This window comes from Nicotiana sylvestris, chromosome 12 (assembly GCF_000393655.2).
Source record: "Nicotiana sylvestris chromosome 12, ASM39365v2, whole genome shotgun sequence".
Lineage (NCBI taxonomy): Eukaryota > Viridiplantae > Streptophyta > Magnoliopsida > Solanales > Solanaceae > Nicotiana > Nicotiana sylvestris.
The window spans coordinates 152679283-152750806 of NC_091068.1; the positions used below are offsets into that span (position 1 = coordinate 152679283).

Here is a 71524-nt window from a genome sequence, read left to right on the forward strand (position 1 = left end):
GTAGATGAGGTTTAACCTTTTACGATTCCTTTATCAAGTTCCTATATGTGTTAAGCAGGTAATTTAACAAGTAGGATGCAATCATCGCAGGTATAACATGACTTGGGTCCTAGACTACCCGGACATAAGTTCAATTAGTAGCTTCGTACGGACTCTAGTCACCTCGTGCGTACGTAGCCCCCACAAATACAATCACATATTAAATCAATTCACCTATGGGTTAATTCCCTCTTACAAGGTTAGAAAAGAGACTTACCTCGCTTTGAAGTTCCATAGCTGACTCCCAAGCCTTTCCGACAACTCAAACTGATGCCCAACACTCCAAAACTAGTCAATAAATGTGCAAATCTAAAAGTATGTACTCTAATACTCATTATAATCTAATTTACAACAATTTCCAACTCCGCTCGGAAAGTCGATAAAAACCACCCTCGGGCCCACGTGCCCGGATTCCGAAAATTTTCAAAGATAAACTTTACCCAAAATACCACAAACTCAAATATATAATTTATTCCAAATTCCATGTCCAATTTCGTGGTAAATATCCAAAAATATAAATTTCTAGATATATCTTCAAAATCTCAAATTTCTACAAATTTTCATATCTAAATCCATATATAAGCCTTGTATGTAGCTCACAACTAGTAAAAATCACTTACCTCGTGTTTGATGATGAAAATTGTGCTCCAAAATTGCTCCTACATCGGCTCCCATGGAGGAAATGAGGTAAAATGTCCAAAACCAGTGTTCTTGCAACTTATACACTGCCCAGGCGACCCTCCTTCGCGAACACGACAATCCCCTCGCGTTCGTGAATCTCAGCAAGCCCAGGCGCAGAAAACCTTCTTCGCGTTCGCATTTCTTACGACACGTTCGCGAAGCCTTCCGCCCTCACTGCTTTGCGTTCGCAAATCCGGCCTCGCGTTTGCGTAGGCCAAACGACCTTAGGCCCAGCTCCTTACTTCCTTCTACGCGTTCGCGACAAACCAATCGCATTCACGTAGGTCTCTCAAGATCTTCATCACGTTCGCGTCTCTCCCATCACATTCGCGATGGGAAAATCCAGCGGCTCCCAAAAGTCTCCTTCGCGAACGCATGAATCCTTTCGCGTTCGCAAAGAAGGAAACCAGATAGCAGCAAAAGCAATAGTAAATCATTCCAATTTAGTTCGAAACCACCCCGAAACACACCTGAGGCACCCGGGACCCCATCCAATCACATAAAACAGTCCCATAACATAACTCAAACTTGCTCGAGGCTCCAAATCACATCAAACAACGTCAAAACCATGAATCACACCACAATTCAAGCTTAATGAACTTTAGAACTTCAAACTTCTACATTCGATATCGAAACCTATCAAATCACGTCCATTGACCTCAAATTTTGCACACAAGTCGCATTTGACATTACGGATCTACTCCAACTTCCAGAATCGGAATCCGACCCAGATATCAAAAAGTCCACTCCTGGTCAAACTTCTCAAAAATCTTCAAATTCCAACTTTTGCCAAATGACCCCAAAATGACCTACGGACCTCCAAATCCTCATCCGGGCGCGCTCCTAAGACCAAAATCACCATACAGAGCTATTTCCAGGCTCGAAATCCCAAACAGACATCGATTGCATTGAAATACACTTCAACCCAAATTCATGAAATTCTTTCAAAATGCCAACTTTCTACAATAGGCGCTAAAATACTCCCGGTTCATCCAAAACCCGATCCGGACATACGCCCATGTCCAAAATCATCGTACAAACCTGTTGGAACCTTCAAATCCTAATTCTGAGATCGTCAAAAGTCAAACCTTAGTAAATTCCTCCAACTTAATGCTTCCGAAATTAGAATTTTCTTTCCAAATCAACTCCGAACTTCCGGAAATTCTATTCCGACAGTACATACAAGTCAGAATACCGGAAGTAAAGCTACTCAAGACCTCAAATCACTGAACGGCGCGCTAGAGCTCAAAACGACCGATCGGGTCGTTACATACAAGACATTACAAAAAGAAAATTTTGTAAATAGTTTTAGTTGGCTAAAACTAATAAAGTTTTAGTTAATCTTTTTTTTGAATTTGACTTGGTAATGAAGATTTATACAATTCAAATAAATAGTCAAGGTATCTAAAAAGTTATAAAAATGCACAGTTGAAATAAATAGTCATTGAATCAAAAGAAAAAATAAAAAGAGTGTATCCATAGAGTAAGTTATTTCTTGCAATTGTACACTCTTTTTGTTTCTTCTTTTGATGCAATGACTATTTATTTCAACGGTATATTTTTACTTTTTTCAGGTAAAATCTATTAAAAAAATATTTTTAGAGCACCATAATTTAGAGCTATATAAAAAATTATAGCCAAAATAATTAATTTCAAACTATGTATTTTTATAACTTTTTAGATGCCTTGACTATTTATTTCAATTATATAAATCTTTATTATCAAGTCAAATTCAAAAAAAGTTTAACTAAAACTTTATTATTTTTAACCAAATAAAAAAATTTGGCTTAAATAATGTAGTTCTATCCAAGTTTTATTATAAATTGTATTCGAAAAAAATTATATAAAAAACACACTTAAAAAGGTAAAAATATATTTTATTTTTCAAAAAAATACCACATATGCAGAAAAATCCACGTGACAGGTGAGTGCACGCACACTTTTTTGTCACATCAGCGTCCAGGGGTACAACTCTCAAAAGGTCAAGTTGAGAGGGTAATTAAGATCACAAATAGTTTAAGGATGTAACTAATAATCAGTGTTAAGTTTAGGGGGTGATAAGGTATTTTGCCTAAGATTGGATTGTTCATTTGATTTCCACTTTTGAGGCCTCATTGATCTGAATTTTTAATAAAAATTCTCTATGAAATAGGATTTTATTTTTACAGTTCGAACCCAAAAATCGTAGTCAAGAATATAGGGATACAGTCAGTAGAATTTTAAAAATATTCTCTTTTTTAAATATTTTCTTTTGGCTGTGAAGTTCCTGAGGTCTTAAAATTAATGAAGGGAAGTCAAAAATAAAAAATAAAAAATAAAAGCAAGTAATTAATAAAGCGTGGAAGTTGGAATATAAGAGCACAAAAGACGCAAAACCGTTCATATTTTTTCAGGAATTATCCCCTTCAAACGCAAATAATAACTCCATTAAAAGATATGCAAATGCAAACTCTCCACTTACTATCCACTTCTACTTCTTCTTCTTCTTCACTGTAAGTAACGACCAATCACTGGTCAGTTTATATTTTTTTTTTTTTTTGAATTTGTTGTTCAATTTAACTTTTCGCGTTTGATTTGTGATTGTGTTACAGGTCCACTTTTGTTTCTCTTAATTGCTGCCGTTGTCAATTTTCAAATCAATTGCCATTTCCCTGCAAAACTAATTTGGGTTTTGTGAAAGGTAGCTCCTTTTTTATTTAGTTTCATTTGTGAAAAATATGTTTTTGCTGACATTTCAAAGCAGTTGACTTTGGTGTTACTAGCTAGTGTTTTATTTTTGCAATCTTGATTTATTGGTCTCTGTTTTTGTGTGAAAAGCTTTAATTGGTAATGGGTAATTAGTGATTGTATATGCAAGATAATTGTAAAACCTTATTTTAGGAAGTTGTTAAATTGTCAAGATCCCGGTTTGACATTTGGATATAAACAATGTTGTAAAAGGTAAAAACTGTTGAAAAGCTCCAAGGGCTGTTGGGGCGTCTCCATCTGGTTCTTGAAATTCTTAACGGGTAGATGAAAGCTGAGTTAAGGCAGTTTAGTGTTTAAAGGCAGTGGGTACTACTCGTGATGTATAAACATAAGGAGCAGCCCGATGTACGAAGCATCCCAGACGCAGGAAACCGGGGAAAGGCCCCACTCCATTGGACGTGATTAGGCAGCCTACCCTGACACAAGTATCAATGGCTATTTCACTGTTCGAAACTGTGACCTATAGGCAGAGGCGTGTCCATGATTTTAATATCATGGGTGCACTATTATCTTTAAGATAGATATTTGGTTCCATTATATAAAATTTTATGATGGTGGCCAAATTATATTAATACTATATTTGCAAAAAATATCATTCACTTTACAATTGTTCTCGACGAGTTTTTATTGAAAACAGTCAATAATAACATCGTTACTTACAGTTTTAAATATCTCACGCTCTATATAGCAAATTAAACAATCATTCAAAAAAGTTTTTAAAAGCGGCGCTTAATATTGAGCAGGGGTTTTCCTGCTTTGAATCCACTGAGAGCCGAGAGAGACGAGTCATGAGTACTTTGCTTTTAGGGATTTCAAAGTGTTTGTACTCAAAAAAATGATTAGGAGAAGAAAATAAAAAAGACGTAAGCAAAAGGGATTTTTTTAAAAAAAAAAGTAAAAATAAAGCATTTGTTTGTTAATTGAAAAGAAAGAAAGGGCATAGGGATATGTTGTTAATTGAAAAGGGTGTGGGAAATTGGGAATTTATTTATTATTTATTATAATTAATTATAAAAGGAATTAATCAAAAAGAATTGTATGGGGATCGAACCCCTGACCTTGGGGACGAAAAGGTGATAAGAGGGGCACTTGGTCACCAATGCACTAAACCAATCACTTGAACATGGGTGGCCACAAATATATTTGACCACATAATTGAAAAAATTAGTATTTTATGCATAGCCTAGGGAGGGGAGCATGGGTGCATGTACCCCACCCCCTCCACGTAAATCCGTCTCTGCCTATAGGTCACAAGGAGACAACTTTACCGTTGTTCCAAGGCTACCGTTATACGATGTATAGACAAATTTTAGTTTTTTTGTTTTTTTGTTTTTTTTGTTTTCTGATCTGGATTGGATGGATGATGAGTGGTTAGTGATTGTAAAGGTGACATCATTGTGAAACCTGATTCTTCTGGAAGTTGCTGAGCTGCCATAATACCTGACTGACATTTGGATGTAAAACCTGTTTCCTTTCGGTGTCGAAATATGGTTGCAAAGCTTTAAGCAGTAGATGAAAACTAAGATTTGTAATTGTTTTTTGGTGATTGTAACTGTGTGATTGTAAGTTGCTAAATTGTCGAAAGTACATGGGTGACTCTTGGACGTAAAACCTGTTTCCTTCCCAATGTCATAATCCTGATATTCGGGGTTCTTTACTTTGTCTTTCCTCCTCAACTTGATTCCTTATCAGAGTCGAACCTTAATTCGTCTCCTACTGATACTTCTGTTTAGTTAACATAGTTGGAAACCTCATGGTGCTTGACTTGCGTAAAATGAAATAGAGGAAAAAACCAAACACAAGCAAACAGGAAAGACCTAATGGTTATTTTAGTTACTGAATTTCAAGAATTTGTCTCCTAATGCAAAGTTACTTTTACTTCTCATCGTATTTGCAGTCAAGAGGCAATCAAAGGTTTCTAACTTGAAGGCTGGCTTTTGGGAATCCATCAGATCCGGGTACTTGAAATAATTGTTTAACAAGCTTTCCATTTGGCAAAAAGTGCATTAAAGCTTATATTTGGAATGTTTGCTACGAACATACTAACTCCTTAAAGTTATTTCTCGCTTTCCCATCAACCTCACTAGAGGCAATTATATGTTTATGCTAATTTTCTGTGATGTGTCTGAAGAAATGGTATGAGACTGGTACAAGATATTGAGTTTAAGCTGTTATTGCTGTGCTAAGTGGAAACTTGCCAAGATCTTGCCGTAAGAGATGATAAAGGATACATGTTTATTGACAAAAAAGTAAAAGTAAAAGTAAAAATAAACAACAAAAAGGCTGCATGCTCTGAGTAGTGAAGTAAATGCAATGTGGTGGGATAGTTCACTTTCATAAGTGCTTTCCCAAAATCAAGACTGATTGATACACAATGATTATACAGCTGTCTCCAGGATGTTTCATGTGGACTCTATTAATTTCCTTAATAAGATCGTCTTGGAGTTATAACTTAGACTTATAAAGCGTAAATAGCCTTATGATGCTCCGTAGTGCAGGTTTGTTAAGAATAACACTGTACAGGTTATAGAATCACCATCCAATGAAGAAGAAGAGGAAGAAGAGCCTTTGCCTGAGGAATTTGTTCTAATTGAAAAGACTCAACCAGATGGAACGGTTGAACAGATTATATTCTCTTCTGGCGGAGATGTTGATGTGTATGATCTCCAAGCTTTATGTGATAAGGTGATTGATTACATTTGTCAAATTCTATTTGCACTGGGGTGAAAATTTGGTGCTTTCTTTAAGTTAGGCAACATAAGATTCAATTGAACAAACAGTGATGATTTGGTGCCTGGAGATATGAAATTACAATGCGCAACATGATATAACACAAAATGTTAGTATTATGAAGTTCATCCTCTTCAGCTTCTTCTGTAGCTTTTCATCCCTTCTAAGGGTTGACTTGAAAATGTTCATACTGCTATAGGCTATAGGAACAATTGCAGTCATGATTTTGTCCTTTGTGAAACGAAAGGAGCATGTGTACTTGTTAATAGTCTAGCAGGAAGGCACGAGAAATTTCTTTCATATTATATTAGTCTAGAGTCTAGTCATTGTGAATGTATTAAATTCTGGGGGCCGTATCCATGTACTCTAAAATAAGAAGCATGAAGGTGAACCCGTTTTACCTTCTGTTGACACTTTTTAATCCACTTATTCACAATCTATGGAAATGCAACATGAGTTGGGGACAAATTTAAATACACAAAATTCAAGCCAACATGTACTAATTGCCTGGTAAATGTTCGTTTTTTTGGAATCAAATTGGACATCAAGTTTTGAGTTCCAAAGGAAAGGTGGGGCAGAGGAGCTTGAAGTACAACATGAAGAAAGAAGAAGAAGCCAAAGCAGATTGACGAGATAGAGTGGAAGCTAGCTGCGGTGCCAAAATATCTCTCTAGTTCCTCATCTATGGATACAAGAATCCTGGTCCTTATATACTTTCTTTTATTGCACGGGAGGTCTATTCCCATCAAACTTTCTTGTGGTAGTAATGGCGAGCTCATTTTATTTTTGGAGGATTTTGCTTTCTATTCTTGCAGCTGAGAAGCCTCAAGCTGTGTCCCCTATTCACAACATCTATAAAAAGCCCTTCCTCTTCCTTTCCTCTTAATTATCAGGTAAGCTCCAGAATGGCCGCAATTATGAGTTGCTTTCTTCCATGGGGAAAGCTGCAATCGAACTCTAGTTCTGGAAATAAGTTGGGGCCCTTTTATCAAGTATATCAGATGGAAGATGATAGAGGGCCAACTGTCGTTGTTTCGTACAAGATAGTTCCCTTTCACTTCGATTTCCTTCTTTCCATACCAGATTCCAAGAATACTAGTCCATGTACTTTTCCTTTAGTGCATGGGAGGTCTATTCCCAATAGTTATTTCTCCTTTAGATGGGATCATCTTATGGTACAGTCTGCTAAAGAATTAAAGGCTAGTGACACATTAAACAAGTGATTCTTTTAATTGATATGCCACTTTTGTTACTTCAATTAAGACAGGGACTTGGGTAGCTATGCTAAGGATAACAAAATGCAAATCGAAATTCAAAAAGTGTATTCTTTCACTGTGGATGTTTATTTGGTTGACGCAACTTTTCATTACTAGGACCCAGCACTTCTTAAGTTCTGCAAAGTTGTGTGTTTTCAAGTTCCTACTGATACGTGTGCAAATAATCCCCTTTTAGATGTTGCAAAACTAAACTTATGTGTTATAGCATGTGATTGGTTTGACAGGTTGGATGGCCTCGAAGGCCACTGTCTAAACTAGCTGCTGCTCTTAAAAATAGCTATATAGTTGCAACTTTGCATTCCAGGAAGTTCTCTTCAGGAGAAGGTATGTAGGTAGAACAACTTTATTGTGGGATTCATATGTTTATCTTTAAGTATTATGCCCAATTATCTGAATTTGTGTGCAAATGAGTTTTATAAGTAAGTGATAAAAGTCTTAATCTATTTGGACAAGTTACTTGGCAGAGGGGAATGGAGAAAAGAAGCTGATAGGCATGGCTCGTGCAACATCAGATCATGCTTTCAATGCAACAATTTGGGATGTTCTTGTTGATCCTTCCTATCAGGTATCTGCTCTGTGCGCCTTGAAGAAATTTGTCCGTGCTGTCATAGCTATTTAATTAGTGGCTACTGGTCATCGCTTGTACTAGTCAGGAATCAGGATAGGTTTTCCTGAAACTTTTCATGCAGTAGCACAATTTTGTTTCTTTTTTTAAATGATGCAAGTGATTTTTGCGCAGAGGTATTTTTTCCCGATTCTTTTGGATTGGTCTAAGTTGTCAACCTTACATCTTCATTTTCCTAGTAATGCAATACAACAACTACGCCTCAATCCCAAGCTAGTTAGGGTCGGCTGAATGAATCCTCACTAACCATGTCGCTCCATTTAGACGCGTATAAGTACAATGTTTAAAGATTTAAGTTCTCATGCACTAGGAGTTCTCTCCTATACAACATATATCCATCTTAACGTTCACATTTCTGCGACGTCTTGTGGATATATTGAATCTTAGGGGTCCAATGTTCACTCCTATATAACATAACTGGTCTTACAATTGCTCTATAGGATGTGTCTTTCACTTTGATAGGTGTCCTCTTATCATATAACACTCTGGTGGCACTTCTCCATTTCAATTATCCTATTCTAATTCTCTGTGTAACATCTCATCTATCATACTCCCTCCGTCGCAATTTATGTGAAGGTAATTGATTGGGCACGGAGAAAAAGAAATGAAGGAAAACTTTTACTTGTGACTTAAAACAAGCCATAAAGCTAATTTGACTAGGAAATGCTTTCAATGCAACAATTTGGGATGTTCTTGTTGATCCTCCCATAATTGCAATATTGAACTAAAAATGGATTTAACTAGGAAATGCTCATCTATCTTGAAGAGGAAATGGCTGTAAATGCTACTATATGATAACCATTATCCTCACGTGTTTGTATATTGGATGCGTCTTATTTTCAAACTTATGTGGAACTATTACTGATGGTTTTCTTGATAATCTTCTTGTACTTCGAAGTTAATTTTGAACTAACATAGTCGATTTGATGGATTTTTTTGACATTCAAAGGGACAAGGACTTGGAAAAGCTCTTATTGAGAAACTGATAAAGACCCTTCTCCAAAGAGACATTGGAAATATTTCATTGTTCGCGGATAGTCAAGGTACCATTAGAACCAAGGTCTTTGATCGGTGAAGATTTGTTTGGTGTTGAATCATATTGGCTAGTTTTTGTTGAAAAACTTTTAAATCTTCTTTGAATCTTATATCTTAAAAGTTATCTTTTGTTACAGTTTCTCCATTAACCTAAATAGGCTTCTGAAGCAACTTTCATTTTTCTTTTTACAGTTGTGGAATTCTATAAGAATCTAGGTTTTGAACCTGATCCAGAGGGTATTAAGGGAATGTTTTGGTATCCAATGTATTAAACATGTATAGTTGGACCAACAGTTTCGGCCTCTTGCTCTGTACAAATTCCTCAGCGTGGTGCGGGAATGTGGCTGTTGGATTCTGCGACAACATGCAGCATTCTTTGGAAGCTTATGAGCTTTTTGGCCATCTTGTAATGTACATTATAATGACTATGGAACATTTGCGATTGTATCTTGAGGGTCATGTTGTATTCTTGTTAGAGGATTTCGGTATACATGCACAAGGGCTAGGTTTCTGATAGTTTATTAGATGTTGCTTTTGATTAAAATGTAACCTCATTAATTTTTTAATAGATCTTGTTCCATTATAATTTTCCTTGTCTACAAATTCTTCCATATCATTTTCCTGTTGCTTCTTGCCTTGGCTGTTCTTGACAGTGGTGCAAATTGCTACTCTCCATTTCCTAAATTAGCAGTCATATTTTTAATCTTTACATGTTCGATGACATGATGTTGAGTAATGCACAAGTAACAACAATAATAACATACTCAGTGTAATCCCACATCGTGGGGTCTGGGGAGGGTAGTGTGTACGCAGATCTTATCCCTACTTTGTGAAGGTAGAGAGGCTGTTTCCAATTATAGACCCTTGGCTCAAGTAACAATGACAAAATTCTCTCTTTTATCAAATGCATGCAGTACAGGAAAAGATAGCTTTATATCGGTTTGTCTTTCCGCTTGAGGTGGTGTGCCACACTGAGAAATCTGCATTTCTAAATTGACAGATCTGGTCTTGTTTTCATGCAAATTGGGACATAAAAAGTATTATATATTTCGATAAATAGGGAGTCAACTTGACATGGGAAGCATTCCAACAGCAGAATGTGTAAACAAGATAAAGAAGCAGAGTCAGATAGCTTTTGAGACAAAGCTAAAGTTACCTACCCAGAGAACTTTTGTCCAATGTTATAGTACTTAATTAGTCAGTAGAGAAGACCAAGTCCCCTTGCCTAGTTCATATAAGTCATTGTTTATTCCCACACCAAAATAACTGGAATTTTTCTGTATCAAATTGCCATTACTAAATATCACTATGTCCAATTTCTTTTTTGTCAACTCATATTGACAATGCCATTGCCAACTACTAGCTGATTTTCGTTTTCTGGTGAATATAAAAAGAGGAAAACTTGACAAGTTCAAGATTGCCAGTGTCAACTCTCAGCTATCCTCACATATCTACATGTTTAAAATGATACCACTTTCCTACCATTTATGTAGCATTTCCAGATATCGGTCGAGCCTTTGAGTCTCATTGAGGTTTCTGGTAAGAGGTCTAATTATTTATATTTGGAAATTGAATTTTTTTTTTTGTAAATTTGTATCCGGCCATGACTTCTTTTCATTTTTTTCTTTAGCCGAGTGTCTATCGGAAACAACATCTCTGTCCTACAAGGGTAAATTTGTATCCAACTACAACTTCTTTTCATTTTTTTCTTTAGCCGAGTGTCTATCGGAAACAACATATCTGCCCTGCCAGGGTAAATTTGTATCCAACTACAAGTTCTTGTTATTTTTTTCTTTAGCCGATTGTCTATCGAAAACAACCTCTCTGCCTTGCCAGGGTAAATTTGTATCCAACTACAACTTCTTTTCATTTTTTTTAGCCGATGGTCTATCGAAAACAACCTCTCTGCCCTTCCAGGGGCAGGGGAAAGATCTGCGTACACACTGCCCTTTCCAGACCCCACTTGTGGGAATTCCCTGGATTTTTTGTTGTTGTTGTTGTTTGTAAATTTGTATCTGTGAGGTTTTATTAATGTTCCGGCTACTTCAGTCGGAAAAAATACCTACCTTTTCGGATCTTTGGCAAAATAAATTTTCTGACTACAGTAGTTGGAAAAGTTTTTCCGATGTACTATTTTCCGACTACTCAAAAACATTCGAAAAGTGGTCGGAATAGATATTTTTCTGACGAAAAGTAGTGGGAATAGATACTTTTCCGACTATTTTGGTAGTTGGAAAAAAGCTATTTTCTAGTAGTATTTTACTTGTGCTCTTCGTGATGGATTTTCCTTGATCAGTTTCTTTTGTGAAGTAGTTAAGAAATTAAAAATTACCTTCTTCAAAGAACTAAAAGAATAACTTTTTTTGTTTAAAGATACTTGGAGATGGGCAGAAGAGAAAAGGTAGTAGGACACAATGAGATGGTATTACTGCTTATGACTCTCTCAACATGTTGGTCTGCTTATGGACAACCAATGATCACTGATCCAAATGAAGGTAACCTTTTTACCTCCATATCATTTTCTTCTTTGAAGGGAGCCGAGCAACGATAAAGTTGTTGTCGTGTGATCTATTGGTTATTGATTCGGGTGATGAAATCTACTTGTATCAGAAATATTTCGTGCACCAGACTATCCTTTATATCATTTTCTTCCGCAAGTTACACTATTTCCTTTCCGCTGTTTGATAGTCTCTTGTGATTTGCAAGCAGGCAACACTCAGACAAACAAAACAATAAGGTCTAATTTGTTTTCGAAAGTTGTTTTTGGTTAAAGGGAAAATAATGACTGTGTTTGGGTGTGAAACTTGGTTGAATGATGTCGGGTCGTTCAAAAATAGTCCAGTTTCAAAAGTAATCGAAATTTAGCCACTTTTTATGTAAAGATAAATCTGAGCGAAAATACTGTTCAAAATCCGAAAAATACGCCAGTATATTATATTGGAGTTCCAAGATAAGTATGCTGGAACTCCAGCATAAGCATATGTACACTAGAATTCCAGCATAATATACTGGAGTTCTAACAAGTATAATTGTCCAGTATAATATACTGTAGTTTGGAGCACCGGTGCTCCAGTCTCCAGTATATTATACTGGAGTCAGCAAAGTATACCGGTCCAGCATAATATGCTGAAGTTCATACACAGGTGCACCGAACTCCAGTATATTATGCTGAACCGGTCTTTGTTCAGCAAAATAGTGGCTATTTTTCATTGACTTCGTAAACGCTGGCTATTTTTGAATGACCAGTCCGAAAACTGGCTATACCGTGTTATTTTTACAATAAAAGATATTGTTAAAATCCTAAAATAATTGTGAAAATAGTACGGGCTAGCCAGTTTTCGAACTGGTAATCAAAAAATAGCCAACGTTTGCAAAATCATTGAAAATAGCCATTGTTTTACTGAAACATAGAAAGTTCCAGCATAATATGCGAGATTATGGAGCTTTTGGGTATAAACTTCCAGTATATTATGTTGGAACTCCAGCACACAGAAAGTACCAGCATAATATGCTGGATTATGGAGCTCCTGCATATAAACTTCCCCAGCATATTATATTGGAACTCCAGCACATTATGCTGGAAGCTCATATGTAAAAAATTCGAACTTCAGCATATTATGTTGGAATATTTCCGAATTTTTAAGGGTGTTTTTGTTCAGAATTTATCTTTACATGAAAACGTGACTAAATTTCGATTACTTTTGAAATTGTGGTTATTTTTCAATTACTAGTTGTAAATCTACCTATTTTTAAAAAAAAATTCCAAAATAATTTTCTATGCTTTCGTATGGGTGAAATTAATTTTATAACTTACTTAACATGTTGAGGTACTAATGCACTTTTTAAATTTTTATGAATGAAAAAGTTGATGGACTAAAAGAAAAGATTTTGGCTCCAAATAAAATTATGAGTAAAAGAGAGTTTAAAACTTCCGTATGGATGAAATTAATAGGTTAAATTTGCTGATTGTGGTTACTGCTTCTCTTTTTAAAGCGTCTCCACCACCGTCTTTTTTTGTCGTCTGATTTGATCATGCTTTTTTTGAGCCGAGAGTTTATCAGAAACGGTCTGTCAACTTTCACAAGGTCTACGTAAACAGTACTTAATCCAGACCCCACTTGTGGGATAAATATGTTGTTGTTGATTGTTTCTGAAATATATTTTTGAAAAAAAGTTTTTGTCTGTTTCAAAAAGAACACAACTTAAAATTCCCACGCATTTACCTTAAATCACACACAATCAAAGACTTTTATTCTACATTACAGAATTATTTGATCAGATGTATATATGTCTCTAAAGAGACTTTCTCTTGGGTTCGACAATGACAAGTCTTTGTGTTAATTTTCTTTAATTTCTTCGAGGAATTTTGAGTTTTTGACTATAACTATTGCTCCACTAGCAATATAGGTATAAGAAAAAATAACATGCCGAAGAAAAACTTAGAAGAATTAAGTTGCACCTTTGAATGATGCTCCATCCGTTCCAATTTAATGACCAATCTGATTCGAGATAATATTTAAAAAAGAAGAATATTAAACCTTGTATTTACTAAACACATTGTGATCTTACAAAATGGTTGTAATATATCGTTTCATAATGTATCATATAGTACTGTATCGTTTTAATGTATACAGTGTTTGGATAGATTATACTGTTTACCGTTATTTTATAATGTCATTCATCAACAATATAAAAAATGAATATGCAATATTGTAAAGGAAAAGTAAGGTACGAGGTAATAATATTATATAAAAAGATATGGTAAAGAATTAAATAGGATTATTTAATAATAAAAAACGACAAGATGAGAGAAAAACATAAGGTAACGACGTGACCACACCAAATTGGTCATTCCATAATTTGGCACATTTTGTCATTACGTAACAATCAAAACAACATTGTATTTAAAGTAACGATACAATACATCAAGTTACAACCATCCAAACAAGCTGTTAATAATTTGTTTAGCTATAAAATCTTCTCATCAAAGATAAATTAGACCATCTTCAGCCCTAACACCAAATTTCACACCAAAATGGTGTAACACCAAATTTACTCCAACCATTACACCATTTTTTACACCAAAAAAGAATATTTCTTTTTATATTCTTCTCTCTCTTCTATATTATATTATTATCTTCAATTTAAATTTTATTTTTTATTTCCTTCAAACAAATTCTATCTTTTTTCCTTTTTCCATATTCATCACATATAATTCACATTCACCACTTATATAATTATTTATTACAAAATTATTTTAAAGGATAAATCAACTCAAAGTGAAATTATTGATAAAAGATAATTAAATAAATATTACATCATAGTCAAATTTAATTTAAGTACCACATAAAATTTTATTGACGAAGTTGAATTCCATTGACGATCCAAATCTTCGTGAATATTTGCGACAAGAACAAAAACGAATAATCGATAAAAGAAGTCAACAATTTCAACAACCACAAGCACAACAATCTTCCACCCCATTCTCTCAGTTTTTTAGTAATTTTGGTGCACCTTGAAATGACATACCGGATTACTAAACTTATGTTTTATGTTTTTAATGTAATTTCAATTTTAATGTATCCTCCTTTGATGTACTTTTAATTTTAATGTATTTTTATTTTATGTATTGTTAATTTTCTTTTTTAAATTTTAGTTTTTACTTTTCAATTTTAGCAACATTAGATATCTTACATTTGCATTTTTCAATTTTAAATAATGGTTATATTTTTTTTATACAATTATAATAATAATAAAATTAACTTATAATTTTATATAAATATAATATATACAGATATTAATATATCAAAATAAATTGGATATAAAATTAAAATTATAAATATCTTAATATAAAAATTAATTATACACACAATATATGATAAATTAAAAGTCTAAAAAAATAAAAAGATGAATAAAATAATAATAAATCAAATTTGGTGTTGATGGTGTGATACTATTCGCACACTAAAATGGCGTTGGAGCAAAAAAAAAAAAAAAAAAACCTAAGTTTTACATGTAAAAAATAGTGCACAATTGGAAAAATTGAATTGAAATATAAAATATGCGTATCTTTTTTTTCAGAATTAATTAGACAATAATTTCATACATTAAAATGAAATGAGGAAAGTAATTGTGTACTTAATTGATGAAAAGTAACAGTGTAGTAGCAATGAGTTACTGGTGTGACATTGCCGGAATTTGCAGTGACGGCGTTAGAGGCGATTCGCCGGAGACTAGAAGATCCGGTGGGTTATCTGAGGAATTGGGAAAAGGAGAAAGACCCATGCATTTCGTGGTCTTTTGTGCACTGTGTTCCAAACAAAACTGACGGTTATCAGCACGTCAACGAATTGTATGCACCTCGATCTCCTCTCTCCCTCTCTATGTTGTTTTATGTATTTTTCTGTAGTAATAGTATTGTGTGAATAACCTTACTCAAAATTTGTGTCAACCAAATTAAACATCTCATAATTCATTGTGTTTGAAAGCTTTTCCTTTTCTGTTTCATGCGGAAATGCAGGCGTCTGATGAATATATCCTTATCTGGTACACTAGCTCCTGAGCTTGGCCAGCTAACACAAATGGAAATATTGTGAGTCCCTACAATTATATTACTTCCATTTGATATTAATTAGCACTTGTTAAGTGCAGTACTTAGTACATTTATTTCAGCTTTAATTTTGAAGGGGAACTTTGGAGCAACGATAAAGTTGTCTCCGTGTGACCTATAGGTCACGGGTTCGAGCCGTGGAAGCAGCCACTAGTATTTGCGTTAGGGTAGATTGTTTACATCACACCCCGGGTGCGGCCCTTCTCGGACCCTGTGTGAATGCGGGGTGCTTTATGCACCGGGCTACCTTTTCTTTTTCAGCTTTAATTTTGGTGATGATGATTCCTTTGCTTTCTAATTTTTCATAGGAATTTCATGTGGAATAGCATTAGCGGCAGCATACCGAAGGAGATAGGCAACATTACTGCTCTGAGGCTACTGTATGTCTCTTCACTGCTTAATTAGGAAAAACATTACTCCCTCCATTTCATTCTAATCATTGTGAAGAGAACCCCTTTTTGTTTGATATGATCATTTGAAAAACATCAATAGTTTGGACAAAACTATGGCCTTCGTGTACTCATTGTCATTTTCTATCATAGTGAAGGTTGCTATGACGAGGTCGTTGTGCTAGTGAAGATTGCTTCTAATGATCGGGATTTAAAAAAAATACAGAAACCATAAAGTGTAACGGTGTATGAATGGACACAAAGTTAAAGTGTTAATTTGATTCGTGTATTGTGTTTCCTAATTGAAGAAATATTAAAATAATGGTTAAAAAGTTAGTTTGTTAGAGAAAACTAATTTTTGAATTATCTTTATTGAGAAATGAAGTCTTATCTTTATCATTAGAAGTTACATAAACATTTACTGGAATTTCACTTCTCCATATAAACTTCAATCAATATTTTCGAATCCTTGCTTCAGTTGAAGCCAGAATATGCATATGCCTTACTGTTTACAATCAGTGCTTTTGCTTACAGATGTTATAGCTGAAGATATCTAATAAACAACTTGCATGTATTCAACATATATCGATTGTGCACTTCTTCTGTCCTTGCAGGCTTTTGAGTGGAAATCAAATATCAGGTCCTTTACCAGAAGAGCTTGGTTATCTTCCTAACTTAACTAAATTTCAGTTGGACTTAAATACTATATCGGGACCAATACCAAAATCGTTCGCGAAATTGCCAAAAGTTGTGCATTTGTGAGTTCTCCACTAGAACCCAAAGATTCTCTGCTCGTTGTGGTGGTATGGATATGTTTAGTTTCTGTATTAATCATTCTTGTTGTGAATGCAGCCATATGAATAACAATTCAATAAGCGGTCAAATTCCTCCGGAGCTTTCTGCTTTACCGCTTCAACACTTGTAAGAATCACTTAACCTACAACACCTAGTTTGACTAAATTGGCAAGCAGAGTTACAATGCCATAGGAGCTAGAAATTTTTTCTCTGCAATTTTCATGTTTGGATTTACTTGAATGTGCATTATTTCAGTCTTCTGGACAACAACAACTTATCAGGTTACCTTCCGCCAGAGCTTGCACAGATGCCGAGCTTAAAGATTCTGTATTACCTGTCTTTTAACTCTAAGCTTTTGCTGTTTTTTCTCGATAATTTAATGTCATTTCAGCATTAATAAGCAAACGCAACACCCCTTTTCCCCCACAATAACAACTTTTGCAGTCAACTTGACAACAATAACTTTGAAGGCTCTGTGATTCCAGCTTCTTACAGCAATATGTCCAAACTCTTGAAGCTGTATGTTACTATTCATCTCTTACGTTTATTGGTTTATATCCCCCTTCTCGTTCTGCTGTTTATAGATGCCTGTTTGCACAAAGCAAGAATATATAGTTCTAAAGGATGTTTGTCATCACTTAAAGATTATTTATCCCAAATTTTGATCAGAAAATAAGTCCCCAAGTGGAATATTCTGAAATAAATATTATCCCCGTTGATGTAACCTTTGACAGGCGGTAGCATTATAAAAGAGGATTAATATAACTTTTTCTTCCCATGATTATCAATTAATTTTCAATAAAGGTCTCTATCTCCCCTCCTCACACGAAACGAGAAAATTACAATAATGTTTTCATTCTTAAAGAGTGGCTTTTTACATAACATGGAGTAACAATTTAAAGAAAGTGATAAAGATTGTTGGAGGAACTTTATACTATACTATGAAGCTTACGATGTAATGATACTATGATTTTATTAACCTTTCCTTAATGAAAATTACATAGTATAATATTTCATCGAACCTGCAGGAGTCTTAGGAACTGCAACTTGCAAGGAACAGTTCCTGATCTGAGCACAATACCAGACCTTCTTTACTTGTAAGTTGTAAGCATACTTCATCGAGAAATTTTGCTGTCCAGTTAAAATGTTTCTGTTTTGCTAACCTCTTGATAGTGTTGATATCGGCGAAATTTTTCTTAATAATTCTTCTATACTAGATGAAGTTGAACTCATCTGCCACTCAATTAATTTGCGCTGATATTCAGAGAGTTAAATTTACAACCAGTGACTATTCATCTGATATAAATTTTTCATGTCACAGAGACCTTAGCAGAAACCAACTCACGGGAAATATACCTTCCAATAAGCTGTCTGATAATATCACAACCATGTAAGTTTCTGGTAAAGTTTGAAACTGCTCAAATCTTTCCTGGTTTATTCACTCATCTTTTTATCTCACTCCCTTCCCCTTCTCACCTCCCCCTCCCCCACTCCCTATCGACATCTACCAGTAGGCGGTTGAATGTACATTAGTTCTTAACACACACCCTTTTCTTTTTCATGTTTGAGTAACTTACTCTTGGTATCAGACTCTCAATAGTGGACTAAGTGCTTTGGTGGTGATTGCAGCATTCTGTCTGGAAACATGCTCAATGGTTCTATCCCTTCGAACTTTTCTGCCCTTCCAAGTCTGCAGAAACTGTAAGGAGCTTCATTTGCTCAATCTTTGCTTCTTGTTTCTCAGGATGTTTTAAATTTCATTTCGATACTCTATTAAATGCAGTATTGACATTTCCTTCCGTTAAAATTATTTTTCTTGTAGGTCACTCAACAATAATAGGTTAAGTGGTTTTGTGCCAACTACCATTTGGGAGAATATGACATTTTCCCCAGACGCAAAACTTAGATTGTAAGAGTCTCATTCGTACATATTACCCTTATCAGTACTTTATTTTCATGCTTATCTTCTCTACTTTCCACAATCTATTGGCTGTTTAAGTTAGTAACCATAAGAGAGAAAATAAAAGCTTTTTTGAAATCCCCAATAGCCCATGAGGTTTGAAACATGGTGTGTAATGGTCCTTTACCCTTATTCATTTAAATTCCAGTTTTTTGTTTGCAGTAGGGTTCGAAGCCGTGACTTGCGCCTAACCCATATGTCACAAGTTGTGCTCTTACTACCAGATCAAGGCCTTGGGAGCCAAGATAAAAGCTTTTTGTAGTTAATCAAGTCAAGTTTATGTGCCAATTTCAGTTTGGTAGCTTTCAGTTCACATGTAATTTTGGATAGACAAAGAATGTATCCTGAAAAATAAAGTACATTCAAGGTCCATTGGCAACAACAGTTTCTATTTCTATACAGTTAAAAACTTAAAATACAACAAGGAATAATCTGTCTGCTTTTTGTTTTGTTAGAGGTAGGTACTAAAGTGTGTATTCTGTCCTCTTACTAAACCATGCCATGTCTGACTAGAAAGGGCCCCTCAAATGTTAATTTATCAGATTGCCAGGCTTATCCAGTTGATCTCCTTTGTGCAGGAACCTTCAACGTAATTTACTCTCAGATATTTCAGGCATTCTTGATCCTCCTCCAAATGTCGATATTATGTAAGACCTTATTTCCGATAATCTTGTACATATATATTATTGTACTTACTTTCAGTTCTCGGCTTTTATAATTGTATGTGGCGAATCTGCTATTTATCGTTTGTTAGAAACCAAAGAAGTTCTATATTTCATATCTAGAAGAGAAGATTACAAGGCCTATTTATAATACTAATTCACCTAATCTATTAGTTGCCATACACCTAATTACACCTACTATACAACTCATATACATGTGCTAGCTATGATGTAGTACATGTGTATACATGTGCTACACAACTTGTATTACACCTACTATACAACTCATATACATGTGCTTGTATTACACCTACTATGTACCAGGAACATCGTTCATGGTCCTGTTTTTTTTATAAGCTTTAATATCTGCAATAATTCTGTGGAGTCCTTAGTTTCTATTTTCTGCGATTAAACAGAATAACTAACATGAAGAAGTCTCAGGCAGACTTGTTATAGAACTTCCCATGACAACATTTGTGTTAATTAGCTAAGTTATAGACATTAACATTACACTAGCTGTAAAGTTTCTGTAAACCTTGAAGTTAGAAACGAGTAATGACAGTCAAGGGCTGTCCGGTAATCGTTACAGCAGTCCTCATTAGGAAAACTTCACTTTATTATATTTAACGGATGTGCAAAATTCTTTCTGGACCAAAACCCAATTTTGATTTTATTGGGTAATGAAATGTTCATATTGTTCATCTTATACTTTTAACATTCATCTGAAACATACTCTGAATCCAGTGTGGAATTACACGTTAGAGTGAAGTTCCTTGATATTTCTGAGTTCTGACTTAAGTATTCCATAAATGATGATGCTTTAATGGAATAACTTTCAGGCTTTATGGAAATCCTGTTTGTGGAAATGCAAATGAGCATCAGATTATACGATTTTGTAAATCAAAACATGAAGATGAAGAGTATGGAAGCTTGAACAACTCTATTCCAAGTTGTTCCGCACAGCAGCCTTGCAACAAGGATTTCGAACATGTCCCAGCATTAACGGATGACTGCATTTGTGCAGCACCTTTTGGGGTTGGTTTACGTTTAAGAAGCCCCAGCATTTCAGACTTTCCGCCACATCGTAGTGAATTTGAACAGTGGATAACAAAAAGCGTTAACTTGGATTATTATCAATTATTCATTCATTCGGTTGCATGGGAAATCGGTCCTAGGCTTGGGATGTTTCTGAAATTCTACCCTCTACGTACAAATGATTCTGGAATAAATGATTTTGGCAAATTTAATAACAGCGAGATAGTACGGATTGCAAACAAATTTGCTTTGTTTAATCTTACTGGAACTGATATCTTTGGCCCATATGACCTGCTCAATTTCACTGCCATGGGGTATAATTCTGGTATGTTTCCAAACCCGTTGTGTTTTTGCATAAGTAGGATATAATCTGTAATGTTACTGACAGATCAAATTCATTAAAATGTGGACGTGTTTAGTTGTAGTTGTAGTTATGTAATGATTTCCTGAGGATTTTAAAGTAAAACCAATTTGAATCTCGTTTTTTTTACAACTGAGGTCACGAATGGAGTATGATAAATACAAATTTTAGTTCAAATTTCTCTAGGGAGGCACAAGAACCCAAGTTTGAGATTAGCATGCAAGCTTAGAGAAATGCCTTTGATTATCTTACAACTTGTTTCTTCAGTTCTTATTTTGTGTTTAATGCCTTCTCAGATATATTTCAACTAGACTGGAATTCTAGAACTCTTGTGCGCCTGCACGACTAATTTTTATTTTATTCTTGCTGATTCTTGAGTATAATTATTATGATTATTATTAAATTCTTTTTTCTTTTCCTAGTCATGCTCAGATAAAAATTATCTTTCCGTTGTGCTCTTTTTCGTTTTTGAAAATGTTTATTTATATCGTTTATCTTGTGATATAGAGCATAGTTTCTTCTTGTTGTCATAGATGTATGCAAGTATGAAACCAATGAAATTCTTTAGGCACCGTGTATGCTTTGACTCTCAACATCCTCATAAAAAATGCTAAACTGACAGAGATGCTAGTGATCTCTTAGATATTCAGTAGGGTCAACCAAGACTGAATTGGCGACATTACTATAAGTGCTTAATTAAATAAAATCTTAGTTAAACCATATGGTAATTTCAAAATATGCTATCGTATAAGAGAGAATAACTTGCTCTCTTCTTGTCTTACTTCCTGCTTTCTCACGGTTAAATTACGAATGCTTTTCTTCTTGCAGTCCTTTTCCCCCCGGTGGGGGTAGGGGAAGGGGGAAGCAGAATCAGCAGAGCCACCTTGGTTGGAATTATCTTAGGGTCCCTATGTGCTGCAGCTGTGATACTTGCGGCCATAGCATTTGTGTTGCTTAAAATGCGTCGGAGGTTCCATGTCTCAAAAGATCAACCATGTGAGTTAATCTTCAGTTATCTTATTTGACTTTTGCTCAGCTATGGAGAGTTTCTTCTCCATCTCTTTCACTCACCCCATTCGAGAACTTGTTGGTTAAGTAGTCAATAGGTTTATATTTGACGAGCGCAAAATACACAAGAAAATTTATGTTTGCTAGTCAAAGATAGTATAGTAAAATTATTGTCTCCACAGGGATTAAATTTAAATAATGTTCGAATAATTTCTAGTTAATTGCTATCCAAGAGGATTAACACTTTGATTGGAATGATTATGAACCACAATTAACTACTAAAAGTAAAGCAAATAACAATTGATCGCGAAGAACTAGAGATTAGCAGAATTGGTTGGTTACCGGTGTGAAAAATAAGGGTCATGACATGATAAGTGCAAGATTGTTATCTTGGAATTGGCACCGTTAAATTTCACTCTTAATGTTCTATTGATTCTCACGAATTCAACGGGTTATTATCATATTATTCTGATTTAGGTTCCTCTCTCGATTAAACTTAAACCATTCAAATAAGCTAATATGAAGTGCGTGAAACTTGCAAGAATCTGTTGGTAGGAATGGTTTGAGAGAAACTTCTCGCGAATATTTCTCAATCTTAATTGAAAAGATAGATCACAAAGCTCTTTCGATTACTTTAAAGAAGTACCAAAATAAATTAGGCATGCGTTGCAACAATATTCAAAATTATGCTCCTCTTCCGATTAAACACTATAATGAATAAAATCACTACTAGAGTTAAAGCTCCAACAAATTCAAGAAATCAAACAAGAATCAAATCCGCAGATAACAATCAAGTCACCAAATCATGTCAAATCCTAAACTATTCCATAATCATGGAAAAAGTCATCACAAATAGAGTCAAAAAATAAGAAAAAATCAATCCAGCGTTGCAATCCAAACTCCCGTATTGAATTGGTGGAAAGATGATGAAATCTTGTGTCTTGAAACCTCCAATGCTCTTCCAATCGTTCCTAGGTCGAATCCCCTTAAAAACGTGTTTATCGTGTGTTTATACCATGTAGGAATAGTCTTAAACCGAAATAACCTTAATGGATCGAAATAGGATTGCACAGACCTAAAAATTGCATTGACACGCCGTCGGGCACGTCGCGCCGCACGGCGTGCCAATGGACAAAATCAGAGGGCTATTCATTTCTGCCTAACAAAGTATATAGGCAGCCCCCTTGTTGGACATGACGTCACGTCATGACTTTGGAGAATATCAGAACTTGCTCAATTGTGGCTTGTTGTGTTTGTTTGAATTGCCACAATGTTTGGCACGCTTTTCATTCCTTGGTTCCTCCTCTTCTGCTTTTTATTTCTTTCAGTTTCCAATTCGTACTCGGTCCTCGGCCCCCGAACTCGATCCCGATTTAACTCTCGAAATTTTACTCAGACTTCAAAGTTCTCTTTTTATTCAATTTAACTCCAAAAACTCGTCTTAGTCCGGAATCTCAACCTACACAACAAAAAATACGTAATGAATATAAGTTGTCCACATTTTAGCTCATATACAATTAAACTGTAGCAAATAATAGGTGCAAAATAACCAAAAACTCATATTTCTAGCCTATCATCAATATTTTATTGGATGGTCTGATGAATCACCAAAAAAGGGACTTGAAATCACATTCTTTGAGTGCTTTATACAATTTCCAGCTTCTGAAGAACACAAATTTGCCAGCAAGTGTACAATCTTGTCTTCCTTACCCTACTTGTTTAGATTCTCTATATAATCAAGAATAACACAGAGTTGCCAGTATTGACCATCTTTTCCTATGTGGCAAATTATTTTTCTTAGTACCTTCATTTGTAATTTTAACTATGATACTGCTTGATGATTTTCTTTAGAAAAGAGTTAAGCAATATGCTTCTTCACATGGGCAGAGAATTTGCAGTTTATGGAAAGTTTGTGCATATTTACAGTAAGCTCTCCGCCCAGGCCCCATCCCCCTAAAACAAAAAGTGGAAAAGAAAGAAATAGAAGGTGTGTGCTGGACATATATACCTAAGGAATACCCTTTTTGTAATGCTTCTGTTATTTGTACATTAATTAGACTATTATTAATGTTCTTTGCTAGTCAGGATTACTTGATATTCTTCAAGTGAACAAAGTTAGCTGAAGCCAACTATCATATAAAAGGTTCATTTGTATTAATGTCACACTCAACAACAACAATAATAATAAACCCAGTGCCATCCCACAAGTGGAGTTTGGGGAGGGTAGTGTGTACGCAGACCTTACCCCTACCCTAATCTGTTTCTTTCATTCTTTTTATGTCAACTTTTCAAGATAAAGTTTTCAATGGATATCTAGTTCTGAGCAATTGAATCTTCTATGGCATTGATGTCTTTCATGCTTAAACAAACTTACACAAGACCACGTGGAACTCATAGTGATATTCCTTCATTTCTTTATGTAGCCCCAAAATTTCCAATGAGAATAGAAGGTGTTAAGGCATTCGGTTTTAAGGAATTAGAGGCAGCAGCAAGCAGCTTTAGCAGCACTACTGAAATTGGACAAGGAGGGTATGGAAAGGTCTATAAAGGCATTTTAGCAGAGGGCACAATAGTGGCAATAAAACGTGCACATCAAGGCTCATTGCAGGGGGAAAAAGAGTTCTATACTGAGATAGAATTATTGTCACGTTTGCATCATCGAAATCTGGTTTCTTTGGTGGGATACTGTAATGAAGGAGGTGAACAAGTAAGATTCTCCTAACTGAAACAGTAATATATATTAATATACATACATATAAATGAACCCAGAACAGACTGTTGGGAAGCGAATTACATGTGACTTTGTAATAGTTGACTATGTGTGCCTGCAGATGTTAGTGTATGAGTTCATGCCAAATGGTTCCCTACATGATCTTCTCTCGGGTACGTCATCTATCCTGCCTTTGCCTATGGTGTCATTTGACTTCCTTTTACTAAAATCAAGCACATCAATTCTCCTCTCACTTTTTTCCTTTCGTCTGGACAAAAGGATGTTTTATTTCTTACCTAAGAAAGAGGGTGGGAGCAGAATTGTATTCTTCTTTTTTGATTTTGGTGTAAAGCAGAATATAGTGACGACTTAGAGTCGATTTTACAAGTCCTAGATTCCTTGTAAGAAGTGCAAGGATTGTAATAGGGAGCTTTGTAGGCTTTTGTAAACTCTTTCTTTTGGCTTCCAGCACAACCTTTGTGCTGAAGATTAATTAATACAAATATACATGTTACATTGTCAAAAAAAAAAAGAGGGTGGGAGATATATCCCTCTAGCAGTGTGCTTGCGTAGGGGAAAGTAAAGCTATGATTTCTCTCATTCCAATCACCACTATTAGTTTCCTTGTTGTTTTTACTTGTGTGGTCATTGGCAGGTTTGTCGTGTTAAACTTTATATTCTGAATTTTAATCATGTGCCAGTTTCGATATGAATATTAGAACAGGTATCTCCAAATTAAGATTATTACTAAGATTTTACTTATTTTTACAGCTAGATATAGGGTACCTCTGAGTCTTGGAACAAGGCTATACATTGCGTTAGGTGCTGCCAGGGGCATTGTCTACCTCCATACTGAAGCTGATCCACCAATAATTCATCGTGATATCAAGGCAAATAACATACTGTTGGACTCTAAGTTCACCGCAAAAGTCTCTGATTTTGGAATCTCAAGGCTAGCACCATTACCTGATGCTGAAACGAGTGGACATGTATCCACTGTTGTGAAAGGAACTCCAGTAAGGCTTTACTCATCTTATACGTTGAAGCCCGCAATAGAAAAGCTAGAAAATGGCAATGAAATAAGACCTGCAGCTTGAGAATGAACATCAGAATACCACGCCTCATACTGATTATAGAATTAAACATCTGTCACTGTTATACTGTGATTTACAATGAGCAAATTATGATTTTCAGATATTTTACAATTTTGAGCTTAACTAATCAAGTACGATTCCATCGCCAAGTTACAATAATGAATATAATATACATATAGAGAAAAGTATGAAGCGTGGGTGGATCTTGTCCAAATCTATCTCTCTTCTCTGTCTCTCTCTCACTTGCTTGGTTGCTCTTTCCTTCTTTCCTTCCCTGTTTTTCTCAACTTAACTCCGTGAGGTTTAATCATGAATGCACATACTATAGTCCTCTTGTATTTTAAATTTCTTTTTACCTTTTCAATTATTTTTTCTCTGCTTTCCAAAGATTGCTGACAGTTGCCAAAATTTGGCACTTATGTAGGGCTACCTTGATCCTGAGTACTTCTTTACTCACAAGTTGACCGAGAAAAGTGATGTTTACAGCCTTGGTATTGTGTTTCTGGAGCTTTTAACAGGGATGCGACCTATATCTCATGGCAGGAACATCGTCCGAGAGGTACTTGATTCTAGTTTTCCCTAAAGTTTTATTAGCATTTCACTTTGTTCATGAGGATGGTAATCTTCAAGAAAACATGAATTAGATAGCCCTTCTAGATATTTCCATATTTGCTGAGGAATCTGAAGATAAGCAATACTCACGTGTTTGGCCCATGAAAAAGAACCAGGCCTGCATGTGACGAGGCGTGTTGAAGACATAATTAAGTATATAAGTGTGCTCTCTCCAAAAGTTGAGTTGGTCACGCACGTCTACAATTTTGTTTGCATTAAATTATGTAGCCTCTCTAGGTAAGTTGGATGCTTTGATGTAAACATTGTGATACAAATTATGATCAACATCCATATATGCACCCCTCTAATCTCAAATACTATCGAATAAGTGTTTCTCCGGATAAATATGTGAAGTCCTCAATTATCTAGCTAATCCAACGTTAGCACTCACCATCCTGAAAAGAACGGGGGAATTCAGAATACGAGGAGCAACACATCTTATTTTTTATGTGAATCAGACATTGATTCAAAAGGAACTATAAATTACAGCTGTTAAATATATTTTAAAAAATTGGAGAAAGAAAAGGAAAAAAAGAAACTGCTAATTTGACTCCTCAAAGTGAAAATGTCATTGTTTTTGGAATGAATGAGTAAGAAAAGTTACTTTTGTACTAATGACAGGTGAATGCAGCATGTCAATCAGGGACGATGGCTTCTGTCATTGACAGGAGTATAGGTCCGTATTCCTCAGATTGTGTCAAGAAATTCCTGGATTTGGCCCTCAGGTGTTCACTGGACGAACAAAAGGACAGGCCTACAATGCTAGAAGTGGTGAGAGAGTTAGAGAACATCAATTATATGCTTCCAGCATTCGACAACAATAATACTGCACCCGATTTAGATGTTTCCATATCTGGAATGTCATCGTCATCACCAACTTCGGCTTATTCTAGACACACCACCACCAACACCACGACTATGGATTTTCAAGGAACTGAGCTTGAGCTTGTGAGTGGTGTTATTCCCTCCATCAGGCCTCGTTGATGCGTCTAAGGACTTGCTACCCTTCTTATGAAGTATCAGAGGTTCAGTATTAAGTCCGAGGTATGTAAATATATAAGCAGGTTGAATCAATTGTGAGAGGAGTAAAAGACCTGTATATAATCATTATGCTGTTGTTGTTCCATTAGACATGCACTCTGGTTTTTTATGACAGTAATAAGTGATTATCAATAGCTTCAACTAAGTGTTTGGATCAAGATTTGGATTAATTGAGATTGTTACTGTGGCTACTTTGCACGCCTGCGCTTTTAACATGGTAGTATAGAGTATAGACACAGAATTCAGAAAAGGAGTGATTTATTATTTCATCTAAGAGTTTAATGAATATAGAAACATATTGTTAGTAAAAATCAAATATTGAAAATATCATCAAGAGATTGTCTTTTAAATTTTCATGTTATTGAATTGTTTTATTCAACAAGTTCGTATAATGTTTCGTTGAAATAAAATGGATTTAATCTCTAATTTATTACACATGACATGAAAATAATATCGTGCTATATTTTTCATATGATAATTATCAAGATAAGAGTCAAAGTAATCTTATTTTAGTGGTTTCTTTTTTGCGTGCTTTACTTTCACTTAGTATTTTGTTTAGCACAACTTAATTTGTCTATGCATAGATAACTACTCGACATCCTTTTAATTATTCCTTTGTTCATCTTTATTCTTTTTATAATAATGGTAAGAGAATGAAAAATGCATTTAGGTAATATCTCATCTACTATCATTTTTCTCTTTATATATGAGTATCATCTGAGTATTTCATGTGTTGTGTAAGCAAAGTTGGATATAGCTCACGAGCTATGAGTTTAATTGAACCCATAATTTAAATATGTAAAGCAGATGTATATGTAAAAGATCATCAAAAGCTCAATAAATATTATATTCTAAACCCATATTTTCATTGTGCAATGGATTCAACGGTAAAAACATAAAGATTGAGGGTGTGTTTGATATAACGGAAAATGTTTTCCGCGGAAAATGTTTTCCAAGAAAATGTTTTCTTGGAAAACAAGTAGTAATCTTATTCATTTTCCGGTGTTTGGTACGCAAATTAAGGAAAATGACTTCTCAAGAGTATTTATGAATAATTTCGATATAATAAACATGAAGCCATAAACTTTCAAACCAACAATCTTCCGAACCCATATTTTTCATAAACTTTCGAACCGCTAAACTTTCGAAACCACGGAATTTCTAACCTGTAAACTTTATAATTTCTAAATATGTAAACTTCCAAACACATAAACCTCCGAACTCATAACTTTGGAACTTGTAAAATATTGAACCTTTAAATTTTTTCGGGGGGGGGGGGGGGGGGGAGGAAATGAAAAAACAGAATTTGAAATTACGAATAAAAAGTAATTTTTTTTTGTGCGGGAGGGGGGAAGGAGATGGTGCAGAAAAACGAAAAAACAGAAATTTGAAATTGTAATAAAAAAAGGTAAAAAATATTTTTTTTGCGGGAGGGTGGTGGGGTGGGGTAGTAGGGTGGGTGGTAACGGAAAAACTGAATTTTTTTTAAAAAAGAAAAAACTTTTTTTGGAGAGGGGGGGGTGAGGTGAGTTGGTGAGGGTTGGGAAGGTTGAGAAGGAGTTTTGGAAAATATTTTCCCTTCTCTTGATAAGGAAAACATTTTCCTCCAATTGGAGGTAAATGAGTTCATAAGGAAAATGTTTTTCAAAACATTTAAGCCAACCAAACATGGGAAAATTGAAAGACATTTTTCGGAAAATATTTTCCTTCATACTAAACACACCCTGAATCCATCAAACTAAAATTCTAGATTTTCTTTGTGCATAAAGCTTCCAAGGGAGTTTATGAAGGTTAGGGTTCATCTACCTATTATCCTTTAAGGTTTTAGGCTAATTAGATACTCAAAGTCTGTCAACACAATATAACCAACCTAAGAATTCAATTATGTTTACAACATATATATATAGATCACTTGAACTTAGTTGTGGTGTTTAACTAATTGGGCAGATCTATATTTTAAATGGATTACAAAGGAAGGGAGAACATTTAAGCGCATAGTGTATATGTGCACTATGAAAATACCATTTTCAAAGCTTAAACAAAAAGAAGGGAAAAGAAAAGGAAATTTAAAGTCGTCAACAAACAACAACAACAACAACAAAAACAACAATATATCCAGTATTATATCATACCGTAGGATTTGAGAGGGTAATGTGTACGCAGACCTTACCCCTATCTTGTGAGGAGAAATTTAAAGTCAAAATCGATTAAATTATGTGGTCATCTAATCTCAAAATTTAAACTATTAAAAGAGTAACCTTTAATTTATTTAAGTTATATTTTCAATATGTCTATCACATACAGTCGTGATTCTTTTTTGGGGTATTATCACTTTTAGCCCGCGCCAGAAATTATTTATATTCGATAGCCGAAAAAGTATATTAAATTTGTATAATTTTTGCATATAACATACAGAATGTATAATATATAAAAAATATATATTTTTTCGGCTATTATTTTGAGAGCGGCTATACAATGTTATTTTTTTGATTTTTTTCTATGGGCCAAATACGAGAATTGTGTGATCATCTCATCTACAATTTAATTATTAAAAATAGTACACTTCATTTTCTTAATAATCTTCAACGATGACCTTGACATTCACACACGATTATACATATGAACCAATATTTATCGTTCAAAATTGTTACACAGAGACCGTGTGTTACTAAAATAAAGCATATATTCAACACAGGTATAACATAGAAAATACTCGATCACATTACGAAACTTGAAACTGATAATATCTGAACAATATACGTCATGAGACATGCTACGATTTAAGGATTTCTTCTTGGCTTATGTTGCAATTTTGGGACTTTGCTATACTAAAGTTCGTAAAAGCCATTGTCATCAAATATTTGGACGTCGAGAATTAATTAACTTGCCCTCTACGTGAGGCTATATATACAACAAAGCAGTCATCGTCTCCTTGATTAATTTTGCTTACTTTATATATCTGGATACATATTCAACCTCGAGTTTAATATATATATATATATATATATATATATATATATATATATATATATATATATATATATATATCACGTCAGTTTAAGAAATTTTGTGCACTATTAAGTCGCCCAAAGAATATCTACAAGTAATTGTTGATATGTAATGTTGAAAATAAGACCGATTACTTGCGACAAACATATTCTGATTTCTTCATCTATCTCGACTGTATTGCCATTTTAGACTTTATTTAAGTCTTCACAGCAGCATCCAAGTATCCAACAGCCAACTGCTCAAAAGACTTTATTTCACCTAAAATAATCCAAACACCAATAAGTCATCTTTTTTCTTTTTCCAAATATATTTCCCAGGAGAGCTAGAGTGTCGAGAGCGGGTTCGGCCGAACCCAGTAGCTTTAGTTTGAACTCTGTATTTATCTTTAAATATTCATTAATATATACAAATTATTAATTTAGAACATTAAATTACCGAATCCATAAACTTGAAATCTTAGCTCCGCCTCTGCCCGCCCCCCTCTCTCCCCGTACGTATCTATCCACTGTTTGGTTGATATATTTATTGTTGGAGGAATCACGACAAGGACAATATTGTGTGTATATATATATTTATTTATGTATGTATATTTGTCATGTGACCAGTACATCATCAGCCTTCTTATCTCTCTCATGGAAAAGCATTCCCACACAAAATCCTTAATCCACTTCTCCATAATATCTGTAAGCTATTACGGCTAAATTATTTCAACAACCCCAAGCATATATATATATATATATATATAAAGCCTGCACTCTTCTCTTTTGAGATATAATCATGGGTTTTGTTTGAATAATTTGATCCCACTTTTGGATTTCGAGGACGAAACAAGAAGCTCATTGTTGTTGATTATAAAGGTCACTTCACCATTGCCTTATAAGAGCCAATGTTTTTCCTCGTACATCTGCATTACACGTGCCCAAGGGTGTCGAGTTGCGCGCGTAGTGTTCTGCGTCAGGTAAATTAGTCCAACTTCTTCTAGTCTATACAATGGAATTAGCGACGAACTTCATCGCTAATCTATCCCTAATCGCTCGTAACTAACAAAATTTCTTAATAATACGTCGCTAGTCCGTCGTTAAATGGGATTAGCGATGGATTTTTCTTCTGGCTACAGAATTTGTTCGTCGCTAAATCTTGTTTTTTAGTAGTGAGTGTTTATAATATAATTGGTGAAACAATATGGGTTTATTTGGAAAGAAGCATGTTTGTGTATTTTGTAGTTCCTCCTTTGTTTGCTTTAAAACTGTTGAGTAATGATAATTAGCCTAAGGTAGTTTGGCTTATTGACTAATCAGAATAGTTCTCTGGAACATTAAAGTGCTGCTACAATCAAACTTCTCTATAACAGCTTTGTTTGTTTCGAAATTTTTTGGCTGCTATAATAAGTGCTGCATTATGGCATAACACGAAAAATTAGTTCCAAAGAAAATTTGGTCATTGCTATTATAGAGAGGTTTAGCTGTATATTTAATTTTTTCTTTCCATATTCCCAATTTTTTATTTATTTATGGCTCATTAGAATTGAAACTGGCTACCTATCTTTGGCCAGATATTTTTCTAGGGATTGAAGATGGAGGGAGTAAGATATTCTGGATATGTTTTTACTACGGCAATTTATTGTTTTATGCTACTTACAGTTGCTCAAGTTACTCATCCTTCTGAAGGTTGGCTTTCTTCACTTTTCTTAATTAAAAGTTTATATTATCTTTCTTACAGAATTCTTGAGCACAATTTTATTTTGTGCTTCGAATGCATAAAGGGTTTGTTGCCAAAAAAATTTCCCATAAAATATACTCCCTCCCTTCCAATTTACGTAAATTTATTTGACTGGGCACGGAGTTTAAAAAAAAAAAGATTTTTGGAATTTATGGTCCTAAACAAATCAAAAAGGGGCCTAGAGTATTTGTGTTGTTATAAAAGTTTCTAAATTGTTTCCAAATTTAGAAATTGATTATTCTTTTTGGAATGGACCAAAAAAGAAATAGATTCACATAAATTGGAACGGAGGGATTAAGTTCTTTCACCAATATATATCTAAGTAGAGGAGTACATTAATTTTGTTTACGAGATTTCATGCCGTGGTAGAATTCTACATTGTCTTTTATGCTAATAAATGATTAAAATATCTTGGAAAAAAAGATCAAGTTCCTTGCATTTTTTAACCAAACCATTTTCCTATTTGTACTTTATTTTTTTTGTCCTTTTTACGATTTTCCTCCTAATGTTGGTATCATTTTTTTTATTTGCACCATGTACGTAATATTTAATTTGCCCCTACCATTTTTTTTTACAATTTTAACTCTAGCCTTTTGCGAAATCATAGCATTTTATTCGTGAAGAGGGAAATTAAGAATAAGACTACTATTTAAGGGCATCTTGTTTGTATTAGTCCATGTTAAAAGCTGGTTTGAGCATCTTTTTGATAGAGCTGATGCTTAATTTCTAAGGATTTTTTTTTATTTTATGGGTACTTTTTCCATAGTGAGATGATTAATTATGAATCTTAACCATTTCCAATTGCCATTTAATTTGCAGTCTCAGCTTTGATATCTGTAAAAAGTGGTTTAATTGATAATATGGAGTATCTGAAGGATTGGCAGAAGGGTACTGATCCATGTACATCAAATTGGACTGAAGTTTATTGTTTTGACAAAGTTGGAACAGATGGTTACTTTCATGTCAGAGAGCTGTATGTTACTCTTCTCTATTTTATAAAATTAATCTACTAAGAGCCCGTTTGGCTTACCTGATTTAGAGCAGCAGTTGAAAAGCACTTTTAAGTGCTGAAGCTGATTTAAAAAATAAACAATTACGTGTTTGGATAAAAGCGTTGAAATTAATAATAAGCAGCTGAAGAACTGGGTATACGAAGAGTTTTGTTTAAAAAGAATTATTTTAGGGATAGAATAGTAAATATTTTGGTCAAACCTAAAGTGCTTATAAGTTGAAATTTGATAAGTTGGGGGAGAGCAACTTATGGCTTTTGGCTTATTTTGGGATTATAAGCACTTAACTTATGAACACTTTTAATTTTACCAAACGCGTAGATAAGCCAAAAAGTGCTTATAAGCCAGTTTGACCAGTTTATAAGCTTAGCCAAACAGCCTCCGAGAAGAAACTTTCTTGTTGTATAATTAGGTTTATTCAAAGCCAACCTATTTCCAAATGATTTGTATTTCTCATGCCATTATATTCTTGTTCTGATTTCACTCTGGCTGTCCTATATTCTCGTATTTTCTAATTTTTAGATTTCTATTACTTCATGTTTTGTCCCGGTATCTATCTTGTTGTTGTTACTGCTTCTTTTTCGTTTTTTGAGCCGAGGGTCTATTGGAAACGGTCTCTCTACCTTCGCAAGTGGGGTTTGGGCAGGGTAGAGTGAATGCGGACCTTACCCCTACTCCGGAGAGTAAAAAGGTTGTTTCCGAAAGACCCTCGGCTCAAGAACATGTGGGATTACACTGGGATTTTTTTTTTTTTTTTTTTTTTTTTTTTTGTCATACCTTGGTCGTTAACAAATCATCTCGTATTTACCCTTGACCGTAACATATCTCTAAACTGAAATATAATGAAGGGTAATATATTCAAAAAGAAGATTTTTCTGAAGTATTTAGACAAGTGGAATCACATCCGTATATGCAGGAGCTCTGTTTAAATTAGGGTAAATATGTAGCATTTGCTAACAGCAACAGAATGAATGGTCGAAAGTATAAATTTGGACATTTTCCCAAGATTTTATATTTAGCTGCAACCTCTAGCAAAAGATGTTTCTTTACTACTACTGGCTTGTGTGAGTGCAATGCATGAAATGACATTAAACATTTTAATTTCTCCTTGTGCAGCCGTTTGATGAATATGAATCTTTCTGGAAGTTTAGCTCCTGAGCTTGGACAACTATCCCATCTTAAAATTATGTGAGTTATATTATTTCACATATAACATTATTCAATATGTAATAACAAATTGGAATTTTTAACTTATTTTTCTATTATATATGCAACTTACTATTTTATAAAATATATTTATAATTCTCTTTCTCATAGGAATTTCATGTGGAATGATTTGACGGGAAGTGTACCAGGAGAGATTGGAAACATCAAGTCTTTGAAACTTCTGTAAGTTGAATGGAATTCAGTTCCGCTTTTTATTTGGTTCCATCCTGATTTACTTATGTTAAAGCCGAATGAAGGGAACCTTGGCGTAACGGGTAAAGTTGCTGCCGGAGGTCACTCGGGCTATGGAAACAACCTCTTACAGATATGCAGGGTAAGGCTGCGTACAATAGACCCTTGTGGTCCGGCCCTTTCCTAGACCCCACGCATAGCGGAAGCTTAGTGGACTAGGCTGCCCTTTAAAGCCTAATGCTTGTGAAGAATATGTTCTAAAACTTTATCCATTGGTTTGATCCAAGTGCAATTATGCTGATATGCAGGCTCTTGAACGGAAACCGATTTTCAGGATCTTTACCTGATCAGCTTGGATATCTCTTGAACCTGAGAATATTCCAGATAGACCAGAACCAGATATCCGGAAGCATTCCTAAATCCTTTTCCCATTTAAATAGTATGCAGCATATGTGAGTACAACTCATTTTGATTGTTATGAAAATTGGAAGAAGTCTAAGATTTTATCTTTGTTTATCTAATTGAACATATCTTGTGTCTGCAGCCACTTCAACAACAACTCACTGAGTGGTCAAATCCCTAAAGAACTTTCCAATATCTCCACTCTGATTCACTTGTAAGTTAATGGAAGAAATTCTTGTTAGCTTCTCTTCTTCAGAACATGTTTTCGTAACTTTAGAATGACTTTATCTTGGCTGTGAACTAATGGAGTAATGTTTTTGTGATGATACTTTCTGTCAACAGGCTTTTGGACAGTAATAATCTTTCAGGATACCTTCCTCCTGAGTTTTCAGCATTTCCGTCTATTCGGATAATGTAAGTCCCTACACACGCACACACACGATTTACATATATTGAACCTCATATGCAACTTTCATCAGCTGTATGTGTGCAAGATGTATAACTATATCTTGACAAGCAATGTCTCTTTCTGAATTTTCTTATGCAGCCAACTTGATAACAACAATTTCAGCCATTCTGACATTCCAGCTTCTTATGGAAACATTTCATCATTAGTGAAATTGTAAGTGCTCCTTGAACAAATTTCTCTCTTTTGTTCTTTTCTTATCCTCTTTTCCTTCTTTTAGTTTTTTAGCTTGACCAGACAAGGTTAATTTATCTCTATGACACAGCATTATTTAGTTTTACATTTGAAGGACTAGCATAGTAAAGGTTGTAGCTACGAGAGCAATGAGGGAGGTCACTCGATGATTATATTTGTGCTATGCGCCTTTGAAATTTCAAATGCTTCTTCCTCCTGTCTAATATTACTTGCGATTTAGAAATTGTTTACTGTCTTTATCAATTTTTGAAATTGTTATGTCTGCCATGAAGGGGAGCCTTGGAGCAATGTTAAAGTTGTCTCTATGTGGCCTATAGGTCATGGGTTCAAGCCATGGAAGCAGCCACTAATGCTTGCATTAGATTAGGCTGTTTACATCACACCTCCTGGGGTGCAGCCCTTTCATGTACCCTGCGTGAAAGCGGGATATCTTGTGCATCGGGCTGCCCTTTTTTATGTCTGCCATGAGTGGTCTTAATTTACATGCATATATTGGACAATGTATATGAAAGAGAATGTTAAGTACATCTTATTATGATGGATCGGGTAGATAGAATAAGACGTAAATTTGAATCCTAACATTACCTACTCAAATGGAGATGCAATGCTTCTTAAAAATATTGCAGAAGTCTCAGAAACTGCAAGTTGCAAGGATCCATTCCTGATCTTAGCAGAATACAGAACCTAAGCTATCTGTAAGTTCAAGTTTACAATAGTTTCTTCTACTTCCTATACTTCTTGCTTCATGATTATTTGACTGGAAAAATTCTTCTTAAATGTTTAACTTCCTGCTTACTGTTTGTACAGTGATCTCAGCTGGAATCAACTGTCTGGATCTATACCACAGAATAAGCTTTCCAACAATATGACAACTATGTATACTTCGCGGTTTCTTGCTACATGATTTCTTCATATATCTAGTGTCTCATTTCAGCCATATTTTGTGTTTAGTTCATTATTTCTCTGTATTTTTCCCGTCATATGTCCTAATCTAATGCGTTGTACATACTCATCGTGCAGTATTCTGTCACACAATCGTCTTGATGGATCTATTCCGAAGAGCTTTTCCTCTATTCCCTCTTTGCAGAAACTGTGAGGATCTTCACCGTGTCTTGCAATATTTTCTGTTTAGTACTGATTCTGTAAGGCAATATACAAATTTGCAACTCAACTTTATGTATAACAAATTGATTTGATGGTCTTGTCACAGGTCATTGGAGAACAACCTTTTGAATGGTTCCTTTTCTACCGACATTTGGCAAAAGAAGTTAACTTCAACTTCCAGACTTGATATGTAAGATATTGTAACATCAAATTTCTGTATTGAATAGTACTATCATTTACTTCAGGAATGAACCTTTATACAGAAGTCTGGATTTTTGTGAGGAATATTCTAACCCTTATATCTTCTTTGCAAACCTAGTGATCTTCGGAATAATTCACTTTCGGACATTTCGGGTACTCTTGAACCTCCTCTTAGTGTCACTCTAAGGTATGGTTTTCCTTTCCAAATTCAATGAGAAAACTTAAGACATTCCACTGATTACTGAAAGTATGATTTCGTTGTCATTTCATCCAGAGGCGGATCCAGGATTAGAATTTTATGGGTTCAACCTTTAAGGTTCTTAGCATTGAACTCATTGCGTATTTAAAGTTATGGGTTCATATCTACTATTTGTTATAATTTCAATGAATTTTTATATATAAACTTATGCTCAGCATAACTGAACCTGGTACCTATACATTGCATCCATCTCTGACTTCATCTCCACATTTCAATAATAAAGGAATCTTTACACAAATAGCAGGCTAGATTCACTAGATTCACTGTTTACTTTTCCTAGCCGATATACATAGATTATAAATTGATTATATACAGTTATGCACATATTATACATATTGCCGACTATTTTTAGTTTAAGCGGTTGGGTGGATGGCTATTTAGGTTAATTCTTCAATAATTAAAAGACATTATGTGCCTCAGTAAGTGATTTCTGCTAACTTTTGGTAATACTTCTGCTCCTAACATTATCAGACAATTTTTTAGGTTGCAGGGAAATCCTGTGTGCAGCAATGCGAGTGTAAGGAACATCATCAAATTCTGTGGTTCTGAAGCCAGAGCAGAACATGAGACAACTAACTCGACGAATGTAAATGGCTCTTGTCCTATTCATGCATGCCCTAAGGATAACTATTATGAATATGTCCCAACATCACCTGTTCCTTGCTCTTGTGCCTCGCCTCTAAGAGTTGGATGGCGGCTGAAAAGTCCTAGTTTTTCTTACTTTGATCCATATGTGCATTACTTTTTGCTGTATATGACTAGTGATCTTCATTTGGACCTTTACCAAATGTTGATTGAATCAAGTTCTTGGGAAGAAGGACCTCGTCTACGAATGCACTTAAAGGTTTTCCCAGCAGTTGGGGTCAGTACATTTAATAAAAGTGAGGTCATTCGTATTAGCGAGCTTTTCTCATCTTGGGATATCAGTGTAGTTGACCTATTCGGACCTTACGAGCTCCTTAACTTCACTCTGTTGGGACCTTATTCGTACTGTAAGTTTTCGTAGCTTCAATGTATCTCTAGTCCAACTTTAAATGACTCCGCGATTGAGTTAAATCATGTGGATCCGTGTGTTGCTGCAGTGAATCCTGATATTCAAGCTAAACATAAAAGCAAAGGTGCTTTGATAGCTGCAATTGTAGCAGGTGTTTTTGCTGCATTTGTTTCAACAATTATCGCTGTATTAATCAAAAGACAACATGCCAAATACCAAAGCATTCTATCATCAAGAAAACGTTTATGTAAGTTCTCTCATTTGGTAAGCTTTACCTTTACTTTATACGAATATGTTTCTTTCGACTCTTTTCTGCAAAACTGACGAAGCTTATAAGGTTTAATATCTTAATTCCAGCCTCAAGGCTCTCTATAAAAATGGATGGCATTAAAAGCTTCACCTTTAGAGAAATGACATTGGCCACTAACAACTTTGATATCTCAAATCAAGTTGGGGAAGGAGGATATGGGACTGTTTTTAAGGGAATTTTAGCTGACAAAACAATCGTTGCTATCAAACGAGCAAAAGAAGGATCGCTACAAGGGCAAAAGGAATTCTTGACAGAGATATCGCTGTTATCAAGGGTACATCACCGAAATCTAGTTTCGTTGCTGGGATACTGTGATGAAGAAGGAGAACAGGTATGATCAATCCACTCACACTGTGTGCTGTAGCATCTCTTTTGTTAGTTTTCAATCCTTTCCTATGGATTGCGAGTCATTAGTTCTCACATTTCCTTAGTATATGCCTGAAATCATTTCTAGAAATCTTTCAGAGGTCACGCTTCCTAGTGTGCAAATTACATACTCCGTTTCAATTTATATGACACACTTTCCTTGTTAGACCATTCCAGAAATAACGACATATTTTATATCTGGATTCTTTTTCATTCTCTCCACTTTACTAGGAACCTTTCCCTAAGTGTAAAAGTACTCATTTCCTGTTGATGCATTCAGAGTCATAAAGTGAATAAATTAGTGTCTTCCTGTTTATGCATTTGCAGATGCTGGTTTATGAGTTCATGTGCAATGGAACTTTGCGAAACTGGATTTCTGGTAAGGAAAGAGTTCCCTGGATTCTGTTCCTCGTCGACTCTGATCCATCATTTTCATTTTCTTAGTATTTAATTAAAGGCAGCTAAGAGCCAGGGAGCGGGATTTGATATATTTCTTCTTTTCTTTTATTTGGGATTGGATCTTCGGTCCCCTAAGATTATTACTCAAGTTTTTCGACCACTAGGCCACTCCTTGGTGCTGGATTTCTTATTTTTTTATATTCCTTAAACAAGTACTACTATCTTTGACTTGGTACAAATAGACTGGTAATATATGCTCTTAAATATTGTTTTTATGTCTGTAAATGGAGATCAGATGTCAAGAAGCTGACTCTGATATAATAGCTTTATGTCTACATAGATATCACCAAAATAAGAGCCAACAACCACATCTAGGAAATTGAAAAGTAAACTTCATGGTTTTCCTCTAAGTTGCTCCGACATGGCAGTTTTGGTGCCGCACCCCTGTCGACACGACACTACTATGGGTGTCGGCATGGGATACGTACCGGATCTGGTCAAACAATTTTGGATACTTTGACCATACGGACGAAAAAATTCGAGATGAGATATAATTTGATTCCCGAAATCAGAACAAGTAAATTTGAAGAAAATAGCATAGCTTATCTAAGAAATCAATACTTTACTTATCTACAACTCGAGAATAAAAAAGAAATTCACACTATACGTAAGTGTTCCACAAAATTTCTCATAATTTAGAGATATTTTTATATTTTTATTTTTTTGAATTATTTTTAGCCAGACCCCAGCACCCGTATCCTTGCTAGGATCCGTATCCCTGGATCTTAGAATTTACTATCCACACTCGTGTCGGATACCCCCACATGTGTCCTAGTAACTTAGGTTTTCCTAATCAGGTTGTTGCTTTTATTCTTCAAATTATGCTCATCAATTTGATTATAGAAAATAACATTTGATACCTTCCCATTTTTTTAACAGTTACATGTAAAGAAAGTTTGAAGTTTGGAGCAAGATTGCAGATTGCACTTGGTGCAGCTAAGGGCATCCTTTACCTTCATACAGAAGCTCACCCGCCGATATTCCACAGGGACATCAAAGCCAGCAATATTCTTCTAGACTCTAAAATGACAGCTAAAGTTGCTGATTTTGGATTGTCTAGGCTTGCACCTGTGCAGGATGATGAAGGTGTATTACCTAATCATGTATCAACTATTGTCAAGGGAACACCTGTAAGTCTAGACTACATTTATCATTCAACTGCATTTTTTTTCTACTTGTGTAGACAGAAACTACAGTAAGATTTCGAAGGTATAAGATTAAGAAATTGCAGTAAAAAAGTCATTCCTGAGCTCTATTGGAAATAGCATCTCTATCTCTACAAGGTAGGGGTAAGGTCTGCATACATATTACTCTTCCTAGACCCTACTATATAGGATTACATCGGGTATGTTATTGTTATAGTAAAAAGTCAATGATTTCTTTGTAGTTCCAAGTATGGTCGCTGAACTTTAGCAACTTTACGGTTATAGTGGAAAAAGGTAAGATAGTGTAATGTGAGAAAATATTTTCTCTGACTTTAATGTTATAGTGGATATAGTTCAATGACCATATGTGAAATCAACGTTTAAGGTATACACGCAGAAGCAGCTCCACAAAAGTTTCCTCCTATTAAAATTTAAATATACAAAATAACCCAATGGAAACATTACTTTTCAGTTTACTTTTCACTATGACATTTTAGGCAAGTTTTTAGTTTTTACAATGAATCTCCTCATTGTATTGAAGCTTTACTTGTATATGCAGGGTTACCTTGATCCTGAATATTTCTTGACCCGTAAATTGACCGATAAAAGTGATGTCTATAGCCTTGGAGTTGTATTTCTGGAAATCTTAACCGGCATGCGCCCAATCTCACACGGGAAAAACATTGTTCGCGAGGTATCATTCTCAAATACCACTTCTCAATCCAATTTACTTATTGCTTGCATATGTTTTATAAATGGCTTATTCCATCATAAGTGAATCCAGAATCTAGAGTCGACAGGTTCAAAGTAAGTGATATTATTATATTCTTACAATTAAATTGTTTTTCACATATGCATACATTGTTATCCATATTCTAAGTACTCCTGACTAATGCAGAGATATGGAACGCAATCTTTCCTTGCATTCCCGCGATAAGAATTAATGCCTTAAAACATGTGACATATAGGTCACGAAAAGAGCAATTCTATCGTGTTTAATAGTCCCTATCGGAAATATTGAATTACAACCTTGAACCATCAATGGCAGGTACACTTGGCTCATGACTCGGAGAAGATGTACTCAGTCATGGACAGTACAATGGGACCTTACCCTTCTGAATGCATGGAAAAGTTTGCGGCTTTGGCCCTGAAGTGTTGCGAGGACAAACCAGAAGACAGACCTTCAATGTTAAAAGTGGTCAGGGAGCTGGAAACTATTCAGTCTATTCTCAACATGATTCCAGATACTGAAGCTGATACAGTGGATTCTAAAACCAAGTTTAATGAACCAAAGTCATCGTCTTCATTTTCTGAAACCACTAGCAGAGATGCATTTCTATCATCTGATGTGATGGGAGGTTATAGTTTCAGTGGTGTCAGTCTCACTATGCCTCGCTAATAGTTGCTAATCTTTTTGTATATTAGAAAATTAGTATGTAGAATAGTTGCTTATCTTTTGTATTAGAAAAACTAGTATGCAGAATAGGGTATTGCCACACAACCCAGAGGGTATACAACTTTCCTTATTTTCCAGATCTGTCAAACATACATTGTCTTGGACTGAGGCGTAATTGTAGTTATTGTCATGTGATAAAAAAAAAAAAGTAGTTCGATGCACTTGGCACTTTGTATTCACGCCGGGTCCAAGGGGAGGGCTGCACCCCAAGGGGTATGATGTAGATAACCCACACTAACGCAACATTAGTACTGATATGTTGTATCAGCTCAATTATAAAGCTTTCACCCTAATAGGTAACTTCTAATTTGGATCTGTAAAAGCTGATGCATTGCAGTGTCAAGAGAAGTACAGAAATAACCACTCAATGTAAAGTCAACAATAAGCTTGTTTTTTCTATTTGGAACATTACCTCATAAGGTAGGGGTAAGACTACGTAAACATTATTCTTCCCAAACTCCATTTATAGGATTACACTAAGTCTACTATTGTTGGAACATTAACTCATAATTTCCACACACAAAAAAAAAATAGACTATAAAAGCTATAGCTAAGTAACACACAACAAAACAGGGAAAACCATTTTGCTTGCCTTTCCTCTTTACTTACCTTTCCATGCAGTAATTTTGTTTTTTGATGACCGAGAAATCCGTCTGGGGCCGATTCTTTGGACCAACCGCAGCTTTCGAAACTCGGTGGATAATGGGCTCACCTCTCTACCCTTCTCCACTTAAATACCAGGCTTTGCTTTGCATGGTGTGGGGACTTGAACCTGTGACCTAAGACACAAATCCACCACCCTTTGCCACTTGAGCTAGGCCCTGGGGGCCCTTTCCATGCAGTAATTGAGAAACAATGTTATATTTAGATGTTTTTCACATAGATGTTTTTCACATAATATCTCGTCTTCATCATCAACCATAGAAATGAACATAAAACAAACCTCAAACCAATACCAGAACTCCTATTCTGTTCTATGGAACCAAAGCTAGACATGGTTGACTCACTCCAAGCTCCTTACAAGTACAAGAAGCCAGAATTTCTTGGAGTAAAATGACTAACATAATTCATTTTATTTATAGATCATATAATAAGAGAAAAACGAAAGAAATGCTCAACCAGGAGGGAGGGAGCCGGTTTTGGATGGCACGTTTTAGAAACAAATACACACTGATAATAATCACTTTGAAGCAGAATCAGCAGTATGCATATTGTCATTCTGGTCCAGCAACGTCTCTTTCTCTGCAACTAATCCGTCTTCAATGCCAACTACCTTTACTTCATTTGCTTTCTGCGAACCTGTCATCTTCGCCAAGATGACGAATGTCGCTCCCCCAAGAAGGTTATTCACACATCTCAAAACCACAACCGAGGACTTAAATACCAAAGGAGGAAGACCTTTGGCTAGCACAAACTCAATACCATTAAGTGTTTGATATCTTAAGTTACTACTGAATCCCATATGTATTGCCCAAGTTGCAGCATTTAAAAGTGTTGGAGGTGGCTTGTTTGGCGTTTCGAAATTCGGATCCATTTTTTTCCTCATCTTGATTAAACCATTAGATAGTGCAGTTCCAACGAGCCCTGCAGTAAATCCTACTGCAGCAAACTGAGTTCCTTTGTACACAAAAGTTCCAAGCCTACTCAACAAACCATAAGAACCAGACTGAAACATGTGGCTTGGCGGACAGTAAGCAAAAATCGATGGCAGTGTTTGAATCGAAGCGGATGCAGTTGGTGCCAATAAATACATCAACACAAAGTTCATAATTGATCCAACAACAAGTGTTGAAAACACGAAATCGAGTTCATTAAGTCCAAAATTAGGCCTTGATGCCATGTCACCAAGAACATTAGCACTTACACCAACTAATTCCTACATTAGAACCTTAAAAGGAAACTGTGGATCTGCAGCAACTCTTGATCTCCAGCCATTAACAAAAGCACCAATTGGTCCAATACTATCCCAAGAAGACTTTGAATCATCTGAATCTCCACCCTTACTCCACCCCCCACTATCACCACCCCCACCCCCACCACCCCCACTACCCCTTCCAATCCCAATACTTCCTCCATCACCACCAGCAGCACAAGGAACTTGAAACTTCAGCAACAAATCTTGATCCAACTTATTAGAACTAATATGGCTACTTTTTAAAGGGTTAAAGCTGAGTTTTTGCTGAAACTTATTGCCACAAAATCTGTTTGTGATCCCAGAAATGTAACAACTTTGGTTTAAGTTATGATTCTGAGAGTAACCAGTAAGTGGAGTGTAACAAAGTTGAGACATCGCCACCATTTTCTACCACCACCCTAAAATGGGAAAAATAAAATACTAGTTGGTATTATTATTTACTATAATATCAATATTCAATAAGTTGATCTACACTACTCAAAAAATGGAATCTTGAAAAAACAAAGTCAACAAAAAAAAATTATCTTTCATATAACTAAAAGATCAAATTTATGGGTTTTAGTTTAGCAAAAAAAAACAAAAATATACAACAAAAAAATTGGCGGAGAGTTACCTTTGAGAGATTTCTGAGCTATAGTTAACAAAAGATGAGTTTTTTCAGCAGCTACAGATCATGTAATGTAATAATCTCAGATTCTCAGATCAGCAGTGGCTTTACATCTATGGTGGCACTAAAATGGGGATCTGCATGCAAAAGGAGAGCTTAAATAAGGGAATCTATTAATATGACCTAAATACAGGACGGCAGAGCCGAGGTAAACACGGGAATATTGACAAATGGACGCTGTCTGAAGCAGTAGCATCTGTTTTTGGAGTTACACGTAGCTTAAAGGGAAATTGACATTATATAAATATATAATAGTCCAAAAAATATGTATTAATTTTATATATTTTTACAGCTACTACTAATTGTATATAATTTCTGACCGTTAAAAGTGAAAAAATCTCTAGCTTAAAATATGAAGAAACTTGTACTATTTAGAGTAGGTAATGATAATGGCCCACTGGGCTTAAATGATGGCAAATGGGAAAAATCACTAAAATGGTTGTTGGTTCACTTTTTCAGTCATTCATCAGCACCTACTACTCCACATTGCTCAGGGTTGGTGGCTTTGTACTCACTAATCAATTCTACTTGCACAAACATTTAGACTTATACTCTTTCTTTCTACATCAAAATACAAAATTAGTTGATTGCATTTGCTAGTTAAAAGTATTTTTTTTATACATATACACATACATAAAAATATATATATTTTATCAGCTATTATTTTTTGAAGCGGTTAAGAGTATACATTTTTCTTTTCCTTTTATTTGGTTTTCTAATATGCGCTTTGGATATACTCTTTTTTGTTTTCTTTCGTATGGCACTTTTGTTTGTCAGCCGATGTCATGATACATTTAAGATTATAAGTTTAAAAATATTTTTGGTATGTGATATATTTTTCTACCTTTAAAATTGTGCATCATTAAATACTATCACAAAAAGTTAAACCAAGAAAGAATTACTTTATCCATTATTTAATTATATATATACGCAAATTGAAAGCAACATGTATATACCAGCACACACTGCCTTATAGACCCATCCAAATTTTGGCTGTCACGTTTTCAGAGTTTGGTAATAGGCTGCTACCTATACATTAAAGTCAAATTTGAGGTTCTTTTTTCTGTACTTTTCTTGATTTTGTCATATATGGTGTCACCTTTTCATACTCCTATGCTATATTGAAGCGAATTGAACTAAAGAACAATGGTATATGAGCCAACAGTATCAACATCATCAGAGATTCGTTTAAGCCACCGGTAAAGTTACGACCAGGAGGTCACGGGTTCAAGCAAATGCAGGGTAAGACTACGTACAATAGATTCTTGTGGTCCGGTCCTTCCCGGACCCCGCGCATAGCGGAAGCTCAGTGCACCGAGATGCCCTCAGCATGAAAGTATAGCTATAATCTGCACATAACCTTTCAAGAACCATATACATGAATCTGAGTCTAGTAAAAGCAACTATATAGGTGAATTCTATGATAATAATTGTTCAATGTAACTAGACTCAAATGGCCAAGCTGAAGAAAGACCTATATATGCTTAGAAAACACTACACTGAGACAGTAATTATGTAATATCTTATATTGCAATTACTAACACAAAAATAAATCCAATGGAAGAAGTTTACAAGAACTGGCATGACCAAAAATAATTCAAAGAACCAACTATATAACCCACAAGATCTATTCTTCCTCTATACTCGCTTTCTATTTGTTTGTTTCTTCTGTTGAAAAAAATTATAAAATCCACAAGCCAACCACAACGCGACCACACTATTGACCTGTTTTTTTTCTCTTTATATCTTGGGTTTAGGAAGCTATGCGGATATGAGATCAGCAAGTTGAATGTCTGAACTTTCAACGGCCAGTCTTGGGACGTTTCAATCCACCAGAATTGAAAGGAGAGACACTGCCACTTGGTCCAGGACTATCCTCCCTGAAATTTGAATTTAGCATGGCAAGTTCGTGCAATTGTTGTCTCTTTATATAATCCTGTGATTCGTCCTGTGAATGGTAGCATTGCACAAGAATAAGGCAGCAAGTTTAGACAGATATGCAAAATGGTTTATCTTGGTTTGTTTTGAAATGTGCCTAATTAGGCAAAAGGATCGCAGCCAAGTTTTGTCTACTATGTGACAAGTTATTTTGGTGCCAGATACTTAAACTGGTTCTGCCATCATAGAGCACCTATATAGTCAACTACACTACTACAGTCAGAGGCGGATCCAGAATTAATGCTTATGGGTTCCAGTAACGACCTCGAGTAAATTTTCAATAGTAACTCGGTTCACATTCAAATATTTATAGATATTTAGTGAATTTTTCAAACACATTTACACTATTTGGACAAAAGCTACTGGGTTCACGTGAACTCGTAGGTCGCAAGGTGGATCCGCCTCTGACTACAATAATATCTTTATGCAAATTAAGTAGTCAACTGTTAGTATTTTGAGAATTGCATCCTTTTTGTGAGGAGTAATTAATAGCATGTGCAGTTTAATTAATAGCATAAAGTCCTGAACAATCCTCAAAGAAGGAGTGAATCGGAGATACATACCACTGGCTTGAGCAACTCCTCTATTATTTCTTGTGCCTGTCTCAATCTAATATCCACAATGTTCGCTGGTAAATCCGCCTCAATTAAAATATGGAGTGGTTCATTCAGGTGCTCATATCCTGGTATTCCACGTAGGTTCTCCTCCTTGAGATTATCAAGCATAAAAATATATTAGAACTCCAATTATCAGCTCACATAAATGGCCTATTAAAATTTTGAAAGAAACCTTCAAAATAAAAGTCTGATTTCAGGAAGTCAAAGGAACAAGCTGATTTTGACAGAGTGGTAACTTTACAGTCAACTGCCAAGGAGTGAGTCTAAGTTGGTACTAATTGATCTGTATGGATAAAATTATTGATACCAACTTCGGTCCATAACTCAAATCAACTAAGCCTCAATCTGAAACTTGGTTCAACACGTTCAAAAAGAAATCCTTAAGAGTATAAGCATTAGACAGAATATTTGAACGCTAACGTTCCTATGCTTCCTGTTTTGTACATAACTGATCATTGTAGCAAAGCTTTAATAGGTGCAATATAATCCTTCTTATATGAAGATAACTAAGAGAAACTAGGCCAGAAAACTGTACAAATATTAATAAAAAAGAAGAAAGAACACAGTTTGCTGACGTTCTGCAGGACAGGCATTAACTTAAAATAAAATCGTCTTATCTCGTCAGGATGATCAAGTATATGAGATGCTTTGCTCTAAACTACTTACAAAAAGAAAGTTGTACTCAACAAAAGCATCTTGGAGATTTCGCAATTAATACCTCTAATAATTGGTAATTTATATACATATGCAACTATGAGCTAGTCAATCAGACAATCCTGCAGAGAAAGAATAGAATACTGGTACTACCTGATCGGGGTCCTTTATTGACCCTCTTCCTCTAATATATACACGACATCCTGTAGTAGCTTCCACCTGTTTCAAGGAATTTCCCCTCGGACCCAGAAGTCGCCCAACAAAATTGAACTGAAATCCAAACAGAAGTTAGATCAGTCACGTATTTATTTGCCCCAAGTAAAACTATACAGCACTGACAGCCAGTGTGCGAAATCAAGAAATAAGCCCTTACATTTGGATAAGTTTCTAACGGAATTTCTAAGCGCAATATCCTTTTCACAGTGTATGAACTAGGACTTGCTGGTGCCCCATGCCAGTCCATTGACATTCCTGGAGATCCACTTAATCTCTGCCACAAATTAAGAAACTGATATTTAGGGGATAAAATAATAAAAGAAACCGGTTAACACAACACAAAGTGCTTGACAATTTTGGAAGGCAAAAGACAAGAAAATCCATAGCTATAAAAATCAATTATCAAATGAATCATCAGAATGGGGAAACCAAAGACCCACATATTTATAAAATTCAACTAGTGAGAGAGATTGACTTTCATTATCTCACATGCCAACTGCTAAAGGATGTGCTATATATAACGGCTCAAAAGTTCTAGAACAATCTGTATCTTCACCCATTCGCCAATAAATTTCACATTCTGATCTTCGGGCCACTATGCCTAAGGAAATGATAAAAACAAAATCTTTAGTGGGAGTCCATCTATATTCTTTTAGGTTGTCAATATTCTAACATTTCACTCGAACATTGATATCTTGATGGATAAACTGATAACAATACCACCACCGAAAGAAACATCTTGTTTCAAAGCTGTATGGGTAAACAGCCAGATTAGGCATTCATGTCACCCATGTTACCTATAATATTTTTCTGTCGGTGCCAAATTATATGTCCATAATCAATTGCATTCACATCCTTATGCACAGTATTACATGGAATGTGAGTCAAGAACTTCAGAATCCCTTATATTCTTGTTTCTAGATCAAACAGATAACCATCTTCTGATGCTACTGGATAAAAAAGGACATGGAAAGTAATCACAAGAACCGAAGAAGTCCCAAACCTGAACAAGGCATCATTTCAGCAGAATACCCTCTCCTTTACGTATATAAATGTCACAACTAGTTCGGAAAAATCATCACCTCAACATCTAAATCTTTACTATCCAAATTTTACAGGCAAATACTTGGGCAAGCTCATCTCAGGTTTGGTAATTGTCAATGTTGGTTCCAGCTAACCTTGTTCAGACCTTGATTGTGAACTGTTGGACGTTAGAATGCAATTGAAAAGGGGGAATCCCACAATTAATTATTTTGTTCATTCTCCTATAAAATTAACCAGTCTCTGAACTTGGTGTAGGGAAAGAGCAGTGCTCTTGTCGTGCTGCAAGTAGAACAAGATCATGACCACCATTATGCAGTAAGATACTAATGATCGCTCGCCCAGTTATTGATCTTGCTAACTTCCACTAAAATATGCACTTGCTCGTGTACTTTACAATGGTTTTCTATTAGGTTTCTCCAAATCCTTGCGAACCTTGCTTAGTGATTGCTCAAAATATCTAAGGTTCTCATATCGCAGAACTCAGATAAACCTTCAAATAGTAAATACTAACAAAGAAAACAAGAAACATGGATGATTAAAAGTAATAACACGCATGTCCATTCACATAATGTTACATCCCAAAAGGCTAGCAGAAGCAAGAAAATGAAATACTTTTCCAAGGGATTAAGAACTTTTTTACAAAAACAGTTTGAATAATTCACAAATTCAGTGGTGACATTATTAAAATGCATAAATGTGAAAGAATCAAGTTCATCAGAAAATTATATGAGTAATACAAACTCTCATTGAATTCTAAAGTAACTTTGTTTCTGAGTATTAGCTACATGTGTTAACCATTTTGGTCCAAAGTAATTTCCATTGTGTTCAGTACCGAATTTACCTGTTCTGCATCAATTCTCACCAGTTTTCCCACCAAAAGTATGCATAAAAGTTAAATATACCCTGTATTACATTGAGCAACATTATGCATTTCAGGAAACCGTTTAGAGCTCGCTAGCTGCTTCACATGAAATATTAAGACAGTGACAAGATCCTTCCCATTCGACATGCAGTGCTACTGCATTCCTACTATCTAGATGGTAATGCACTCTACATTATTTCCCAACAATTCCATTTAGCTACTGCTGTAGTTTCATTAAACAACCTCTAGAAACTTACTTGTGCTGCCTTAAGATAGAGCACTCTTCAGCTTCACAAAGAGTAGGACTAGATAATTAAGAATCAGTAAGGTTATTTCATCTAGACTATCATTTAATGCAACGCACTATGCATGTTGCAATAAGGGTCTAAAGGAAATCTGGAGATTCTAGGTATGAATCCTAGCTACAACACTCGGTGTGAATCCATCTGCTCCAACCTTGGTGGCAGATTTACCCGGTAACTGTGCTTGTTGCTAGCACGCTGCACTGTGGATTAGTTGAGGCATGCTTAAGTTAACCCAGACACCATTACCATAAAAAGAAAAAGGTCTAAAGAAAATCTGTGACAACTGAAATCGTTGGGCTTGGCTCTGCTCGCTTGTTGTGCTGCGCGAGCCTCCAAATGCCTCAAAGAAAGCGAAGCTTTTTGGGGTAATCCCCGAAGCTTTTTGGGGTAATTCCCACACATCCTTCCCCTGCTCCACGACAACAGCGGTATCTCGGAACAGATTTCACTAGCTAAACATCAAATGACCAATGGAAGAAGAAACAAGCTGATCAAGTCCCTATCTCCACTTCTTTAATGGTAAGCATGAAAATTAAGAATCTACGTTCTTGAACGATTGGAACTTAGCTCTTATCCACTTAATAACATCATACGTCCAAGTTATACTGTTGAGAAAATCATAGAAATCCTGCCAGCTACTAAACTTTTTTCTGAATCATTAGATCTAGATTTGTATAGCTCTACTATGGCTTTTTTTCCTCTTAATTCATCGGCTTCTAGTCCTCACACTCCCTTTGTGCTCAAATCAATACAATAGTGCTTATTCAAAATAATGAGACCAAAAAAGCGTCAGAAACTTCTGAAAATTAAATCTAAAAAAGCTAATGATTCATTTTGGTACAACGCTGTATCCAGATTCAGTTAAATGGAGCAACATAAATAATAAGGATTCATATAACCAACCAAACCAGCTTAGGCTTGCGCTGTTGTTATTGTTGCTGTTGTATTCAGATGCAGAAACAAGAACTATGTTTCTAACCAGAAGTTCACAAAACATTGAAGCCTGAAACCATTTGACTTTTATTACTTCCTAAAGCTCAGTATACGTCAGTTGCCTCAGTATCTAGTTCCAGTGAAGCAGAAATATACCAACAATTATATCTATTACTTTAAGTAGACCACGTAATGGTATTATTTCTTTACGAAGTCACCACAGGATTAAACATATATGTGATGCAGAGACAGTAAAGGGACAGTCCTTTCAAGAGAAGAAATCCACCACATACGGACAACTTGTCAGATATAAAATCACAAAGCCATTTACCTCCTGCGCAAGTCCACTCCAACCACCCAATCCAGTTCCACCAACATTTGACATAACGTTTGCTGAAGCCATAGGGCTTGAACTTCTATGCCGAAATCTGTCTAGCTCACCAAGAATCTGGTTTGGCGTCATTCCCGATACCCTTAAGATCTCTGAAAATCAGAATTATGTTATGGTAATCAATCACCAAATCAATATTGCAAAAACAGCACAATAATTATGACAAAAAATGGTTAAATATCCCGTAAGTTGCTCAAACTCATAATCTACTTATTTTGATCAAGCCAAATAAATAGCATTATAACTATGATGTGCAAAATTATTTAACAACAGAATTGGCATCATAATCACATTAAAATCTAAACAATAAAGTACCACAAACTTAAGAGAAATAAACATATTATGCTACCTCTGCCTGTAAACATGCCTGAGTAACACTCACAAATATTGAGTTTTTAATAATTCAAGCTGCATCCAACCCAAACATCCAGATCAAGTACATTAACATGAAGAGAATGCACTTAAGAATTTGCACCTAAACAAATCTTAAGCTTTCCAACGTGGCCAGATAACTCTTTCAAGTTTTAAGCGAAGCCAGAATTGAATGTTCACTCTCAAGCAGATTATTCCACGAAAACTGTTCTATCACCTAAGTTGAAATTTTCTCATTAACAGAACTGTCCAAGTTACAAAACCCCTGAGAGCAACATTTCAAACTTGAAGAGCTATTTTTAACAATGCACTAAAAGCAAATTCTGATGAGCTTGAACTATTTTCTCCTAAACCTGTAAAATGAAATAGGTTGGCCATGTTTTTACAATTTATATAGATTTGGAAAGATACAACTTGCTGAAGAAAAATAAACTATTTTTATGTTCTTTAACTTCCTCCAATCATTTGTATAATGTTGTACTTCAGAGTCTTGTTAGTTAACCTCAAGTTGCAAGTGACCCGTTTTTAACTATGGTGTCAGCGCCAGCTTGCGCGCACCTCAACTAAATCAAATTGCAAGTGAACCTTCTTCACCAGAAACGAAATGTCTCCTCCAATGCCTCCAGGATTAAATTACTTTCCATTTCATAAATCAAATCCATTCCAACAACACAATCATACATGAATCTACGGTATACACAGAATCCAAAAAGGGGCTAAAATTTAAAAAAGGAAACTTCTTTTATTGGACCATAACCCCATCATATTGAGAAGTTGGGCAAAAACAACAACAACAACAACAACATACCCAATATATTCACACAAGTGGGGTCGAGAGGGTAGTGTGTACGCACAACTTACCCGGTTACCCCTACCTTGTCAGTAGAGAGGCCTCGGCTCAAAGTTGGGCAAAAACAGATAAAGTAAAAACCAATGGTGATCCATGAAGGTTAATAAACACAATCAAGTCAGATCTAACACATCATCTATAACACAAGGAATCAAGAAAATATGCAACTGTGATTAAAAAAGAAGTTACCTTGATTCAAGAGAGTGCTGCATATGGGAAGAACTTGCATGAAAGGACCAACCTTTTGATGTTCCGCCAACAATTCCGATAAGTACTGATTACTAACATGTTCCCAAAACACATGGCAATCACAAATCACAATCCACATAGCAAATTCAATTCAATTAACCAAAAAAAAATGTGGGAATTCAGCAACATAAGAACTGAAAAACAAACAAACAAACAAACAAACAAATACCTGTCAACATCTGGATTACTACTTCTAATTTGAGGAGATGCAGCTCTAGAAGGTGAGAAGTTGTGATTATTATTATATAAACCTGACATACTTAGCTTTTTTCAGGTCAAGTATAAGAGTCGTCAAATGGGTTCCCAGTATATACTATATAGTGGCAGAAGGTCTGTGAAATTGCCAGAAAGGCAGACAAAATCTTTTTCTCTTTTTCCTTTTTCCTTTTCTTTTTTCCCCCCTTTTTTTACACTTCGATTGTGAGAAAAATATTTATGTAAGTAGGCGTTTAGGCATAAAAATTAATTTTTTGTTAAAAAAAGTAATATTTAGAATTAAGTCAAAAAATAATATTTAAATTTAAATTATGTTTGGAGTTTTGTGAGTGAAAAAAAATCTACAAATTTTGATTTTGAAAAATTTATTTTCGAAAAATTTTCAAAAAATTGTAAAATTTCATAGAGAAATATATAACTTTTTTTAAAAGTGTCAGGGAAAAAAAGAAAAAAAAAATTATGGACAAGTGAATACTAAATATGAATAAATTGGGGTATAATATAGGTAAATATTATAGTCTAGGAATTAGACTATTGTCACCTAAGGATCTGCTGTCACCTTCTGTATTCTGTCGTCTTTGGTGTGAATTCAAGAAAATTATTAAAGGAAAATTAAATCACAAAAATTTGAAAAGTAGATTCAATAATTGCGCTCGGTAGGTGCGCACATGAAAACAAGGGTTTTTTTGCTGATTTCTGATACGAGGTGGAGAAAATCCAGGTAGGATTTGTCTTTTTGTGGGGTTAATATCACAAAAGTAATATAGTAAAATTTTAGTCTCAAGTTTGTCCTAGCCGCATGTACAAAAGTATGAGTCTTTGGTAGATTCATTTTCTCCTATTCAAATTTTAAGAAGTTAAAGAAGATTATTTTCTTGTCCGCGTTGGAAAAATATACTTGATGGATATATGAGTGTGGGGTGGAGTTATTTCTATAAAATTTGTGGCAAAATTTTGGAGAGTACTTGTGAAAATCAGGCGTGTGCATGGCCTATTAGTGCAAAACCGCGATAACAACAGAAATTGTGGTGGTGTAATATAATGAGTAAGATCTTTAGCTTACAACGAGAATTTTTGGTTCATAGAATTTGTCGACTTCACCAATTATTCTGTAAGTTAAATTTTATTTTATCTATTTCTGGTTCATAGATGAATTTTATCATATCTGAAATCCAACAGATTATAATCTCTTTCTTTATTATCCTTTTGAGATATGTGGGAGATTGTTGGAATTTGTGGGTATTTTAAAAGGAAGTGTCCCTTATTTTTATCAACTTTATCTCATCTTGAAATAGTTAAACTAGCCATTAGAAACTAGCCGTTAACGCTCGTTAAAAATTAGCCGTTAACTAGCCGTTGGAACACCCCTACATAAACATGATCCTTGGAGAGTTAAAAACACAATTTTCTGACATAACAGTTCGATCCTTTTTAAATTCATTTCAGCCAAACAAATTTGATTCAAAATAAGTAATATCTTACAAAATCAAGAAAGCAATAAGTAACATTTTAAAAGATTAAGAAGGAATTATCTAAATTACTCTTTGTCCCAATAAATGATCTATACTATTTTTTAAAAGGTATCTTAACAATAATTATTCATTATAAGGAGAGATTTTAAAAAAAAATAAAATCCCAATAATTATTATTTATTTTGAGGAGAGAAAAAAATAATTTAGGACATGACGGAGTAACACTAATGATAGCAGACAACTCTCTTTAACTTGATTGTTTATTAGCAATAACAAAACTTGGAAGGCATTTTAATCAATTTAGTTAAAATTTATGTATCATTTATTGAGAATGAGATTGGTTAGAATATTGTAAATATAGTTAGAAGTAATGGTATAGTTAATTAGTTAGTTATATTCACAATTAGGAAATGGTTAAAGAAGGTCGGTGATTTATTTAATAGAATCATATGTATAAATAGTTGGGCGATATATCTGAGACAATACAATTTTGCTCATTTCCAGATATCCGATCTTACATCTCTCTATGCTCCTTTCTTCTCTGAAATCGTTTCTTTTCGTTCTGCATGTGTTAGGGCTCACAGATATTGTGAGCCACAAGCTAGATTTGCTTCTTTTCACATGGTATCAGAGCCCTAGCGGCCATTAATGTGGGTGAAATCTTCAATTGAAGCTTGATTGCAGTCGAAATCTGTAAGGAACATAGTGACAAAGGTGGACAATGAAGTACCAGAGAAATTGAGCCACAATTATCCTCTGTTCCTAAATTCCACAGATAATTCAGGAACCGTGTTGATCTCACAGGATCGGAGAACTACTCGGTAGGGAGCCATGCAATGAGAATTGCAACCCTAGGCCGCAATAAGCTAGGGTTCATCGACAGAACATGCAAAAAGGAGAAGTTTAGTCCGAATTTGACTGATCTATGGGAGAGGTGCAATGTGAATGTATTATCGTAGATAATGAACCGTGTATCAAGTTAATTGCTTAGTGGAATAGTATATTCATCAAGTGCCAGTGCAGTTTGGAGTGATTTGAAGGAGAGATTTGATAAAATTGACGGGTTTCGCATTTTTCAGCTTCATAAACAAATTGCTACTGTGACGCAGGGAACAAATAGTATTGCTGCATATTTCTCGAAGTTGCGTTTGCTGTGGGATGAGTTTGATTCCCTAGCTCCATCTCCGTGTGATTGTCCTAGATCTCGTGGTTATGTGGAATTCATAAAAAAGCAGAAGTTGCTGCAGTTTCTGATGGGATTAAATGAGTCATATGAGCAGGCTCGTAGTCAGATCATGATGATGATTCTTATACCATCGGGGAACAAAACATACTCAATATTGATAGAAAGAGGAAGCCAAAGAAGTATGGCAAATACCTTGGGAACAATGGACAATATTGAGATGAATGCCTTGATGACAATTAGGGGAAGGAATATGCAGCAACCTAAAAGGAATTTTAATGTTCAATGTGACTTTTGCCATATGAAGGGACATAATCGTGCAGAATATTACAAAATAATTGGATATCCTACTTATTTCAAAACCTAAGAAGAAATATGGAGGAAATGCAGCTAATAATATTGTTGTGAATGATAACAGAAAATGAGATGCACATGGTAGAAGCTATGCCAACACAGTTGAGGGAGTGATGAACTCTGAAGGGATCAGAGGACCTTATTTCACACCAGAACAATATAAGCAAATTTTGAAGCTGTTTGGCAAGGAAAATGTAACTGACAGTTCAACTAATATGGAAGGTAATGATGTTATCACTGCTTTTTCGGTAGAATCTAATTGCAAGGAATGGATTATAGATACGGAAGCAACATATCACATGACCTCTAATTTGAACTTGTTGGATAATACAGTTAAAATAGGTGAGCCAAAAGAAAAAAAGGCCAGTTTACTTAATGGATCATTCACATATGTAACTTACACATGGTCTTGTAGACTGAATGATAAGGAAATAGTGAGCAATGTGTTATACATCCCAGATTTTAAATATAATCTGCTATCAGTATCAAAACTCACTAAGGAATTGAAATGCTCAGCCTTGTTCTTTTCTGAATTTTGTGTATTCCAGGATCTTTATAGTGGAAAAGTGAGGGGGATTGGTAAGGAGAGAGGAGGACTCTATCTGCTTACTCAAACATATGCTAAAGACAACACTGCTGAAATAACTAGTTTGATTGCAAGCAAGGAGAAACAAGACATTGAACTCTGGCATACTATGTTATGTCATGCTTCAATAAAGACACTAATTCAACTTTTTCATTTTTCTCAGAATAGTTGTAAGAATCAGCTGGAACAATGCATTGTATGTCCATTAGCAAGACACACCAGACTACCCTTTCCACATAGTACTAGCAGAACTGATGAAGTTTTCAGCTTACTACATATTGATGTATGGGGGCCATATAATGTACAAACCTTTGATGGGAATAAACTTTTTCTTACTATAGTGGATGATCACTCTAGATTGACTTGGCTATATTTGTTGAAACTAAAGAGTGATGTCATAGTTGTGCTAAAGACTTCATCAAATTAGTACAGAATCAGTTTAATAGAACAATCAAAGCTTTCAGATCTGACAATTGAGGAGAATTTTTAAACAATGAGTGCAATGCACTTTTCCATAATCATGGGATTGTGCATCAACGAACTTGTGTCTATAGTCCTCAACAGAATGGAATAGCTGAGAGGAAATATAGACACATATTGGAGGTAGCAAGAGTTTTGAGATTTCAAGGGGGAATTCCTTTAAGGTATTGGGGCTAATGGGTCCTAACTACAGTTTATATCATCAACAGACTGCCATCAACAATACTGAACGGTAAAAGTCCCTATGAAGTCTTTCATAAACATAAGGCCAGCCTATAACATTTGAGGACATTTGTGTGCCTTTGTTATGCCAAGAAGATGGACATTCATGATAAGTTTGGCACAAGGGCAATAGCAGCTGTTTTGATGGGTTATTCAAAAGTAACAAAAGACTATGTGCTATTTGATATAACTAATCATACTTTTTTTGTAAATAGGGATATTGTTTTCATGGAAAAAGTGTTTCCTTTTAAAAATAGGAGACAACATCAGTATCACTTGTTCCTGGAACCAAAAAATCTTGTTGACTTGCCTTATGGTGCAGAAGCCCCTAATGTTCATGATAAAGAGGCTTGTGATATGCCTTATGGTGCAGAAGTTCCTGCTGAAGAGGTAGCAAACACATCTTCTCCATTTTCTAAAGTTGTGCCAATGGTTGATCAACCACCAATGACAGATGAACTAGATGATTCAGCTGGGCAAGAGGTTATATTAACACAAGACATACCAGTACCACCTATGGATCCCTTAAGGAGATTAGAGAGAGAGACAAGAAAAACCTTGCATTGATGAGTGATTACATCACAACAAGAGTTGATTCACAATATCACTCTCATATTCCATATGCAATGCAGAACTACCTCACTTATGCCAGATTGAGGCCACATTATCAGCATTATCTAGCAGCATTCACTTCAGTTGCTGAGCCTAGAACCTTTTCTGAGGCTTCACAAGACCCACACTGGGTAGAAGTAATGAAAGTAGAGATTTAGGCTCTTGAAGAAAACAAGACATGGGAAGTTGTTCAGCTGCCACCAGGGAAATATCTTATAGGTTGCAAGTGAGTTTTCAAAGTCAAATACAATACTAATGATGATGTAGAGAGGTTCAAGGCCAGATTAGTGGCAAAAGGATACAATCAACATGAGAGACTCGATTATCAGGAAATATTTTCACTTGTGGTGAAAATAGTGATTGTTAGGGTAGTCATTTCAAGTGTAGTTGCTGAAGGATAGCATATTCACCAAATGGATGTTTACAGCGCCTTCTTGCAGGGTAATCTTTATGAGGAGGTATATATGAAACTCCCTGAAGGTTTTGCAAGCCAGGGGGAGAATAAAGGAGCAGTATGCAGGCTTGTCAAATCTTTATATGGGCTTAAGCAAGCCAGTAGATAATGGAATGTAAAGCTCACTAAAGCATTTGAAAAGCAGGGCTTTGTGCATAGCACTTTGGATTATTCTCTATTCACTAAGAAACAAGGAAACAACATAGTGATTATTCTAGTCTACGTGGATGACATATTGTTGACAGGAAGCAATCTGGAGATAATTTAGGCCACAAAGGTGAACTTGCAAGAAGCCTTCAAGATAAAGGATCTTGGTGAATTAAAGTACTTCTTGGGGATTGAGTTCAGCAGATCACAAGAAGGTATTTTGATGAACTAAAGAAAGTACTCTTTAGAACTCATCTCAGATGCAGGGTTGAGTGCATCTAAAACAGTCAACATACCTCTTGACAGCAATCAAAAATTCACTACCAAGGAATCATATGACATAGTAGGAGAGAATAGTGATGAGCCATTTGAAGATAAAGAGCAGTACCAAAGGTTAATTGTCAAACTGTTGTATCTAACACTTACCAAACAGCCTTTGATGTGAATACACTTAGTCAGTTTATGCAACAACCAAAAAAATTCACTAGGAAGCAACACTAAGAATTGTGAAGTACATCAAGAAGGAACTGGGATTGGGCATTTTGATGAGCAGTAGAAGATGCAATAAGGTGACTGTATATTGTGATGCAGATTGGGCATCATGCCCAAATACCGGAAGATCTATAACATGATTCATAATAGTATGGTGATTCACTTGTTTCTTGGAAATCAAAGAAACAGAACACTGTATTAAGTAGCTCAACAGATCTGAATATAGAAACATGACTACTACTGTATCAGAATTAGTTTGGATAATTGGATTGCTCAAAGAATTGGGAGCCCAGGTTGAAGTACCAGTCGAGCTGCATTGTGACAGCAAGGCTGCTCTACAAATAGCAGTAAATCCAGAATGTCATGAAAGGACAAAGCATATTGAGATAGACTGCTATTTCATTCGAGAAAGAATTCAACAAGGGAAGGTGAAGACAGTCCACGTTAACACAAAGAACTAAATAGCAGATATTCTTACAAAAGCTTTAGGGAGACCACAACATGAATATTTGATGTCCAAGCTGGGAGTGCTCAATGTTTTTGCACCCTCCAGTTTGGTGGGGGGGGGGTATTAAGAATGGGATTGGTTAGAATATTGTTACTGTCACACCTGCTTTTTACCCGCGCCAACGCAAAGGGGCGCGGAGGAAGTTTTTCCAATTAAGGGACAATCGAAACGAGATTTATTATTTAATTCAGAGTCGCCACTTGGGAGATGTATGGTGTCCCAAGTCACCAGTTGAATCCCGAATCGAGGAAAAGAATGACTCTGTATTACAGTTCGTGAACCAGAAATCTGAGTAAGGAATTCTGTTAACCCGGGAGAAGGTGTTAGGCATTCCCGAGTTCCGTGGTTCTAGCAAAATCTCTCAACTGTCATATTCGGCTTATTTATCTGATTTTAATATATGTTGAACCTATGTGCAAATTTTAACTGTTTACCGCCTTTATTATTATTATTTTTAACGAGAATTGCAACATCGTGAAAATACACCTCGAACCACGTCACATCAATGCACCCGTGGTTATTGACACATTTCAACTCTGTTGAGATTTGGATTCGGGTCACATAAATATGCACCCGCGTTTAAGAAAGTAAATTATTGAAGGCGCGCCTAAAGCGACTAGCGTATCATTATTTTGGGTAGGACCGTGAAATTTTGCTAAAACGGCCCATCCCGAAGTCTAAGTAATTTTACCAACACGTATAGAGGGCCCCGTAGCTTGTGTACTTTTGTTTGTCGAGGCTCGTCTCATTCATTATTTTTAAAAGGAATTTGCAACGTTGTGGAAATGCATCTCAAACCACGTCACAATCAATGTACCCGTGATTAGCAACACATTTCGGCTTCATTGAAATTTGGATTTGGGTCACATAAATGCACACCCGAGTTTAGGGAGGTAATGTTATTAAGATACACACCTAAAGATACTAACACGTTGTTATTTTGGACGAGGCCGTGAAATTCGCTAAACGGCCCGTCCCAGAATCTAAGTATTTAATATATACATTTAACGAGGGCCCCGCCATTTATGCGTTTTACTAAGCGAGGCTCATCTCATTTATTTTAAAAGGACAATCCTAAAATGACTATATTTTTCTATTAAGTTCGTCTATAAAAAGAGAAGAAGTCCTACTTAGTTACATGTTTATAAGCTCGTGCCTCTTGTTAGTTATTAGATTAAGACAAATGCAAATGGAAAAATTGCAACCGAGCTTGCTCAAAGGGAGATTGTATCGTTCCTTGTTCTATTAGTTAACAATACTAAAGTTGAGATTATGAATTGAACACGAGATTGACACACAGTAACATCAGAATAAACTAACGATTCTTAGATTAATTTAAACTAACATTGTTAGATGAATGGGTTATTAGAAGAAACCTAATGTAATACTAAACCATTTTTTGAACTCTTTTACAACTATCGAAAATACCTCAATATTTGAAAATTGACATTAGGCTAACATTATTCAAGTAACCATTTCGTTAGCTTTGAACCTATATGATGATACTTTCAATTCATTTGATTCCCCAAAAAATTTAGAAAAACGGTGGCTCACATGGTCTAGATACAGTCCAGTTAGGTACATTTGCACAAACCGGTCTTATTACAGAAAATTAAACATTATACATATGCAACCCTATAACTCATTAATCAGTCAACTACATATTTAGACAAAGGAAGGAAAACTCTATTCGAGCACAAATCTAAACAGAAGGGATTTTAACAGGAACAATGCCTGGTCAACACTTCATTTTGCTTCAAACCAAAAGTGTACAAATGTGTACCTGGAAGGAATACAATGGGGAAAAAGAAGAGAGGAAGGTCAACAGCAGTAGCAAACACCAGTTGCAACAGCAATGCAACAAAAGATAACCAGCAGCGATTCAGAAAACCAGTTAAAATTCCCAGCAATACCAACAGCAATACAAGCCCCCAGTAACTGACCCCAAAACAGCTTGATAGCAACCAAATATCAATCAAAACACAAGCAGAAACACCCCTAGAATTCAGTAATAAAAAGAAAACTCGAAAATACAACCCCACAGTTAAAGCTGAAGCTCTTTTCGGTTTCAATGGAATAGTACTAGTTGAACTAGGCTCGCTCTCAAGACCCTTCTAGTTTTTCAGAATATTCAATGCCCTCAAGATTTTCAGAATGTTCAATGCCTAAAGTCTGCCCCCTAAAAGAAAAAGACAGACCATACTCCAAAAAGGGATAAAGAGAACTGATTTTTTGCTCCCCAAAAACCAAACCCTAACGGTGTAAAAACTCCCTTCATTTATAGCCCATACTGACCTTGCCAGCTCTCAAGAGCACTTAGGCAGAATTTTTTAAACTAATTCTGCCGATGATCTCTTTTTCACTTCCACTAAATTATGTTTTGTTCCCCACTAAACTTCTTTTTTATTTATTAATCCCACGCGCGTATGGGCAGCCTATTTTTCTATTCAAATCCCTTAAACCTTGTGAAATGGTGCCCATGATCCCTTACACAACCATCAACCCCCCACTACTGTTTTAAGCTATTTCATTAGTTTAATGGTACTTTAGTACCCTACTGTCAGAATATTCAACTAAGCCATTTGCTACACTGATTCAATTATCTAAATGAGCTGAATTTAAACTCTAAACACCTCATCTATAACCAATCCACAACCAAATTCAAACAATGATTCAATTAGAATTGAAACAGTATGAATCAAATTATTATCAGGTTATTCTAACATTCAAGCATGTAAAACTAATAGACGACGCTTATCCAATCGACTACACGAATTACAACACATACAATCAGTAGCAAATCAGAATCGAACAGGCACATAGGTGATTCGAGTCGTATTGATAGAAACAGGGATTCATAATAAAACTTAACTAATCGACGACACTCATTCAAATCGATTATATAGTTTATCATATACATTGACCATGACCAGAAAAAGTTCGACCAAATAAAAGGTCATTGAAGAAGGACAGAATCAATCGACAAAAAGAATTGAAAAACCAATAAAACTAAACTAAACAAATAAACAGATATAAACACATACAAAACGGAACCAACGGGAAAGGAAAAATACCTCAAGAACTCGGACACCAGACGATCCTGACTTGGACTCTGACTCGGACCTTTTTTGAGGTCGAACGGACCTTAATCGAGTGTTCTCAACTGAGAAAACTTTGACTAAGGTCCACTGGACACCCAAATTCCTTTTCTTCGGACAAACTTCAACCTTTGGTTTTCTAGGGTTCTTGGGAGTTTGATTTGGGGTTCGAACGGTTCTGGTCTGATTCGAACCAAACCAACGGTGGTTTGGTGACGAGGGAGGTCAGGGAGATGTCTGGTATGAGTTTGGGCCAGTTGGGGTAGGTTTAGGTTCTGCTCGAATCTTCGATTGAAGATTCGAGAAGCTGGAGGTTGATTCGAGCCAAACGGTCAACGTATCCGTAACGAAGGTGGTCAGGGGGGGGCCGTGGGGTGAGTTTGGGGATGGTTGGGGTAGTTTCAAGTTTTGCTTGAATCTTTGATTGAAGATTCAAGAAGCTACATGGCTATTCGAGCAAAACGGGTAAGGGATTCGTGGAGAGGGTGGTTAGGTGCTCTAGGGGTGTTAGTTTCATGGTCATCGACGTTGTTGCCGCCGGCTTTCAGGCGAAAGGGTTTCAGGGCAGCTAGGGTTTCGAGGGTCGTTTGGTTTGTCTCTGAAAGAGACGATGAACAGGGGGTATGGCTTAGGGGGTGCGAGGTGAGAGGTTGGGTTTATATACGGGGTGAGGGGATTCAATCCTGGCCGCTTGATCAAGTCGTATCAACGGCTTGGATCCATTCCTTAATGGGAACGACGTCGTTTGGAGTAGTACTGGGGCGGTCCGGGTTGGGTCAAAACGGGTAAGGGAGATTTAATGTCAATCGTTGGATCGATTTAATCCAACGGCCTTTATTAAGAGTGACCAAACGACGTCGTTTTAAGACGTCTCTGGACAAGCCAACTGGACCTGGTAAATGGGTGATTTGGGGCTGATTTTTTGGTCCAAAATGATGGCCCAATCCGATTTTTCTCTTTTCTTTTTCCTTTCATTTTCTTTTAATTCCTAAAAACAAAAAATTCCTAAATTAAATTGTAAAACCATGATTATTTTAAAATGATATTAATTAACCCTTAACAATAATTAACACACAAGACCGAATATTGATTAAAATAAAAATCACACAATTAAACAATAAAAATGACAAAGCTACCAAAATTCATATTTTTGTGGTTTTCATTCTTTAAAATAGGACGTGGTTTAATTAATTTAAAAATGCACAATTAAATCTTAAATATGCACGCAACATGTATTTTTGTATTTTTCGATTAATTAAAACAGGATAAGCGTTCACAGACAAAAATAATTATCCAAAATGTCACGCAAAATTTTCAAAATCGTACTAAAAGGCAATTTATTTTATTTTCGATTTCTTTTGGAGTAGTTTTCGTGAAGCAAAAATCACGTGTTCACGGCCGCCCCTCTTTGTCCGAAAACACGAAGGGTTTTCGTGCAAAGATAAAGTGAGCGAATACGAGCGATTTTTGCCTGTTGGACTTCTCCGTGTGAAGCATTTTTTGAAAGATTTAACCGAACCTTTGCTTCGCAGGTTTCCTACATATCCCTGGGTAAAAGGGAATCAGGTTAATGTAGTTCGGGAAGTTTTGGTAGCTGGGACTACCATGGGACTGCATTTTTGTTGTTACTACTGTTGCATGCTGTTGCTACTGCTTTTTGATCTCCTTATTACACCGTGCTAAAAGAAAAATAAGAAACTAGACTAAACTAGGGATTACAACATCTTATCTATCTTCAAACTTGCTCTTGTAGTCTTCTTTCTGATTTCTGCGATGGGATTCGTGCTGGGGGTATTTTGTTGTAACCCTCCGTTTTACTGACTTCTGACTTGAAATTGAGTGTAGTCCTCTGTTCTACATGCGGGCTCCTGACTTCAAACTTGAAATTTATTCCTCTGTTCTACAGGCGGGCTCCTGGCTTCGTTTTGAAATGTACTCCTCTGTTCTACAGGCGGGCTCTGACTCCATCTCGACTTTAAAAGATAATACGGCCTCCCTTCTCCAAGCGGGCTCCTGACTTCAACGGCAATTTAAAGATAATGCAGCCTTCATTCTCCAGGCGGGCTCCTGACTTCAACTTAAAATATGACAACCTCCGTTCTACAGGCGGACTCCTGACTCCTTTAACTTAAAATATGACAACCTCCGTTCTATAGGTGGATTCCTGACTTCATTAACTTAAAATATAACAACCTCCATTCTACAGGCGGGCTCCTGACTCTAACAACGACTTAAAAATATAACACCTCCATTCTCCAGGCGGGCTCCTAACTTCAACTTCAACTTAAAATATAACAACTTCCATTCTACAGGCGGGCTCCTGACTTTGACTATTTCTTAAAAACATAATACCTCCATTCTCCAGGCGGGCTCCTGACTTCTCCAACTTAAAATATAACAACCTCCGTTCTACAAGCGGACTCCTGACTTCGACTATTTCTTAAAAACATAACACCTCCATTCTCTAGGCGGGCTCCTGACTTCTACTATGACTTAAAATATAATACCTCCATTCTCCAGGCGGGCTCTTGACTTCAATAAACCTTAAAATATAACACCTCCATTCTTCGGGTGGGCTCCTGACTTCAACAACTTCTTAAAAATATAACACCTTCATTCTCCAGGCGGGCTCCTAACTCCTTTAACTTAAAATATAACAACCTCTGTTCTACAGGCGGGCTCCTGACTCCTTCGACTTAAAATTATAATAACCTCCGTTCTACAGGCGGGCTCCTGACTTCTTCAACTTAAAACATAACAACCTTCGTTCTACAGGCGGGCTCCTAACTTCAACAACTACTTTTAAAATAAACACCTCCATTCTACAGGCGGGATCCTGACTTCAACGGCAATTTAAAGATAATACAGCCTCCATTCTCCAGGCTGGCTCCTGACTCCAACAGCTTCTTAAAAAGATAACAACCTCTATTCTCCAGGCAGGCTCTTGACTTCAATTACGACTTAAAAGATAACATCTCTATTCTCCAGGCGAGCTCCTGACTCCAACAACAACTTAAAAATAATTCAGCCTCCATTCTCCAGGCGGGCTCCTGACTTCATGAGCATTTTTGAAAATAAATCAGCCTCCATTCTCCAGGCGGGCTCCTGACTTCATCAGCAACTTTGAAAATAAATCAACCTCCATTCTCCAAGCGGGCTCCTGACTCCAACAATAACTTAAAAATAATTCAGCCTTCATTCTCCAGGCGGGCTCCTGACTTCATCAGCAACTTTGAAAATAAATCAGCCTCAATTCTCCAGGCGGGCTCCTGACTCCAACAACAACTAAAAATAATTCAGCATCCATTCTCCAGGCGGGCTCCTGACTTCATCAGCAACTTTGAAAATAAATCAGCCTTCATTATCTAGGCGGGCTCCTGACTCCAACAACAACTTAAAAATAATTCAGCCTCCATTCTCCAGGCGGGCTCCTGACTCCAACTTAAAATAAACAACCTCCATTCTACAGGCGGGCTCCTTACTTCTTCAGCAATTACTTCCCTCAAACTGGTGTTTTCACTTCTTTGAAACCTGTCGGGGATACCACTGCTGGGGAATTATCTTCCTTCTTTAAGACTAGTTACTTCCCTCCTTTTAACAATGGTGGGGATGATACTGATTCAAAGACCACTACCCTTAAAACTTGGGTTATCTTGCTTCTTCCAAGATTGCTTTCTTTAAAACTTGTATTGCCTTTTCCCGTAAACTGTTGGGGATTCAACTTCCTTCAAAACTTGTGTTATCTTCCATCTTCCCCAAGTGGCTATCTGATTTCAAGAAAATTTTCGCAATGAGAGAAAATTTTCTGCCCCAGTTTGATAATCTTCTTTGTGGCCATGTCTTCCCGCTGTCAATAACATTTCCTTTCCCTGCTTCAAATCAAAGAAAAATTTGTTAGTTTAAAACGTGGTGAGTGGTCGTGTCACTCCTGCTGGGGATGGTTTTTCCCTTTTTCCTTTCCCTGTTTTTCGTTTTATTACAAAACTTGTTGGGATGATATTATTTGCTGGGGATGATATTCCTGCCGAGGATGGATTTTTTTCTCTTCCTTCCCCACTCTGTGTTGTTCGACCATTGCGGAACTTGGTCGATAATCTGTCGGAGGTGTTCTTGCATCTCGCAAATCTGCTGGGGATCCTCTTGGAATTAGATCCATAACTTTTCAACTGTTGTTTTTTCTGTTTTTTCTCCAACTTTCCCTGGAAATTTGGTCCTCTTGGAATCTAGACCCATTCATCATTTGGTCTTGCGACAAACTTCTTTTCGCTTTGTCGCCTTATTTTTGGCCTGTCCTATTCGCATTTTGCTTTGCACCATTTTGGCAAATGGTAGTAAGCTCTAAAAAATCTTTCTCAAAACAAACTGCTGGAGGAAAAATTCTTAAAACAAAAGAAATGAAAAGTGATGATTTCAAAAGATGGAAAAAGAAGAAGTCTTTCCGAACGAATGGTGGGGAGAAGAAAAGGAAAAGGACTTATCTGAATAATATAACCAATCCCAACGATCATGTCGTGCATTCCGGATTAATCAACCCAGTCTATTTGTATCAATCAATCTTTCGGACGGCCTCATCTTGCTGGGGATAAATAGGCACTCAACTTTTTGCCAAATGCGGATCCTTTATGCCAATCTTGTCTTGTCGCCTCATAGTGCCCTTCGAGGGGTTTTCACTAATAAGACTCTCTCATTTCTCTCAACTCCCATCGCCTTATGATGCCTGTGAAGGTTTTCACCGATAAGACACTCTCATTTTATTTCTCTCAACTTCCGTCGCCTTATGGTGCATGTGGAGGTTTTCACCGATAAGACTCTCTCATTTTATTTTATTTTTTCAGTTGGGGATTGGAGTGTTACCGATATGACTCTCTCTACTGGGGATTCTTTCGGCTATCAACTCATTTCCAGTTTATGATCCTCTTCTCTGCTGGGGATCAGAGTGTTATTCCCGACTTTTATTTGCAAGCCTTGGCACTTCTCGGAGACTGATCGGGAGGTCTTTTTTGGACATCAATATGGGTTTTTGTGTATGGCTAAAAGAAAAGGGGTATCAAAAGGTTCAAAATAATTTTGATGGGTAAAACATTACAACTCTTGGAATCAAACTTCCTTCCCAAAATTACAAACACACCTTCTGCCCCAGTTTTTTTTTGCTTGGGGATTTTTATTTTTTGTTACACTATGACCGAGCCGTGAGGCGCCTACGTATCCTTCTTTGAGGAATCAGGTCAAACGTAGTTCCCAATTCCTTTGTTTTTCTTGTGACTTTTCTTTTATCTTTATTATCATTATTTTTCTCTTCTCTTTTTCTTTCATTTTCATTACTGATTCCAAAAGAGGGGTATGAAAGAAATAAATAAGGCTCAAAAGGGGAAGCAAAGGCTAAAGTGTTTGGATGGAAGAACAAATTGCCTCCGTTATTTCATTCTCCAATACCATGCCAAACGCAAACAAACAACAATTACAATTAAAAGAAATCATACATAATATCTCTTAACTGCGTCATAATTGATAGCCATGTCGACACATTTCCCTTCGATGTCTGTTAAACATAAAGCGCCATTGGACAACACTCTGGTTACAATGAATGACCCTCGCCAATTCGGGGTGAACTTGCCCTTTGCCTCAGCCTGATATGGGAGGATGCGTTTCAGCACTTGCTGGCCCACTTCAAACTTCCGGGGACGCACCTTTTTGTTGTATGCTCTTGCCATTCTCTTTTGATATAACTGGCCATGACATATTGCTGCCAATCTCTTTTCATCAATCAGGCTTAACTGCTCCAATCGGGCTTTGACCCATTCGTCATCATCAATCTCAGCCTCAGCGATAATCTGAAGGGACGGAATTTCTACTTCTGCCGGTATCACTGCTTCAGTTCCGTATACCAACAAATAAGGAGTTGCACCTACTAAAGTGCAGACAGTAGTGCGATATCCCAACAATACAAATGGCAACTTTTCGTGCCATTGCTTGGACCTTTCTACCATCTTCATCAATATCTTATTTATGTTCTTGTTGGCTGCCTCAACAGCGCCATTTGCCTTGGGACGATACGAGGTGGAATTACAGTGTGTAATCTTGAACTGTTGACATACTTCTTTCATCAAACTGTTGTTAAGATTAGTGTCATTGTCCGTGATGATCACTTTAGGGATCCCAAATCTACAGATGATATGGGAATGAACAAAATCTACCACTGCCTTCTTGGTTACCGACTTGAAAGTTTTAGCTTCAACCCACTTAGTGAAATAATCGATGGTCACCAGAATGAACCTATGACCGTTGGTAGCTGCCGACTCAATAGGTCCAATGACATCCATGCCCCAGGTAACAAATGGCTATGGTGCTGACATTATATGCAATTCTGTCGACGGAGAATGAATCAGGTCTCCGTGTATCTGACACTGATGGCATTTCTGCACGAAACTGATACAATCATGCTCCATAGTGAGCCAATAGTACCCTGCTCGAAGAATCTTCTTCGCCAACACATATCCGCTCATATGTGGCCCACAAACTCCAGCATGTACCTCTGTCATAACTGTCGTGGCTTGACTAGCATCTATACATCTCAGCAATCCCAAATCTGGTGTTCTTTTGTACAACACTCCTCCATTGAGGAAAAATCCATTTGCCAGCCGCCGAATGGCTCTCTTTTGATCTCCGGTGGCCTGCTCCAGGTATATCCCCATCCTGAGGTATTCCTTGACATCATAAAACCATGGCTCGCCATCCATTTATTCCTCTATCCTGTTGCAATAAGCATGGTGATCACGAACCTGGATATGCAATGGGTCAACGTGAATTTTGTCTGGGTGGTGCAACATCGATGCTAAAGTGGCCAAAGCATCGGCAACCTCATTATGAACTCTTGGGATGTGTCTGAACTCCATTGATCGAAATCGCTTGCTCAGATCGTGCAAACATTGTCGATATGGTATGAGCTTCAAATCTCTTATTTCCCATTCACCCTAAATCTGATGCACCAGGAGGTTTCAGTCTCCCAAGACCAAGACGTCCTGGACATCCATGTCTGCAGCTAGCCGTAGACCCAAAATGCATGCCTCATACTCAGCCATGTTGTTTGTACAATAGAAACGCAGCTGAGCCATAACAGGATAATGATGTCATGTTTTAGAAATAAGTACCGCTCATATTCCAACTCCCTTCGCATTTGCGGCTCCATCGAAAAAAAGCTTCCATCCTAGTTCCTTGGTCATTTCCAACTCATCTATATGCATCACTTCTTCATCAGGAAAATACGTCCTCAAGGGCTCATATTTTTCATCAACAGGATTCTCGGCCAAGTGATCAGCCATTGTTTGGGCCTTCATGGCCGTCCTCGTCACATAGACGATGTCGAATTCTGTGAGTAATATCTGCCATTTCGCCAATCTCCCTGTGGGCATAGGCTTCTGGAAAATATACTTTAGTGGATCCAAACGTGAAATGAGATAAGTAGTATATGATGACAGATAATGCTTGAATTTCTGGGCCACCCAAGTTAGGGCGCAACATGTTTTCTCGAGTTGAGTGTACTTAACCTCATAGCCTGTAAAATTCTTGCTGAGATAATAGACGGCTTGCTCCTTCCTTCCTGTAATGTCATGTTGCCCCAGTACGCAGCTAAATGAATTCTACAAGACCGTTAGATAAAGAATTAACGGTCTTCCCGGCTCAGGTGGAACTAACACAGGTGGATTTGATAAATATCCTTTGATTTGGTCAAATGCTTCCTGACATTCTGCCGTCCATTCTACCGCAACATCTTTCTTTAATAGTCGAAAAATGGGTTTACAAGTTGCTGTGAGTTGAGCAATAAACCTGCTGATATAATTCAACCTTCCCAACAAACTCATTACTTCTGTCTTGTTCTTTGGCGGTGGCAAATCTTGGATAGATTTGATCTTTGATGGGTCCAACTCAATGCCTCGCCGACTGACGATGAATCCCAACAACTTTCCAGATGGAACACCAAATGCACATTTGATTGGGTTGAGCTTAATATCGTACCTTCGAAGTCTTTGGAAAAACTTCCTTAGGTCTGCTACGTGGTCTTCCTGATGCTTGGATTTTATGATCACATCGTCCACGTATACCTCAATCTCTTTGTGTATCATGTCATGAAACACAATAGTCATTGCTCTCATGTACGTTGCCCCAACATTCTTCAAACCAAATGGCATTACCCAGTACCAATAAGTCCCCCACGACGTAATAAAAGCCATATTTTCCGCATCTTCTTCATCCATCAGAATCTGATGATACCCAGCGTAACAATCCACAAAAGACCCGATCTCACGTCCGGCGCAATTATCGATCAAGATATGGATGTTGGGTAATGGAAAGTTATCTTTTGGGCTTGCCCTATTTAGATTGCAGTAATCGACACACACCCTGATCTTCCCATCTTTCTTCGGCACTGGCACCACATTAGCCAACCAATCAGGTTATCGAGCGACCCGAATAACCTTTGCTTGCAGCTGCTTGGTTACTTCCTCTTTAATCTTCACACTCATGTCTGTTTTGAACTTCCTCAATTTCTGTTTGATGCGAGGGCATACCGGGTTAAGGGGCAATTTGTGAACCACTAAATCCGTGCTTAACCCCGGCATGTCATCATACGACAATGCAAAAATGTCTTTGAACTCAATAAGTGCTTTGATTAGTTCTTCCCTGATATTCGGTGCAATGTGGATGCTTATTTTAGTTTCCCTGATATCAACTGCATCCCCTAAATTGATGGTTTCTGTGTCATTTAAGTTGGGCTTGGATTTTTCTT

General features: G+C 36.1%; 4 protein-coding genes and 1 pseudogene across 6 annotated transcripts; 3 read left to right on the top strand and 2 right to left on the bottom strand.

The window, feature by feature from the left end:
* The first annotated feature begins 3082 nt into the window (after positions 1–3082).
* Positions 3083–9746, top strand: LOC104229486 (histone acetyltransferase TAP1). The gene is made up of 8 exons (XM_009782139.2): positions 3083–3212; positions 3312–3400; positions 5366–5426; positions 5967–6153; positions 7700–7799; positions 7940–8040; positions 9050–9143; positions 9328–9746. The coding sequence occupies exons 1-8, from the start codon at positions 3157–3159 to the stop codon at positions 9405–9407; spliced, it is 768 nt and encodes a 255-aa protein (XP_009780441.1). The 5' UTR covers positions 3083–3156; the 3' UTR covers positions 9408–9746.
* Positions 9747–10493: 747 nt separating this feature from the next.
* Positions 10494–27610, top strand: LOC104229485 (probable LRR receptor-like serine/threonine-protein kinase At1g06840). 2 transcript variants are annotated; one of them, XM_009782138.2, is made up of 22 exons: positions 10494–10674; positions 10766–10804; positions 11509–11630; positions 15340–15487; positions 15656–15727; positions 16054–16125; positions 16749–16892; positions 16987–17055; positions 17185–17256; positions 17374–17448; positions 17958–18026; positions 18251–18319; positions 18559–18630; positions 18752–18838; positions 19468–19536; positions 20391–20911; positions 21776–21943; positions 24379–24662; positions 24787–24838; positions 25437–25681; positions 26184–26318; positions 26993–27610. In XM_009782138.2, exons 3-22 carry the CDS (start codon positions 11519–11521, stop codon positions 27353–27355), a joined length of 2898 nt encoding a protein of 965 aa, XP_009780440.1. In that variant the 5' UTR covers positions 10494–10674; positions 10766–10804; positions 11509–11518; the 3' UTR covers positions 27356–27610. The 2 variants fall into 2 exon arrangements, with proteins under 2 accessions (XP_009780440.1, XP_009780439.1); XM_009782137.2 differs by lacking the exon at positions 10766–10804.
* A 3424-nt stretch (positions 27611–31034) lies between these two features.
* Positions 31035–42058, top strand: LOC104229484 (probable LRR receptor-like serine/threonine-protein kinase At1g06840). 2 transcript variants are annotated; one of them, XM_009782136.2, is made up of 21 exons: positions 31035–31379; positions 31974–32088; positions 32960–33113; positions 34267–34338; positions 34468–34539; positions 34857–35000; positions 35093–35164; positions 35293–35364; positions 35498–35572; positions 36238–36306; positions 36419–36487; positions 36632–36703; positions 36822–36905; positions 37035–37103; positions 37659–38167; positions 38258–38416; positions 38527–38810; positions 39173–39224; positions 40184–40434; positions 41009–41143; positions 41498–42058. In XM_009782136.2, exons 2-21 carry the CDS (start codon positions 31995–31997, stop codon positions 41846–41848), a joined length of 2859 nt encoding a protein of 952 aa, XP_009780438.1. In that variant the 5' UTR covers positions 31035–31379; positions 31974–31994; the 3' UTR covers positions 41849–42058. The 2 variants fall into 2 exon arrangements, with proteins under 2 accessions (XP_009780438.1, XP_070021151.1); XM_070165050.1 differs by lacking the exons at positions 31035–31379; positions 31974–32088; positions 32960–33113 and adding an exon at positions 33989–34085.
* A 692-nt stretch (positions 42059–42750) lies between these two features.
* LOC104229483 (protein RETICULATA-RELATED 3, chloroplastic-like) lies at positions 42751–44699 on the bottom strand (annotated as a pseudogene).
* Positions 44700–45998: 1299 nt separating this feature from the next.
* LOC104229482 (KH domain-containing protein At2g38610-like) lies at positions 45999–53588 on the bottom strand. Its single transcript, XM_009782135.2, has 7 exons — positions 53088–53588; positions 52859–52950; positions 51388–51539; positions 48070–48186; positions 47850–47966; positions 46989–47132; positions 45999–46435 (listed from the first exon to the last, which is right to left on the bottom strand). Exons 1-7 carry the CDS (start codon positions 53174–53176, stop codon positions 46289–46291), a joined length of 858 nt encoding a protein of 285 aa, XP_009780437.1. The 5' UTR covers positions 53177–53588; the 3' UTR covers positions 45999–46288.
* Between the last annotated feature and the right edge of the window lie 17936 nt (positions 53589–71524).

What these genes read in the sequence shown, in the direction of transcription:
- LOC104229486 (XM_009782139.2), top strand. Translation starts at nt 3,157, where the DNA reads ATGCAAATGCAAACTCTCCACTTACTATCCACTTCTACTTCTTCTTCT. An exon ending in TCCAAGCTTTATGTGATAAG is followed by an intron (nt 6,154 to 7,699) that starts GTGATTGATTAC and finishes TTGGTTTGACAG; the next exon opens with GTTGGATGGCCTCGAAGGCC. An exon ending in GAAGTTCTCTTCAGGAGAAG is followed by an intron (nt 7,800 to 7,939) that starts GTATGTAGGTAG and finishes GTTACTTGGCAG; the next exon opens with AGGGGAATGGAGAAAAGAAG.
- LOC104229485 (XM_009782138.2), top strand. Translation starts at nt 11,519, where the DNA reads ATGGGCAGAAGAGAAAAGGTAGTAGGACACAATGAGATGGTATTACTG. An exon ending in ATTACTGCTCTGAGGCTACT is followed by an intron (nt 16,126 to 16,748) that starts GTATGTCTCTTC and finishes CTGTCCTTGCAG; the next exon opens with GCTTTTGAGTGGAAATCAAA. An exon ending in GCTTTACCGCTTCAACACTT is followed by an intron (nt 17,056 to 17,184) that starts GTAAGAATCACT and finishes GCATTATTTCAG; the next exon opens with TCTTCTGGACAACAACAACT.
- LOC104229484 (XM_009782136.2), top strand. Translation starts at nt 31,995, where the DNA reads ATGGAGGGAGTAAGATATTCTGGATATGTTTTTACTACGGCAATTTAT. An exon ending in ATTTCATCATTAGTGAAATT is followed by an intron (nt 35,573 to 36,237) that starts GTAAGTGCTCCT and finishes AAAATATTGCAG; the next exon opens with AAGTCTCAGAAACTGCAAGT. An exon ending in CCTCTTAGTGTCACTCTAAG is followed by an intron (nt 37,104 to 37,658) that starts GTATGGTTTTCC and finishes ACAATTTTTTAG; the next exon opens with GTTGCAGGGAAATCCTGTGT.
- LOC104229482 (XM_009782135.2), bottom strand. Translation starts at nt 53,176, where the DNA reads ATGTCAGGTTTATATAATAATAATCACAACTTCTCACCTTCTAGAGCT. An exon ending in AGTAATCCAGATGTTGACAG is followed by an intron (nt 52,951 to 53,087) that starts GTATTTGTTTGT and finishes GGAACATGTTAG; the next exon opens with TAATCAGTACTTATCGGAAT. An exon ending in CAGCACTCTCTTGAATCAAG is followed by an intron (nt 51,540 to 52,858) that starts GTAACTTCTTTT and finishes TCTGATTTTCAG; the next exon opens with AGATCTTAAGGGTATCGGGA.